At 33.3% G+C, this 72089-nt stretch overlaps 4 protein-coding genes, 1 long non-coding RNA gene and 2 pseudogenes across 10 annotated transcripts; 1 reads left to right on the forward strand and 6 right to left on the reverse strand.

Annotated features, from left to right (window-relative positions):
• Positions 1–1470: 1470 nt before the first annotated feature.
• LOC114721145 (myb family transcription factor PHL7-like) lies at positions 1471–4686 on the reverse strand (annotated as a pseudogene).
• Positions 4687–16306: 11620 nt separating this feature from the next.
• LOC114721146 (protein PHR1-LIKE 2-like) lies at positions 16307–20949 on the reverse strand. Of its 2 annotated transcripts, none has more exons than XM_028906966.1 (6): positions 20498–20949; positions 17960–18036; positions 17799–17853; positions 17434–17503; positions 17264–17333; positions 16307–17051 (listed from the first exon to the last, which is right to left on the reverse strand). In XM_028906966.1, the coding sequence occupies exons 1-6, from the start codon at positions 20682–20684 to the stop codon at positions 16584–16586; spliced, it is 927 nt and encodes a 308-aa protein (XP_028762799.1). In that variant the 5' UTR covers positions 20685–20949; the 3' UTR covers positions 16307–16583. The 2 variants fall into 2 exon arrangements, with proteins under 2 accessions (XP_028762799.1, XP_028762798.1); XM_028906965.1 differs by having other exon boundaries at positions 17434–17512.
• A 1108-nt stretch (positions 20950–22057) lies between these two features.
• On the reverse strand, positions 22058–26991 carry LOC114721144 (serine/threonine-protein kinase Aurora-3-like; annotated as a pseudogene).
• Positions 26714–31783, reverse strand: LOC114721143 (probable E3 ubiquitin-protein ligase EDA40). The gene is made up of 3 exons (XM_028906964.1): positions 31536–31783; positions 30429–30545; positions 26714–28694 (listed from the first exon to the last, which is right to left on the reverse strand). Exons 1-3 carry the CDS (start codon positions 31662–31664, stop codon positions 27306–27308), a joined length of 1635 nt encoding a protein of 544 aa, XP_028762797.1. The 5' UTR covers positions 31665–31783; the 3' UTR covers positions 26714–27305.
• Positions 31784–37160: 5377 nt separating this feature from the next.
• LOC114721147 (pentatricopeptide repeat-containing protein At4g02750-like) lies at positions 37161–39418 on the reverse strand. The gene has a single exon (XM_028906967.1). The coding sequence runs from the start codon at positions 39416–39418 to the stop codon at positions 37418–37420; it is 2001 nt and encodes a 666-aa protein (XP_028762800.1). The 3' UTR covers positions 37161–37417.
• Positions 39419–41962: 2544 nt separating this feature from the next.
• LOC114721152 (glutathione S-transferase zeta class) lies at positions 41963–54392 on the forward strand. 5 transcript variants are annotated; one of them, XM_028906973.1, is made up of 11 exons: positions 41963–42101; positions 42203–42293; positions 50552–50608; positions 50794–50879; positions 50985–51056; positions 51822–51875; positions 51988–52063; positions 52289–52350; positions 52828–52884; positions 53859–54016; positions 54165–54392. In XM_028906973.1, the coding sequence occupies exons 1-10, from the start codon at positions 42099–42101 to the stop codon at positions 53964–53966; spliced, it is 666 nt and encodes a 221-aa protein (XP_028762806.1). In that variant the 5' UTR covers positions 41963–42098; the 3' UTR covers positions 53967–54016; positions 54165–54392. The 5 variants fall into 5 exon arrangements, with proteins under 5 accessions (XP_028762806.1, XP_028762807.1, XP_028762805.1 ...); XM_028906974.1 differs by lacking the exon at positions 42203–42293 and adding an exon at positions 50326–50416; XM_028906972.1 differs by lacking the exons at positions 50552–50608; positions 50794–50879; positions 50985–51056; ... (1 more) ...; positions 51988–52063; positions 52289–52350 and adding exons at positions 42423–42479; positions 42674–42759; positions 42871–42942; ... (1 more) ...; positions 43870–43945; positions 44184–44245 and having other exon boundaries at positions 41969–42101; positions 54165–54370.
• Positions 54393–57284: 2892 nt separating this feature from the next.
• On the reverse strand, positions 57285–58251 carry LOC114721153 (uncharacterized). Its single transcript, XR_003738032.1, has 4 exons — positions 58042–58251; positions 57817–57917; positions 57577–57716; positions 57285–57360 (listed from the first exon to the last, which is right to left on the reverse strand). It is a non-coding gene; the product is annotated as an uncharacterized LOC114721153 (long non-coding RNA).
• Between the last annotated feature and the right edge of the window lie 13838 nt (positions 58252–72089).

Genomic DNA, 72089 nt, shown 5'->3' on the forward strand with positions numbered 1-72089 from the left:
ATAGATACTCCTAGCGCCTTAACCAGAGGTTTCGGTTTCGAGTCCTAAGAATGGAGCAACCCCACCGGGAGACCTTTAGCCCCTTACTAGGATCTCGTGGAGTCAACAACGGATTATTCAGTTATCAAAAGCGCTGGATACAAGTGGGAAACCAAAAAAAAAAAAAAATAGTATTCAAACTTCAAGCAAGGAAAGTGTGTTAACACTTATTGTGTTGTTCTTTTTTATAAAATTATTGAGGAATTATGTTGATAGTAAGCTAATATTTCTTCTTCTTTTCAATATTCCAAATTATGAAATTATAAAATATGTTTGATGATCAAAATACTGTTTATCAAATATTAGTGTTTCTTAAAAGTATTTTTCTGCAAAACGAAGCAAACTCTTCTACATATTTACTTCGTACACTTTAAAAATACTTTTAAAATATGGTTTTGATTCCATTCAAACACCCCCTTAGACTTTCTTTTATATATGATTTAGGAAGAATTATAGTCAGGTCCTAAGAAAGGAGTTTAATTACCTCAAAATCCATTGATAAGTAGAGAGTAAGTAATAAAAAGTTTCAGAACAAGAAATAATAACAGAATCAAACTGGTAACTTATTATTAAAATTTTTTAGTAATTAAATTTTTTTTCTTGAAACTTCTTAATAATTCTCCCTATGATTTATGGACATGACCCTGGGAAAAAAATCCCCACCCAACCCAGTCCAAATGTTTTGAGCTTTTCACGGGCAAGGTCCAAAGTGACAAGTCAGAGTGACAATCGATATGTTAATGCAAGCCGGTTAGTCAATTCACGAGGGTAACATCTTACCCACTGGCCCCTTGAAATTAATTTAAACACTTTATAAAACCTTGCAGTAACAAAATACTACTCTTCCGGTCAAGACTCAATTATTGAGTTGGTTTTAATTCTAAATATAAGACTCATTTCTTATATTTATCAATTTTCTCTAATTATTCCTATGGATACTACCACCTCAACCATAATCAAGTAGAAAGGAAGAGAGTATTAAGAAAGATAATTATGGTGTTTTGGAAAACATGTCACATTTCTTATAATTAAGTAACTTACCTAACTCCCCTTAATTTAATCAAATTAGTTAAATAATCTTATATTAAAGACCGAAAAGTACCTCCCATCCTAATTATAAAATCTCATTTATAGTTCTAATTATAAAACCTCGTTTATAGACTACAAATAAAGTCTTATAATTATAGCCAAAGGTAGCATCTAATTTGAAACCCAAGTGTACTTTCTCGAAATCCATAGTTCTATACTTCTATTTAAGATTTTACCATACCAATTTTAGTTAAACATATTATGCAATTATTTTCCGAAATCAACCCTTCAAATTTGATCAATCTCTTAAGCAAAACTTGCACAGTTCATATTTTCCGAAATCAACGACTAAGATGGATTTGATTCAAATTCAGCTCTCTAAGTGTAAATAAAAGCCGGGGATTTAGTTAAGCTTGGACTTGAACCTAATAAAAAAGAGCATCTACAGTACACGGTCTCCTTGATCCATCAAGAAGTACATCAACCCAAGAAACTAAACTAAGCGAGGACAATAAAATCAGTTCTAGTTTACTGCATATTACACTGAATCACAGATTGCTGCTACCAACCTTTTGTAATGCCTCCTCACTCCTAGAAGACATACCCAATGAAGGATCAAACTGCTCTCCGGTAAGGAAAACATTGTTTGGCTGCTGGTATGATGGCATGCTTGATTCTAGTATCTGATGTGGAAGCATTATTTCTGATTTAGAATATGCTCCCTCCATGCTCACCAGGTGCTTTTTCATTGGTCTCTCCCCTCCAGGGCTGTCAATAGGTGAGCCGGCATTGCAACCAGAATCCGGAGTCAATGGTTCGTGGTGAGATGAGAACGATTCATCGATAGACAAACTCTTTGCTGGGGCACGTTCTTTTGTGGCTTTGTCTTGGAGGGGGCACTCAGAGGTCGGAGCTGGGGTGGCTGGATCGGTTTTATTCTCAGGTTCTTGACATCCATCAGCTGATGCCGGAGCATCTACACCTGAGCAAGGTGAGTCTGACAGAACCCCGCCGAGCCGCTGCTGCTCTTCAATTATCTTCTTCAGGTATTTACCCTGGGCTTCTATCCGTAGTTGAAGTTGTCTCTGGACCTGTTCCACAGATATAAATCACGTCACAACTTCATATGTTCCAAAGTACTATCTTGATTTAAATTAAAATGTGGGTCATGTGCTTCACAGAGAGTCTGAAATAATAAGTCATACTATTCATCACATTCTATAGCTTTTATACTATACATGTAAAAGAGTAACGAGAGCATAATTTTCAGAATATGGCAGGTGATCGTTCCTGTTAATTCTTATGACGAAGGCAAAGCATATGCTATTTTATTCCCTTTTAGTTTTTACGATCGTAAATGTGATAGATGTATGTACTTTTAAAGTGAATTTCTCCTTCAATGTGTTTAATATACAAGATAGCAAAATTTTCAGAATGAGGCTAGTGAATGCATTGATCATAAAGGTCAAAATGTTCCCATAAGTTCACATGCAAATGACAAAGCATAAACTGCTTTGTTCCCTTTTAATCTTTATATTCAAAAATACGATGCACATATGAACATTTACTGTGCATTTCTTCTTCAGGGTGTTTAACATCCCTTTCTGCAACATAAATTGCCTTTACAGCTGACTTCTTAAAACAAAGACAAAATGTGACCTTTGGGGATGCTTGACAGACAATCTTACTCTTCCAGTAAACATCTTATTGTGGCATCGTACATAATGCTTCGCAAATGCTCTCAGCTGAGTTTACTCTCCTAATGGATTAAAAGCTCCCAGGTGACAGATATAATTGATATAATGGAGCCAATTGAGTTCAAGGACAGAAATTCACATAACTACTTCATGTAATTAAATTCAATAGGAATGTCAAAATCACGACATAAAATCTGTCGACACAAGATCATAATAAGGTCAGAACAAGGAAAACATGCCTCTAATTGCTCATGCAGTCGCTTCTGCACCTCCATCTGTAGCTTCAGTGCTTCAGTAATTTGCATCCCCCCACTGCAGACAGACAGGCCCACTAGTATCTCTTTGCACCAGACCAAATGAAACAAAAGAGAACCTTTTTTTTTTTGGGGGGGGGGGGGTGGTTAACATCAAAAGAGATCTTTTGTTGCAAAGAAACTTGCCTTCCACTGAGACAATTTTGAGTATTGAATATGTAAAAATGAGTTTAACTCTCCATGTTTCCATCTTTTCTTTTCCACTTGTTTTAAATTTTTTGTTTAAATTGCCATTTTTTATCCTTTTTTCTTTATTTGCCAACTTTGGTTTCAACTGTCTGCATATTGTTAAAATTTGCTTAAGCCCAGCTAAATGAGAATGAGTGACAAGAATTATAAACTTTAAAACACATGCAGAAGCCATTGTGTCTCTTATCCAGCAACCAATGAAATTATAAGCATCAAAAAGCAATAGAGGCAGATATACTCACGAAGAGCCATCAATATTGGAGAGCATGTCCCCTGTTTCTTTCTTTTCGGCTTTTTTCCCTTGCGTCAAGAATTAAAAAAGGTATCATGAAATAGACCTTAAAAGCTTTATCTCAAAAAATTTAGACTATAAAGATCAAATCTTAGAAGCAATTGAATGTATCAGTTGGAATGGGAAACTAGAAATGAATAAATTGGCGAAATGAGACTGAGGACTTACCATCAGACGAGGAATCAGGGAGGTACTTTGCAAGTCTATATTTCTGGATCATATTAGATAAGAAGAGTGAACAAAGATGAACAGTCGAGAACAACAAAGTTCAAGAGACTCTAAATCACACATTACCTGTAAATGGCTTTTGACGTGATATATTGTTAAGCCTTGTACACCCATAACTCTGAGGACACCTTTAGGTGTGGCACCTATGAAAAAGTTGCTAGAAACTTTTAACATTTTCATTATAAGGCATGAAATGGAAAACTTAAATTCCTCAACCATAATTTTAGACCCGACCAGCAGAAGTAGCAGACATCTGACCCCAGACGCAGGCAGTCCTTTACATTATACCTTTTACTCAACAGGCAGGGACAATGACATGTGTATCATCAAAATCTAAAAAATCCAAATACTTATTCTCAAACCTAACATAAATTATACACTTGTTTGAACCCTTAACAAGTTATTGGGTGGTCATGCCTACCATAAACAAATTTAATAAAAAACAGGGATAATATGTACCCAAACACTAATGGAATCCATTAACATTCATAGGTGATGTAAAGTTGCCAAAGCTAGCAAATCCAAAGTAATGAAAACAATTGACACAGCCAGGCAAATCGGTATTGATAGTGGCTGAACAAATGTTCACATTTTACCAAATAAAACAATACCACATATTTGGTTTAGAGAACAAGAAGGAACCCGTTCATGTTAAGCAGACATGGGAAAAGAAGACTCACGATCTGGCCCCAAGTTGTGCCACAGCATCAACAAAACGTTCATGCAGCTCATGCGTCCAGCGTAAACGTTGCTTTGAGCTGAGATTAGAGTTGTTGGTAGGATTATTACCTCCATTGAGAGGATCCATTGGACTACCACCACAATCTAAATGCTGACCATGAACTAATAAATTGCTGCCAACTAGACTTGAATTAGGAACAGTCTTTGGTTGATACATCTGTCATTTATCTAGCAGCAGTTGGATCACAGTCAGCGGAATGGACCACGGGGAATGAATAAAAATTTTGCATAACCACAAACATAAACTTACAAGTGCAGCACAAAGAAGGAAAATATCGAAGGACTATCTAAACTTTCCTAGGTTGAGAAATGCATACTCCTTGGAATGTCAGCAGATACGTCATTTAGTTATTTATTACACAAGGAATACAGAGCATCAGTATAACCCAAAGAACAGCACAAATGGCTGATGCACCAACTTAAACTGATTCATTAAAAAAAATGTCAGAAAAAGTAAGAGTTCCCTTCAATTAAAAATCAGGCTATCAGCAAAGAGAAAAGAGAGTAGAGGTTATTTTTATATCCAACTGTAACAGACTTACTCAAGCAATTAGCATTCCTAACAATGCAATTATGAAATATATATATATATATATATATATATATATAAGCAACCAGAGAAATGTTTGGCATGCCTTAACCAGCTGATCTCTACATCATATCAAGAGATAATTGGAGGACCACGAAGCGAATAAATAGCTAGAAGTGCACCCCATAAGATGAGTGAGAGATTTTTGGTGGCAAAGGCATTTTTGAAGGTCAAAAGAGTGGTAGGACTTAAAAAATTACCGGAGAATGGGCATCTCATATACTAACAAAAAAAGGTGAGCCATTTAGTCTCTCTTTAGTATCCTAATTTCCAGAAACTTAAAAACCAATTTATAAAAACTTCGTTGGCCAAAAAAAGTTTAAAAAAAAAAAAAAAAAACGATCATCACATATATGAAAAAAGTCAGTAATCTGTATCAGTAACTTTATAATATGTAGAACAAGTACCATATATGGACTGCAAAGTTTTCATATTTCTTAAATCCAAGCATATTATAAATCGGTTTTCATGTCCTTGGAAATTAAAATTCGTACCAAACAGCACGCAGGGCATCAACCTTATTCGTGAAGAAATATTGACGAAAACATAGATTGACATTTTTTGTAAGGAAAATAGCTAATCCACGCCAGTAATAACAGCAACGATGGACAGAGTGTAAAGTTGATTATTCATCACATCGGTACCACAGAATCAGGACACAATTCAATTTTAACGGTCAATACATGGAGAAGAAGATTCATCAAACTCGTATCAAAAATTAACGAAACCCATGATTCAGGCAACGATAGCTATGAAAGGAGCAGGAGAAATTAGGGTTTTGGTTACACAACGAATAATAAATAACCCAGCGCTTTGATGACCATGAGAGTCGAGTCTCAACCATTTTTCAGACAAATAGAGTCAAATGTCCAATTTTCTCAGCTCCGAGCATACAAATTAAGAAATATATGAAGAAGAGGAAGCTGAAATTCAAGCAAGGAAGAAAAAAACCAGAAAAGATTGAAGACAGAGAGAAATATGGTTGAAGGGGATTGTTTTTAAAACGGGAAAACCCCAGGAAATTAAGAGAGAAAATGCACAAGAGGAATACTACTCAGAGAGATTGAAACAGAAAAGGAAAGCAGGAAAATTGGACATACCCAGATCTACGAAACCCAACACATACAAAAACTTCGCCCCCTTCAATATCGGAGCTATGCTGTGCTCTCCTGCTACGCGTTCTTCTCTCTCTTCCTCTCTGCCCGAGTCCAACACAGTAATGCTTTGGAATAAAACGTTTACTTTTTTATAATATTTTGAGATAAAAATAAATGCAAGTTCCACCACTTTCTAACACATAGCCTCCCTGTCCCTTTCAAAGAGTTCGATACATACATATAGATTCATAGGAGTACTTCATTGTTCTGTATTTTTCTTCAAAGATTGTTTCTTTTTCTCTTTCCATGGATAGAACAGAAGAGAATGAATTATAAATAATCGTTCTTAAGAGCATCATCCATATAGCAGCTAAACTTGTCTATCAAAATTATAGGGTGTGACATAAAAACTCTATCAACTTTCATTAAATGTAAAAGTGGAAAAGTATACGTAAATGCAGATATGCCAAAGTACACAGAATATTTGTCAGTTCGCATTTTCAGAAGATGTAGGGGTCACAGGACTCACAACACAGGTGAAGAATGTTATATTTACTGTTTTCTATTGAAGCCGAATTACACACTGTGGACAAAAAAAAAAAGATTGTGAATAATTCAAATTATGTGAACATTTATATTTTCTCCATAGAAAAGATGTCTCCCAAAAAAAAGTGTAAGTGAGGCCAGGCCATCTGGACTTAAACTATGAAAATTTTTCACAAAGAATCATGAGATGGAACAGAGAAAGTATCAGTTTTCATATACTCCTTCCACACCAGTTTCAATTTTTTGAATGAGTCTATCTCTTTTTATAATATTTTTTTTGAGTTTGTCTGAGTATTTAATGTATTATTACTTGCTTTATCCCTACTTTAATGCATTTAATATATTCTCTTTCTTTATCTATCTCATTATTACTCTCTCATATTTACCCATTTATATATAGGGGTGTATTTGAACAGAAAATTGTATTTGCTACATAGTAATTACTTTTAACTGGTTTGTTAAATACGTAATTTAGTTAAAAAGATCTTATAATAAGGGGCAGAGGGAACAATACGTAGTTAATCATTTATCTGATTTTATAGTCAATTTTAAAAAAAAAAAATTCAAAAAGATCCTTTGATGCGTCAGATTGTTAGAAATTCACTAAGAAAATAATGTAAGCTCTAAACCTTGAAGAATGCTGAAAATTTTACAAACTACTTATTTATGATGTTTCTAATCAAAGCAAGACTTGAATTTATATCCCACACTACAAAATAATATTAACTCTCACTAATCAAACTACCCTTTTTTTTTCAAACTAACACTCTGTCATTATCATTTATCAATATAAAATCGTATTATAAGTCATAATCAGTACATTTTACTCCCAAACTCTGTATATTACAGATAGAAGCTGGTTCAAATTCATCAAAAGTGGTATAGTGAAGAAGGACATAATCAAGTTGCTAATAACGGCTTTATAGTCTCATGGCATGAAAGTTCATCTATGAATAATCATATCATGTCATTAACGTCTATTCTTCTAAATTTAAAAAGTCAAAAAGCACAAGTTGGATGAGAAGAGAGAAGACGCACACACGTGTATATATATATATATATATATATATGCATTGTAGTTAACTACTGAGTTTGTTAAGTTGTGATTTGAGGGTGATATTTTCTTTGGTTGAGGGTGTGGCTTTGTTTGTTTTGAAGGGAATTTGATAATATATAGAGCATGTTGGCGAGGTGACATCCTTAACATAGTAATCAGCTAAGAAGGAATCAATCTCAGCATCTTCCCTGTGCAATATTCCGATGCCCTCTCCTCCAATCCTCTTCCTTCCTCTCTCCGGCACTCTCGTCTCTTTCTTCTTCTCTTCTTTTATATCTCTTGTATCAAATTGTATTGTTTGTCAAACTTAATTAGATATATAGAAATCTCTCGACATATTTTTTTTCACCCACAAGATTCCTAACATGACCCTTCATTAAAAAAAGTGTAATAAAATTTATATCATTAAATTTTTAACATAAATATATTATTTTACCTTTTATTTATTATTATATACGAGTAGATTATTATTTTCTTGAAAAGCAACTATATATGTGTTAAATAAGGATAAAGTTAAAATGTTATTAAATTTAAAGTGAAATTAATAAGGTTTAATGTTTTTCTTAATCCAGATAAAACATGTTGAAAATAACTTGTAAATAGAATTTAAGTTAATTTATTGATAGCCATTCTTTCTTACATCTTCTTATGCCAATTTCTTTATACATAAATACACAAATGACAACAATACATCTTAATTCTATTATATCATCGTCCTTTGCATACATACATAAATTTCTTACATAAGTTGTTTAATGTGTTTTTGCTAATGAGGATTTTACGTATTATTATAAGCAGCTTTGTAAGAATTTGTAAAGCATTGCTTGTTTTATTCCACATATGCCCTTTTCAATTTCTAATGAGGGAGTAAGAAGAATAGATGTTTTTTTTTTTAATGGATGATAATTATAGTGGTAATTAGAAAAGACTGATATTGAGAACTAGTTGGAGAGAGTGCTACTTGTGATGTTTTAATTTCATTGATAATTGTATATTAATTAATAATGCTATACTTTTCCTAATTAGCTGGGTAGTCCATTTAAGAAAGTCGTTAACTAAACAAGGACAACATTTAGCGTTTAATTAATTGGCTTTGAGTCCACACCTAACTTTGTGAGGCTCTTTCAAAAAATGCTGCAAACCTTTTTTTTTTTTTTTACCAGAGCTGCAAACCTGAAAGTAACTGCTCCTGACTTGAATTAGGGGGAAAAAAAGTTTAAAGAAATAATATGTAACGGCTCAAAACTTTTACGTAACATCTAGAGTTCAGGACCCTATAATTTTTAATTAACATTTTTTTTTCCTGAACCCGATGTCATGACAAGTCAAAACTTGAACTTGATTGCTCAAAAAAGGATTATAAATTATATTTTCCCAGTAAAATTTCATTTGTTATATATAAGTTTTACAATACATACTACTAATTAGCTATTAGCTAATTAAATATAATGTGTAATGGAATGTAATTTGAAATTTATGACTTCTTTATTTGTTTGTTAAGATATTAGGAAGGTTTAATTTCCAAACTTCTAATTCCATTTCTCTTTTCATTCTACTATATCTACTCTTTGATATAAAAGCTAGTAAGGGATATGATTTAGTCCTAAATATAAGAGTTTAATTCACTTTATCTTTCAAATTTACAATTCATTCTAAAATAGTATCTCAATTACTTACACATATTAAGAAGGTTTTCATCTAGAAATAGTCATGATTCAAATAATACTTTCAAGAAATCAATCCATATTTGTTATAAATAACTAATTTAACTAATTTTTTTAATTTATTCAAATTAATTAAGTGATTTAATATTACGGATCAGAAGCAGTAGGGGTCAAACTTCTGAAAAAATCTTATATTTATATTTAAAACTAAAAAAAGCTACACAATAAAAAAAAATACATTTCTAAAAAAATTTATGAGAAATTAATATTAGAATATTCTATTAGAACAGATTATATTTAGTTATTATTGTTTGATAGATGAAGAAAAATAGAAACATGGGATCGCCTTGGAAAAAAATCACACATTCATAGGCGGTTTTTTTTTTTTTTTGACCAGGGGTTGTGTTATTTTTTAATATATATATTTTGCAAACAATATATATAACATATAATAATAATGTAGATGGCAAAAAAAATAATAATGTAATGAAATAAAAGACGCATTGAAGGTGGCAGGCCACCAGGGAAAAATGAACAGTAGCCCCCAAGTGGCTCTCATTTAAATATTTGTTCCTTAAAAAATAAAGATTAAATAGGGTCACTTTCATTTTTCAATGGTCCCCCATCTATAATGGCCGTACCAAATCCGCTTTTCCTATGATGCTATGATATGTCCCTTTTGCCATAAAGCTAAGGAATTTATCGTTGGTGTGTGGGAAGGAATTTAATGCTGGTCAAAGAACTATCTATTGCTCTTTCCTCATATTTAAATTATAGTAATAATTACCCTTTCCTTATGTTCAAAATACAGTTAAAAAAAAAAGTAATAGTTACATGATTAACATTTTCCATTAATCATCTAATTATATATGGTATGTGTGTTATGAAACTTATAGTTATCAGCAAAAATAAAAAAAATATTTAGATCAAATTTCTTATATTTATAATTAAAAAAACCTTTTATATTCATTATATCAAGTTCTTCAACAATTTAGTCATTTTGTTTAAAACATTGTTAGTAACTAAATATGAGTAAATCTCCTAATAGAAATTTGAATCCTGATACAAGATTAACTCCTTCTAGTAAATTCAACCCCGTAAGTAAAAAATATTTTCCTCCATATATGCACGTGCGCGCCCACACACATAATATATATATATAGATATATATATATATATATTATAGGGCCAATAATTGTGCTTTTAGGCTACGTGACATGCATTTGCTCCGACAGACTCCCTCATTAAGTATATATAATATTTATATTTGAACTACACCACATATATAATACCATTGTTATTATTTTGTCAAATATAATTATTTTACATTATTTAATAATTCTGTGTGGAATAATAGTGCAGGACTTTTTTTTCCATTTATTTGCAACATTTCTTTTTTTGCCCTTTTTAAAACACGACAGAACTACAGCAATGCTGGCTGTCACCGCCATACCTTAGTTTGTATCTTCCCCTTCAGTTTTCACAACTTCAAACTCGTATAATTCCCTGAAATAATTTATAATGAAAAAAATTAAATTAATAAGAAAATGGTTCAGATAATGTTCTCTTTCAACATGCTGGTAAAAAAAAAAAGTTCTCTTTCAACATAAACGTGAAAGAATATAGCAATACACGACTATTTTATTGAAAAGCGTACTAAAATTGGAGGAATAACGAAAAAAAACAGAAAAAGGGCACGGAGCTCCAAAAACAGCTTTATGAGGCAAATTGCACCATTCACAATTTGCAAACAGTTTACTTTTATATTTATATTGATAATTAATCTGATCTACTTATTTTCCCAAAATCCAAAAAACCTCTTTTCAAATTGCTACTTTGTAAGATCATTGTCCTTTTTTTCTTTTTTGCGGACTTCGTAAGATCATTGTTTGAGCTGGTCCAATTAACATAAATTGACTTTCGATCTTTCGATCTTATGATACAAAAATTATTATCATTTTTTGGAGATATTTCCCAGAATTTTATAAAATTGAAGTTTTTTATAACTAGGCCAGTGTCATAAAATTTTGGGAAAATGGCAAATAAAGACCCTTGAAAATATAAAATGGCAATTTGGGTACTTCAATTCATAAAATTGCCATCAGAGACCGGGTCCTAGATTGCAATTATGAAATGAAGCCCAAATGACTAAAATGCCCTTCCTTTTCTCTTTCTTCCAGCACCTCATTTCTTTCTCTTTCCTTCTTCTCTTCCTCTCTCTCTTTGTCCTACTCTCCCTCTCTGGAAACATAAATTTCTGACTTCCTTTCTCTCTCTCTCTCTCCCCTCTTTCTTCTCTTTCCTTCTTCTACTCTCCTTCGATTTCATTCTTCTTCTCTAGAACCGTGACGTTCTTCTATGTTTTTCCCAACCCATTAATTTGCAATGGGAAAAATGAAACATGTTAACCGTGTAGCTTCCATATTTAATTTTCTGCAAAACATGTAATGCTAATAGCCTAATATAGTACTCTTCATATAAAAGCTCTCATTCTCCATAATCTCTCTTTATTCTACAACCTCATCTCCTACTGATATACTCGAATTAACAACTGTTACCTCCTTTCATTGTAAAAAACTGGTTGTTGTCAAAGAATTCTGGAAATTATCATTTACGAAGAGAAATGTAAACTTGTATAAAAACCTTATCAGAAGTGATAAGTTCACTATGACAAATGATAAGCTGAATATGATAAATAACAAGTTCTCATAAGGTTTTCATACAATTTCAAATTTCTATGTTAAAATGACTAAATTTTCATATTGATTTATGAAATGACAAGTTTACTATGGTAGATGACAAGTTGAGTTTGACAAATGACAAGTTCCCATAAGGTTTTCATACAATTTCAAATTTCTCTGTTAAAATGACTAAATTTTCATATTGATTTATGAAATGACAAGTTTACTATGGCAGATGACAAGTTGAGTTTGACAAATGACAAGTTCACATAAGGTTTTCATACAATTTCAAATTTCTCTGTTAAAATGACTGAATTTTCATATTGATTTACGAAGTGAAAAGTTTACTATGACAAATAACAAGTTGAATATGACAAATGATAAGTTCCCATAAGAATTTCATACAATTTTAAATTTCTCTATTGAAATGACTGAATTTCCACATTGATTTATAAAGTGACAAGTTAATTATGACAAATGACAAGTTGAATTTGGCAAATGACAAGTTTCCATAAGGTTTTTATGCAATTTCAAATTTCTCTATCAAAATGACAGAATTTTCACGTTGATTTACGAAGTGACAAATTTACTATGGCAAATAACAAATTGAGTTTGGCAAATGACAAGTTCCCATAAGGTTTTCATACAATTTCAAATTTCTCCATTAAAATGATTGAATTTCTACATTGATTTACGAAGTGACAAGTTTACTATGGCAAATAACAAGTTGAGTTTGGCAAATGACAAGTCCCCAGAAGGTTTTCATATAATTTCAAAAAAATGAATGAATTTTCACATTGATTTATGAAGTGACAAGTTGAGTATAGCAAATGACAAGTTCCTATGAGATTTTCATACAATTTCAAATTTCTTCGTTAAAATGACTGAATTTTCATATTGACTTATGAAGTGACAAGGTTACTATGGCAAATGATAAGTTGAGTTTGGCAAATGACAAGTTCCATCAGGTTTTCACACAATTTCAAATTTCTCTGTCAAAATGACTGAATTTTCACATTGATTTACGAAGTAACGAGTTTACTATGACAAATGACAAATTGAGTATAGCAAATAACAAGTTCCCATAAGGTTTCATACAATTTCAAATTTATCTGTTGAAATTAAAATTTGCAGATTTCTGACAGCAACTACTTCTGATAAGCAGTAAATGACAAGTTTAGTAAGATTAATGACAAGTTCAGTGAGTTGAACCCCTTGTACAAGGAAACTAATTACGAGCTACACCTCATGCAATCTTGAGTCTTACATTCCATCATAAAGTTGACTTCCCTTCCTCATTCACATGCAATGAATCATCCAAGCTTTCATTCTTTAAGGAGGAGTAGATTATGAACTTGTCACCATCAAATTGAAATGTATTTCCTAATCTAACCATAGTTCTCAAAGAATTTCTTGACACCTTGTTCCATTTGGAAGAATTGTCCTGTATGCAAGACAAAATCCAATATGATCTTGGTATGTTTTCTGGGTATGTAAACACATAAAAGTTCAAACTATATATAAAAAGACACATACACATTAAAATAGCCTTTGACTTTCTCCATGAAATTGATAAATTGACTAATGAAAGTTAATCATGAATTTTCATTTCTTGATTTCCTCCATAACTGTTCTGATATATCCAAGGTGATAAAAGATGAATCAAATAATGTTGCAGATTTGGTACTTAGTTCAAGCAGGGGCAGAATATCACACTCTGTAAACATTACACATAATCTTAAACAAGCATAAAACAATGCTCCAACATGCTTTGCTACACTGTTCCTTCTCTCTCCGAGACAAGGAATAATAATTTCAAAGTAGATTTTCTATTCAAAATCCAACAAACCATCGCAATATTATTTTGTTACAAGAGATAATAGTACAAGCTGAAACTTTACCAAATATTCTAAGGTACAGATCCTTCTTCGCTGCACCAGGTTTGTGGCTATGGAAGGTAGAAATGGAGATAGGGTTTTGAGCTATGGTGGAAGAATCAGAACATAGCATCGCCTTTCTCTCCCTCTAAATTCTGAAGTGAGAGACGTGGCTGAGGTGAGGACTAGAGTGCTATGCTTTGAGCTTGATTCAGTAGCAGTAAAGAGAAGGACGAAGAGAGAGAGAGAGAGAAAGAGAAGAAAGAAAAAGAGGGAGGGGATGAGACGGAAGGAAGAGAAAGGGAATGACATTTTTGACTTTTCTCCTGCATTTCATAATTGCAATTTAGGACCCGGTCTCTTATAGCTATTTTGTGAATTGAGGTACCCAAATTGCCATTTTATATTTTCAAAGGTCTTTATTTGCCATTTCCCCTAAAATTTTTCGTGTTCGTACCGTGTTACTCGCATGAACATAGAATGAGGCTACCTAAACTTGGGTTACACTTGCCTATCAAAACCTGGTACTAAAACCTCGTTAGAAGAGAAAAAGTCAATGAAAATCTTTCAGGTACAGTACAACAAAACATAAGAACACTATTAAGAACAAAAATATGTGATTTGGTGATAAAACTTCCCAGCTTAAATTTGTTGCATCCATTAGCACTCTTATTTCTGGAAACAGTCCATTAAAGACCTAGTAATCAATGACTTTGCAATGATTATGAATAACAATATCAAATATAAAAAAAACAGGGAACCACACTATGGTTTAATATAATGGGAAAATTACGTACAGGTCTCACAGAAGACAATTTATTCATCTAAGGTCTCACGAAATGTCAAAATCACTGACAGGTCCCAAGGGATCTCAGAGTAATATATTCTACTTGTAAAATGACATTACTGTCCTTCACATTCCAAATTCACATTTGCTCTGTCATTGCGATTTACAATCTCAGCAACGACTATTAACAACCCAATGAGAGGGCGTTAATAACCTAAGTAGTATCCGTTAACAACTTACTTTATAGAATCATATAACCTTCACATAAGAGTAAATTATAACCAATTAGTATAATACAATAACTTTAACATTAAAATGGGAAGCTTTTTGATATCATTAAGAATTTTAACTAAATCCAATAGGATTATAGCAACATTTAAATGCGAAGATCCATTTACGACCTCAACGATGAGTATTAATAACTTAAGGAGAACTGTTAACAACCTTAGCAGTGTCTGTTAACAACTCACTTTATCGGATAATATAACTTCTAATTATAACTAACTAAATTATAACTAAATAATGTTAAAGTTAATCTTATATAGTTGTTAGAGGTTATATTATCCTATAAAGTCAGTTGTTAACAGATACTGCCTAAATTGTCAACAGCTCTTTTTGGATTATTAATATTCACCGTTGAGGTTGTAAATGGATTTTCGCATTAAAATCTTGCTATAATTCTATTGGGTTTAATTAAAATTCTTAATGATATCAAAAAGTTTCCCATTTTAGTATTAAAATTGTTATATTATACTATTTGGTTATAATTTACACTTATGTGGAGGTTATATGATTCTATAAAGTAAGTTGTTAACGGATACTGCTTAGGTTGTTAACGCTCTCTCATTAGATTGTTAATAGTCACTGCTGAGGTTGTAAATCGCAATAACAGAGTAAATGTGAATTTGGAATCTGAGGGGCAGTAATGTCATTTTACAAATAAAATATATTACTCTGAGATCCTTTGGGACATGTCAGTGATTTTTACATTTCGTGGGACCTTAAATAAATAAAATCTCTTCTGTAAGACCTGTACGTAATTTTTCCTAATATAATTTACTTTAGATTGCATGGACCCACGTTAATTCTTTGGGGGGGGGGGGTAAGCCCCTATCATATAGGTACAAGCACCACACCAGATACGGATGTTCTCCAGCGATGGAGATATGAGATGTAGGACCTATTCCATTATCTATTTCTCTCTCATCAGAGTACCTTTCTATCACTAGAGTAGAGGGAATCCCAGCTGCTTAAAGTTGCCATTTTTATGCTTGTGGTCAGACGAGATTCTTAGACAAGTTTTCATCTGAAAAGGAAAAAAGAGGGGGAGAGGGGGAGCAGGAAAAAAAAAAAAACTAAGTTGATCATGGAAAAAAAAAAAAAATTAAATAAGCACGTCCAAAAGTTTGCCTCCCCTATTTACAACTTTATTCATAATTGTCTTCTGTAGTTCTTTTGCTAGATTGATGTTCTGACAGGTTGAAAGCTACTTTAAACAATATATATCAGAGAAAGTGGCTCTTTATCCAACATGATGCAATAAGCGACAAAGGAATCCATTAGCAAGAAAGCAATAGAGCAAGATTTGAGCAATTTGAATTTACAAATTGGGCTAATTTGATTCCACTTCTGTCCCCACCAGCACACCAGACAAGAACAGATCAGAATTAAACTACTTATCACATAAAAAGGAATGAACACCGCAAAGGTCTGTTTTTATCATCACAGGATGAACCATGAAACAGACCTTCCATCCCTACATGCCATACCTGGTTATTCCATGAAGATTACCTTGGGCTACATTGATGTCTTGAACTCTAATTTTGGCTTCATTCCAGATAAATGGTGGGGCCACAGGGTCCACGCTCAGCATCCTCTTTTTAAGTCCATCTGGAGATCCTTCTGAAGCCAGCCCATTAGAACTCTCATGTGATGTTAGGCAACTTTCCGTGGAACAGCCAGTCCTAGGACGCTCGAAATTAGGCATGATTTTTCCCTCCGGAACATGCACTCCAGCCACCTCGGCAGATGGTAAGGAGTAGAATCCTAGAGAATCAAGCAGGGAACCTCTTGGTGCTTTACTTCCAAGATCTTGAACTTTTTGGCTGTCTGGCTCTATAATTGTCGCACTGATAAATTGATCAGCCAGCATCTTGCAAGCTCTTTCAAGCATGGCCATGTACCGCCGCTCTGCATCCTGGCGAATCTGCAAGTGCTTCTCTGCCTGCAGTGAAAAAAGAATTCCAAACATTAGTATGCATCAGAGTAGATCATCTAATCATGTTTAAGACCAGTTCTTGATAGTGACACAATCTAAGAAAGAGTAATAAGCACTATTACAAAACTGAGATTATAACACAAACCAGCCAACGTGGTCTAAGATATTCATTAAGCCAAATTGGAAATAAAGCTTGTACAGCGTGAGAAGGAATTTACCTCTACTTGCAAATGAAGTTTACTCTGCACTTCCATCTGAATTCTTAACGCCTCTTTGATCTCATGACCCCTGGACATGACATATCATTAATCACTCCCTCAATCAGCCAATTCAGAACCGTTAAGATACCCAACAAGAAGCAAATATTTTTAAAGGATAAAATTCTCACTCATTTGCATCAGAAGTTGGCAACTTTGGAGAGTTGTTATCAGTGCTCGGGCTTTCTAGAAGATAAGAGCCTGACATCCCTTATATATGTTTTCAATAAGAAGTCAGTTTATGTTAAGATATGAACAAAAAGTTTCCCTTAGGAAAAGTTCCTCAGCAATGTCCATCAGTATAAATTACGTCACTAATGGATAAATATGGTTTTAGATTTACACATATGCTAAACATTTCTGATGAATCCTTTCACTAAGCAAAGAGAAAGGAGACAGAAAGACACCTCTGATCATATTGGAAAGGTCAGAGAGAGACACTATTGGAACTATTCAGGTGACATGAGCATAATAGGAAAAAGTACAACAGTCATACCATCTTTGCATCCTTCACCCATATCTTTCCCTGATTGTTTACCAAGTCTGTATTTCTGAAACGCAACAAGGAACAGTTTGAAACAATAAAATATTGTAAACTTCCATGTTCACCACCAAACCCAAATTTAAGCTGAGCACCACAATAATGTGAAAAGAGACCTGAAGATGGCTCTTTAAATGAAAGAGAGTCAAACCCTTGACATTCATGGTCCGCATGATTGCTTTTGGTGTAGCTTCTGCAGATAGTATAAAACACTAGTCAGAAAAGCGCAAAGGTAATAATTGACACATCAAAGTTGCACACAGAGCAAGTCAGGAAATAGAAAGCAGGTGCTAATCGTTGTTAGCTAATAGGTACTTCACAACCACATCAAGCTTCATTCATTTATAAGACTCAACATACATGCAAGGTTTTTAGATATCCAGCCAAGCCTACTTTCCACTCTTGAGATTTTGAATTTATGCAAAAGTTGCTGGCAGCATTATACTTATAATTCCTAACAATAATTGCGCGCACACTACCTGGTATGAGCAAATGTTGACCTTTAAAACATAAATCACATGCCATCCTTCCCCAAAAATGAAAGTGGTACAATATTTGTCTATTTGATCAAAAGAGATTACATCTGGGTTAACAAATTTGATAGAATACACATAAATAATATGCAAATATTTTTTACTTACGTTATTTATCTATGGTGGTTTACAAAGTAATGCAACGTGAGGCTTTAAACTCAAGTTCAACTCACCTTCCCTATATTAAACTCTTAGACCAAAATAAATAGACTCCTACAAGACAGAGCTTGGATAGAGGGGGAAAAAAGACCCAACATTACAAACTAACCCTAGGACACCTCTTAAAATGCCTTTAGAAGCCACTCATTTTGCCACCAGATTATCCTTGTATATTATTGGAAGTGACTATTTAATGATGCTTTGGCCAAAAAAGGAAGACAATTTCATGATGCCATGCAGTGGAAGACGACACAGAGTTCTCTGGGCAAACCTCTCCTTCCACTCTTTCCCTCATTCTTTTCTTTCACCAACAACAAATGTCAAACTTTAAAAATTAGGAGCAAATCATTTGATAATAAATAATTTGTTATTGGGGTCAAAAACTGACAGTGAGCCTAAGCATGCAAAACTCAGATAGATCCATGTACATACCTGTGAGGTGGGCTCCAAGCCCTGAACCCCTACTTCGGCTACATGCACATAGCACATGAGGATGGCAGTTTTGGACACAATATGGATCTCTTTAAGATATTTTATTTCGGGGGAAAAAACTGAAATCAACAAGTTCCAAACTCACTGAATGAAAATATGACACCACTGATCCGCTTCTGAACAAGCAAGCAATATTGACACAAACGTGACATGAAACCATATACGAACAGATGAACCTGATTCACCACTCCTAGAACAGCACACCTATCCTTGCTTCTTAGTTACCAACTTGGTCAAACAATTAAGTAAAATTTGCAAATAGAATTAGAAATTCGTCAGAATTGTAAAACAAAAAATTTGGACTGAAGAGTAAATAATCAAGCATTTTAAAATCTCAAGGGATCTTATCTGTTGTATCTTGTTCAGCTCAAGATGTTCTTTACTTAAACATTATATGTTTGCTTCTCTGTCAAGTAATATCCATAATATAATCCCAACACAAAGCAAGAAATTGTTATGTCTTCAACATATTTTTCAGTTTTTTGGTTTTTCCACCATTGCTAAGGGAAAAAAATGCCTTCTCTCACTCACCTATGAATCATGCCAAACTCATGACAATTCAACTTCCTTTCAACCATTTGCTAAGTAGCTTTCTTTCCAATAGAAAATTTATCTTACATAAAGGCGCCCTAGTGCAAGTTCAAGGGAACAGGGAAGCAATAATAAGGACATCCTGTCAAAGCAAAGGATAATAAATACCAAATCTCACAATCTAAGTGCTGGTAAGCTTCACAGCCAGGTATACTGTCCTGAGATTCCACATTTATCAATATAACAAATTGAGCGAACTAATTGAGATGTTTAAGCTCTTTGTTAGCCAGTATATGTTTTGAGATGTTTCTTTGCCGCCAATAAATGCATTAATCTTGACATTTCATGCGCGGTATGGAGTTGGGATGGATAAACTCTCTGTCTTAAGTGTATTAGAATTTATTGTTATCAAATCTAGAACTCACCATCCATTAACTCGCTTAAACCAAAAAGGATCTCTACAAGTTAAAAAAGAGATAAATAGTCTTCTTGTTAAAGGTTATTTACTTGCTGTATGCTGTAACTAGCTTCCATTCATTCATTGCAGCCATAACAGTTCTTACCCCCTAAATAAGATATACCATTTCAAGTCTAAGCGAGAGATTCTTTTTTTTAAATAAAAAAGTGCTAGGCGAAAAGAAAAGGCAAATGGTCTTGACTAGGACGAAAAATAGTAGACAAGAAAGGAAATTCAATATATTATAAAAATCGAGAAACAAACCAATTCCACATACACTTTGACATTTCCTAGTCTAATTCCCGGCAAATACAGAACACATTATAGCATCCCAGGTGCTCCTACTCCTTGGTAAGCAAATTGGAAAAGCTCAGTTTCTTTGAAAAAAACGAGTGAAGTAGCCAAGAAGAAGCTAGAGAGAGAAAGGAAAAGCCAAATTTCAAAACTACACAAGATGAAGAAAGAGATAGCATTGTACTCACTACTGGCACCCCCGAGCTGGGTGACAGCATCGACGAATCGTTCGTGGAGGTCCTGGGTCCACCGGAGGCGAGGCTTGGGATCGGCGGTCAAAACCAGACACGGGTCGCCCTTGTGATTGTTGTGGTTCGAAGCACCCTCCAAATCTTCGATTATGCTTTCATGAGGGTGTATTAGTCTCGGAAACATCCTCTTCCTCCAGCCTCTCTTCAGCTTCAATAGTAAACTGAACTCAACTTCTCACGAGTTTACGAAATAGGAGAGTGAGGAAGAAAGGAAAAAGAAGAGGTGTGAGTCAGAAGAAAAGGAAAGCGAAGGAAAGGGGAGGAAAAGGATGGACGATGAAAGAGCCGTACGACAGGAACTGGCGTAGGCACGCTTTTCTGGGATCTTGTCTCTTTCTTCTTCCTTTTTCAAACAAATTTCAACATTTGTCCAATCTCTTCTTCCTTGCCTCGCTCAATCATTTTCCAAGGCCCTTCCTCGCACAATCGTTCTGGATTAATAGACTTTTTTTTTTTAAAAAAAAAGGAAGTGTGGTTGGACCGTTGGTAGACCCCATAAAATGTAAAAATAATACTCTTCCTTTCATCCTGCAACACTCATTTACTTTCATCATATTTCATCAAAATAAAAAAAAATTAATTTTATTAATTTTTTTAACATTTAACAAGTTTTTATATTATCTCTGCTTAACATAAGTAATTTTTTAAAAAATAACAATCTACACAACAATAAAGTTAAAAATTAAATAAGGTGATTTATAAATAAAAAACAAATTATTCTCTGTACCTTATTAATAGAACCGTTAAAAACTTCTAACATAAAAAAAAAAAATTGAATCGTTTTCATTTCATTAGACCCAATCACTACTAATGTAGAATATTTTTAACATGCTAGATATTACTTAACTCTAACATTTGTGCCACCTTATACGGTTATAATGATTTCATTAGGATACCAAAGTGTTTGTCTTTCTTTAATATTTGGATACCTCAAAGATTTGCAAGAGCAGACAGGACAGAGAAACATTTTCTGTGCCTATGAAACATCCCTCCAAACCTACATTTGTAGGTGGGTGCCGTGTGAGCATGTAGTTTTAGACTGGGACAGTTACCTGTATTTGCACGTTGCGGAGCCCACGGCTGCGAGGTGTACTGTGCAAAATGGGAAGAAGCTTGTGAAGACACAGTGTGTCTTCATTCTACATGATTCCTCTTCTCCTCCGCCGCAGATAATGTTTTAGTCCTAAATTATACTTATAATTAAATTAATCTTTCGGTCCCAAAATCTCGTTCCCCAGTAAATTTTTCTTATTTACTCATGAAAAAGATTATCGTCATTTTAAATTACAGTTTCAATAAGATTTCATTTTTAAACAAAAGTTCATTTTTAGATTTATTTCATCTATTCCACGACCAGAAGAGAATATACATCTTACACCACAATTTTGAGTCAGAAGAGAGATTTTAAGGAATGATATGTTTATTCACTTTATCAATAATCAAGCCGAGCTATGCAAAAGTAGTTTTGACACTTGCCTAATACTGCATGAACTTGCAATGAGCAAACAAGACGCAACCGTTAGGAAGAAAAATAGAAAGAAAAGAATTTCACCCAGAAAAAGAAGAAAGGAAGGAATACAGTCAATTTGCCTGCATTTTACATTAAACATGGACTTCTACCTAGGACAATCCCTCAAAGCCATAGTGATTAGAAGTGTATGTCTATTTATTGCAGATACCCATAGGATCAGCATTCTTGAGCATCCGAGGAAGGTCCATAATCTCCTGCAGTGATAGCCTTCTTGTGGAATCTTTCACCAAGAGCTGCATCATTTTCCAAATTGCATCCAGAAAATGACAATTAAATTTATTCACTGAAAAAACTTGATTTTGCTTGGATAAGAGTATGAATCAGAATCTGAAAATACCCGGCTAATTAGATTTTTGGCTTCTGAAGAAATAGCAGGAGTAGAAGGGAAATTTAGGTCAATCTTCATTATCCTGCGCAATGTTAAATGCATACTCATTATAATAGTTTATGAGGCATGGACACTAATATGGTCACATCTAACTTCAAATAATATATATTACTAGCATATGCGGTGCCCACACCGCCATTTTCTTGTATTGGGGCACACAACCTGTACATGTGTCCAAAATCGGCCATAACAATAATGGTGTCCAACGTTGTTTCTTCCTTTTGTTTTTTGGACAAACGCACTTTACTAAAAATGAGTGTACATGTCATTTATAGGTGACAATAACATCTATTACCACACAAAATGCGACACATGCTTTTCTCTACCTCTTGAGAGTGTCAACTTGACTCTCAGCCTCAAATGGGGGAGAACCATAGAGGAATTCATAACAAAGTATGCCCAAAGTCCAGTTATCAACAGAAAAATCATGTTCTTTGTTTTCTACCATTTCTGGTGCTAGATAATCCAATGTTCCACACATGGTATGTCTCTTACTTCTTGACCGTACAGACCAACCAAAGTCTGCAATTTTAAGGCGACCCTGCAATTAAACCATGGTCATTCAAGGGTACACCAAAAACGTCACTATTATAAACAGGAACCAACTAATTCCTGAAAGGTTTCATCTTATCTCTGCAGAAGAAATCAATATTTAGAGGATCAAATGCTCATTGATTTTCTTTTCACTGGATATAATCTTTGTCTGGTTGAAGAGAATAAAAGGAAAGGGCTTGGGCAAGAAAAAGCAATAGGCAGAAGATAACTGTAGATATACTTTCATGCCCATGTCAAATCAGGAAAAGCAAAATAAATTTTCAACGAAACCCTAATGAGGCCAGAGATGCAAACGTCATTTTGGAAGAAACTGCAAACTTTACATGTTTGGGATTCTATTGAAAAATCCAATGCTGGCTGAGTTGCTGTGAGTTGAAAATAATTAAGAAAAAACCCCATTGCTAGCAGAGAAAATGCCAAAGAGGAAAAAGAAGAAGAACAACAAACAAGAAAGAGGTAAAAATATACAGGTCCAGTCTATCGTACCTCATGGTCAAGTAACAAATTCGCGAGCTTTATATCCCTATGAATGACATGCTTCTCATGACAATATGCCAACACCTTTGTGAGGATCAAAATATACTAAAATTATCGCCAAAATGTTAAAGTCAATTTAACAATATAGGGAGTACAAAACAATATCTTCTTATATGAAGTTAAATAATAAGTGAAGTTCACTCAAAAAAAAGTTAATAATAATAAGTGAAGTTTTTTTGTGAATTTCTAATTCATTTTTGCCAAATCCTTCTCTTTTTCGAAAATTTTCCAGAGCAGCCTTATTCATTTGATAGCTACCATCAGCATAAACATCACAGCTTGAAACTTGTAAGCATTTCAGAAAATGCATGGTCCATTCACTGTCTCAGTTACTTCTTCGATAAACTCACAAAACAAACTATAGCTTCCCATGCTCTAATTCAGCTTTCTCAACGCTAAATAAAGTAATGCCTTGAACGATAAACGTACATTCTCCAAATACAGGACATATCAAGGCTAAGGCTCCATAGTGAATCATTTCATCAGAATAATAGAAGTAGGCAGAGGGATGTGCAGCAAGTAAAAGCTGACAAAAAATAATTACCGTGGCTGCTTGCTTCTCATTGAGATGACCTCCTTTTTCTGAGCTCCTTATAAAGCTCACCATTATGAGCATACTCAAGTATCAAGAAAACCCGTTCAGCATCATGGAACCAACCATAGAGACGCAGAATGTTGGGGTGCTGAAGACTGGTCTCAATCTCCCTCTCTCTCCTCAGTTGATGCTGAATTATGTACTTTTCTATTTTCTCCTTAAAGATAACCTTAAGTGCCACGATATATTTGCTCTAAAAGGAATAACATAAAAAAAATCCATAAACAGCCATCTATTCGAGTTGCTACTTCCAAAACAATATTGAATGTCAAATGTAGTTCGGCACCAGCAAAGTAGAGAAATATACACATCAAGGAATTCATGGTAAGAAATCACCACACCATCAGACAGAAAAAGAAGTAAAAAGGCTATTTCCTTTACTCCACTATAAAAATGAACATTCAACGTTAAGTGAAACAATGAAAAAGAATACCAGATATTTATAAAATTGAGCAAGAGGTATCAATTGAACCAGTATAAAACAATGTGGACTCAGATACACACACACATATTGATTTCAGGAAAGTAAAATTTGACAGCATAAGTTCTGAACGAGCCGTGCAGAAGTCTGAGTTTGGTAAATTGGGTACCTTGACTTCTCGAGGAACGTAGACTCTACCGAATTTCCCCTTTCCAAGGGGTTTTCCGATCTCGAGGTCTCTCAAAGACCATTGCTTTTGGGAAACCATTTCGGTGTTCGGTGATTCTGCAACTGAAGTGCTAAAAAATAAATGAGCAGGATACAGCAAGTGGCAACGATAACGGCGACTATGGAAATCAGAACAACTAATCGAAGATGGAACTCGTGAAGCAGAACAACTAATCAAGTAAAGAGAAAGAAGAGCGAAGCACAAAGGAAGCAAATATAAAAGGAAGAGCGGGAAGACGAGAAACTCCTCATATTTGCTTCGACAAACACTTCAATCAAATAAAACGAAAAATTAGTTGTTCTGCCCATATTTCAAGAGAGAGAGCTTGTTTGGCATTATATATAAAGCACTTTTTTTTTTGGGTTCAAAATATATAAGCACTTTTGATCACATAATACGTTCGGATGAAAACAAAACTATCATTTTAAAAATATTTTTACAATATATAAAGTAAATATGTAAAGAAACTTGTCTCGATTTGTAGAAAAGTATTTTTTCAAAACACTTCTTACGTTGAAACAAATTTTTTTTTCATATTTAACTTATATTTTGTAAATTTGTCCAAACCATAACTGATGTGAAAATGTACATTTTTAATATTAATATTGAGTTAGAAAAAAAAATTGACCAACAAAATTTTAAAATATTTTAATATTTAATACATTTTTTCTAGTTGAAGTTAAGATATTTTTCTTATGTTTTATATGGAATTTGAGATAAATTATTAATGATATTGTTTATAATTTTTTTTGACCTTCGGTTTTATTGTTTATGATGAGTAAAGAGTTTATCTTTTTTCCCCTGCTGGGAGAAGCATATGCTTATTAAAGTAGATATCTAATCAATTTATTGATGACTTATGAATAGGATATTTTTAATAAAATTTACATATATTATATATAAATATAGATAAATAGAAATAGAGATGTACTAGTATGCATCTAAATTAATTTATACACAAATTAATCAATCTCTCCATAATATGTCTGTGAGATTTGCAGAATGGGAAGAAGCTTATGAGGGCACAGTTTCTTCTTCAGCTCGCCCACCCCCCCCCCCCCAAAAAAAGAAACAATGTTTTAGCCCTAAATTATAATTATAATTAATCTTTTGGTCCCAAAATCTCGTCCCCTGTAAATTTTCTTATTTACCGATAAAAAGGCTCATCATCATTTTAAATCATGGAACGAGCTAAGCAGAAGTACTTTTGATACCTACCCGATACTGCATAAAATTGCTACGTACACATTTCCAAAAATGTCCTCCACATTCATAATAAAGGGAAATTATTTCATTTTTCAATGTGAATTTGATATAATTGGAGTAGACTACTAAATGACCTATCCATTTGCTTATTGTTGATGTTGTTGTTGTTATTTCCTAAAGATAATCAAAATTCATGAGTCTAGTACTCTTCTAGTGTTAAATATAAGACCCTTATACACATTTGTATAAGGGTCTTATATTTAAGATCGAAGGAGTAATTTTTTTTTTTTTTCAATTTCAGAATAGAAATAGAAACGAGATCTCCCTCAGAGCCCTTTCGTATGTATGGTCCTGTTCATCCTGGTATTTTAAATGTCAAAAAATTCATCTAAAACACCTAATATCCATGAAGGATTAATGTTGCACAAACAAGAATCACGAGTTACCAGCTTCTAGTTAGTCATGTATAGTGTGCAAATGAATCCTCTACCCTGATTATTATTTTCGTTGTTATATATATATGTATGTATAATATAATGAAAACCTCTTCTCCTCGTCCATCCTCTAGCGCCAACTTTAGAGGCATTTCAGCATTTTCCAACTTCAAAGGATCCAGTTCTGTGTAATTTCCACAACTGCCCTTGTTGTTGTGAAAAACTAAAATAGGAATAACGCGAAAAAAACTTGGTCAAGAAGCTGTCAACAGAAATTGGTTCAAGAACAAGTCAAACAAAATTTAACCATCATCAGTAACAAATCAATTTTCAAGGTAAACTACAAATTATAGTGTGTATTGTGTATCTTTTCCGGCTCTATATGATTACAATCTACCTAAATCTAAGACTTAGAAAAAAACAGGAAGGGGAGGGGGATGACTGAAGACGGATGGCAAGGAGTCGATTGGTCTCCATGAACTTGCATTTTCAAAGTCTATAAACAAGCACATCAGTACCTGGCGTATCTAGCCATACACCGCTAGTTCTTAGCTGATGTTCAACAATGGATATTGATCCAACAAGTAAAGACGCAACTACTTGATCGGCTATGTCAGCTCAACGTGTCCATATAAATTAGCGTGCCCGGTTACAGTTTAGATCCCTTTCACCAATGGATGATGGATCCAAGAAGACAGAAGAGGTAGAATCCTTTCGTTGGAGCCAAACTAGCACGGACGACTCATGTACAGTGAGCCATAAATTTGTATCGTCTGACTCATTCAAAAGTCTCTATTCAGGGACCAAAGCATTGATTTGTATACTTTTCAGGGACTGATTCGTGCATTTTCAAAGTCTATAACCATGCAAATGCTTGGCCCACCTTCTAGCCATATAAGGGTCATGAAAATCCCAACTTTCAACACAGCTAGTCCTCCCAATTGAGCTCATATTCATCCCTGACTCCACCGTATCAGCATCTAGAACACCTGCACCTTTATCATGGTCTCCGATGCCCACAACAATTTCCCCTGTTCTTCTAACACACTCATCGATCTCACCTTCAATGTAGCTATATTCCACATACACATGTGAACACTCACCCAAGTCTAGCAAAACTCTCCTTTCTTCCCCACCTCTTAGCTCACCAATTCGTATGACCCTCCCACTGCCAAGTTCCTCCCCAGCCCCACATATTCTCAACTGTATTTCCCTCACAATCCCTCCCAGCACCTTTGCCAAGAACTCCTCAAACTCATTTATCACAAATCCATTTGAAGCACCATATCCAAATCCAACATGAAAGCGATGAATGGGGGTTGATGGCAGCTCCATACTAACAGCATGGTATGGCCTTGTAGGGTTATCTGATAAATGCAAGATACAAGATTCTGGGTTCTTGTGGACACGATCTTCAAGTATTTTGATTCCTTTCTTCAAACCCTCAGAAGGATCAGCTTGCCCCATGTAGAAGAGACGGTCAATAACTTGAAGGGCAGTACGTTTGCCATAGGATGTCATTCGCTTTAAGGGGAAGACACGAGCTGCAGCTGAAGAGTATGTGACTATGGCCAAGCGATCTATTTGTCTGAGGGAGAAAACCACCAGAGCCATAGATTGTTTGAGAAGCCTTAGGTGTGGTCCATTAGGGCTAGCCACTAAGACTAAGTCAATTGCTCGTTCATGAGCCAGTTCTACCGAGAGATAAGCTCTATTTAAGGAGGGATACGTTACATAAGGTGGTGAATGAGAGAGTGAAGAGGAGCTGCAGGTTAAAGGATGATGAGATGGATGGCATGGGCTTGAGGCATTCTTAGGCAATAGCAAAGCTGGATGGAAGCTTGGCGGTGGTGCACTAGAAGGTGGAATAGGTGCTAAAGAGAAACACAACTTGGGACTCTCAGCCATGGTATCAGGCTCAACAGGGTCATCATCATCATAGCGGACAGCACGAAGAAGTGAGTGGCGATGAACACGAAAGTTGGCAATGGAATCATCAAGGATTCGCAGGATGGGATCACTTTGGTTACAAGAAGTGTAGCGGGTGTTGTTCAGATTGCGAGGAAGCTGGGTCCAGTAGGCACGGCAGATTGGACAAGTGACACTACCATGGCGGACATTGGAAGAGATGCAGGCAAAGTGGAAAGCATGCGAACACTGAGCAGTGAATATGGCTTGGCCTGGACTGCATCCCTTGCTGGTGTAACTCAAGGGATCTAAACATATTGCACACAGACTCTGCAATGTGTAAACAAAGAAAGCAAGCGGAGTCAACATAACAGGCTATGTGGGAAAACACACTTAACCACAACCAAGTAAATGTTGTGTTACAACCTAGAGCACAGAATGAGATTTGAATCTGAAATGTTATTTGTGCTCTGAAATAACTGAAGATTCTGTTTGGGAACATGTAGGCTTATCTGGGATATAATCATTTGTAGCTTGGTTCCCCCAGCTTGGTTTATTAAATATTGTAAAATTTATTATATACTCCACTAGGTTCACCAAAGGATGATATACTCCACTTTTTCAAGTCAAAAATCAGTGATACCTAGAACAAATAGCCGAAACCATTGAGCATTGGCTTTTTATATGAGAAACTTTTCAGTGAGAAAAAATGTGAATCAATTTCTAGTTATAGTGGCTTGAGATCCACATGGAGATGAGAACACATGCATTGAATTTCAGCTATTTATGGAAACATATACTCCCTCTGGTCCTAAATATAAGATCTCTTTACTTAATTCACAGAGATCCCAAAAAAAAAAAAAAGCTCATCTTTTTGTAATTAATGGATCAACAATTTGTGATAGTTTTCCTGAAATATGCCTCTCCTTTATTGGATTATTGGCTTTCAATCATTTAGATTTGAAAAAAATAAATAGGAATACTTTGAGAAAAAAATAATTAATATGACAGACAAAAGCGGATAAAATTTCATATCATGGACTAAATCAAAGTGCTCAACAAGAAGGAGTACGAATGCATAATTTCGAAGAACCTGCCAGACTGCTTGTTACTTGATGTTAGGGTTAGACATAGTCTTTTTTCTCCCCCTTTCTTTGTTTTTTTTTTTTTCCACGAAGGAATTTCTGAGATTTGACGCTCTAGATGCTATAGATTGTGTCTACCGAAGAAGTCTACTTCCTCAAATATGTTTAATTGAATAATTAATAATTAAATTTACTGAAAACAAGTCGAATAAATTAACCTAAGAGAAACATATAAAAATGCTATTAAAAAAAAACATATAAAATAACAAATATATTTCTTTAAGAATGATAATAGTTCAAGACATTTATATATATACTCATTGTTTAGTATTGATAATGTTTATAAATAGTCCCTTTATATAATTTTTATTATAAAGAGAATTATTGACTGAAATTTCTCTTAAAAAATTATGATTTGTAATGTAGATAAAGCGAAACTTCCCAAGTGGGGTCAAGGTTTATAAGGAACTAATTCTTGGCTTCACTAATGCGCAAGGTGCACGGGCTTTCACATGCTAAAATTCTTGATTTAATCCGGTTGGTGGTCCAAATAAAATTTTTGAAACATAAATAAATCTTTAGCTCCTGTGTTGCCAAATCTAATAGTGAGAAAAAGAGAGGAATAAAAAGAAGCGGATGATGATGATGATGATGATGATGAAGGGGGCAATCAATGGCAAAATTTAGCGCTAGATCTTTTTCTATTTATTGCATTCACGGATTGTGATTTTTAAAGTAGTTCTAGAATCCAACACACCAAAAAGGATGAAGCAGAAAAATGTGAAAACGGCAGAATCTTTTAACATAAACGCAGTGGATTTTCGATCGAAGACTGTCTTTAATCCGACATTTCAGGGGAGAAAGGATTTTTCTTTTTTCTTTTTATAATAACATCACCAGTTTACCCCCGCAGAGTGTTAATTTATTTAACAAAGGAAAAAATGGTTCGGTTGATTGAAGGAATTGCAAAACAAATTACCTTATTATGAATCTCCTTGTTGGTGTTCTTAGGGGTGATTCTACAATCTGTTTCTTCAACTATCTCCCCTGAGTTATTCTGCGTTGTTGATGGAGATACCGAAGAAGCGTGAGAGATCTGTGACCAAGCACGAAAGCAATAGCCGTCAAATTCTACTCTTAAATCCTAATAATGTTATTTCCCAGGTGAAGAATACCGAAATCAACAAGTAACTTCAGAAATATTGGAAAATCACATTGAAAACGACTAATTACAATAAATTCCTCGGGTAAACCATTATTAGAAAAGTTGAAATTGAGTTTGGAGAAAGCAATTCAAAATGAGCAATAAAAAGAACACACAGCATAGCAAAACCTACGAAAGAATTTCGCGCCAACATTCTTAATTTCGTTGAAATTTTCAACAGAGGAAAAGAAGAAAGAATAAATATCGGTGTCAATTATCTACGCAGAAATTATGAAAATGGAAGACCAATTTGCAGCCCTCAAACTGCAGAACTTCTTCAATTGAAACCACCGGCAAATTCTCGAAACAAACGGATAAATTCACAGATGGTCCAATCAGGAAAGACGAAACCAAGAGAGAGGAATTAGAAGAGCATTTTAACCTACAAGCATTTGTAGGAACTACGAACGAACAACTGCAGTTCCTACATCGACATTCTTAATTCCACTGAATATTAGAATGTGAGAGATTTACTACATAAAAAGGGTCAGTTATCAACCACCAATTCGAGAAAAATAGAAGGGCAGTTCACAATTCTTTTCTGAGAACTAAGTCCAGCTTTCCGGTTTCGGCTAGTTCAAAATGTGAAGCATCTTCAACAGTAAAAACTACAGAGAAAACCCACTATTCGAAGGAAAAAAAGGACTGAATGAGTCAATGCTGATCCAACCAACCTGAGATCAGGAAAATTAGAAAATCAATTTGAAGAAAGAAGAAATGGGGGGACAGATGAAGGCAACAAGCATTTCCGAAAAGAAAACGAAGCTTCGAGGTCTGAGCAATTTCAAAATGAAAAACAGCGTCAACGAAGAGAAGAAGTGGCGGAGAAAGAAAGCAATTGTGGCGATACAAGAAAGAAAGAAAGGGGGGAGGTATGATTACAGAGTGTGGATCGACGAGAGCTTTTCTTCTGGAGAAAGAGCCACAAGCGGAGGTCGCAGCTAGAACCACCTTCATTGCCGCTTGTCTGAGCGTGGATGTCCCCCTTCTTCTTCGTTCTCCTTCTCCCATTGTGTTATCGAAGCTTGAAGGAGGTAGTGGTTGGTCCGACTCGGAGGATTGTGACGCAGAGAGCAACCAGAGCAGAAGAAGCTGAGAGGTAGACAAAGCGCTCTGCCAGATTCACCAGTTGTCTGCCCTCTCCACGCCCGTCTTACGCTTCCTTTCCAATATAAACTCACCATTAATATTTCAGTCCACCAAAAAAAAAAAAAAAAACTCTCCATTAATATTAATTAATATATAACAACGGAATTGGTTAAGGTTTAAGGAAAGAAGCATACTAAATTAAGATTTGAATCTCATTTGCAAATACTTATTTAGTCGTATTTACAAATCACTCCTAACATGTTTTACATAAACTAATAGAAATTTTAAACTCCATTAACTCTTATTTAAAATTTAACAACTTTTAAACTTTATTCTTATTTAATATATATTATATTTTATATAAACTAAATTAATACAATAATAAGTGAAAGATAAAATTATATATCTATATAAAAAATTTCTTTTAATACTCTATAAATAGGATCAAAAAATATTTTCTCTTTCTCTCCCCTATAAATAGAATCAGAGGAGTATATCTATATTTGATGCTTGATAGTTTTAGCTCTTATATTAAAAACTTAAACTAGTATTAATTAATATACATTAGCTGGGGTCTGTAGTATTAATTAATACTCCTCCGATTCTTAATATAGAACCTAATTGTTGAGTTGTATTTGGTTCTAAATATAAGACTCATTTATCATATTTATCAATTTTCTTTAAATTCTCCCTATGGATACTTCCTCAACCATAATCAAGTAGAAAAGGAAGACGGGGTATTAAAAAAGATGATTATGGTATTTTAAGAAAAATGTGTCACAATTCTTACAATTAACTAACTTACCTAACTTCCTTAATCTAATCAAATTCGTTAAATATAAGGACCGGAAGAGTATATATTAGCTCTTGTCCGTGATATTTTTTTGCCAAAATATTTGCACACATTGGTGATTTATTTATTTATTTTTACATATATGGATAAACTCATAATTTAAAAGTAAGAGGTGTTTGTTGTGGTTTGAGTTATAAATTCCTAACTTATATAATTTAGGTTTATAATAATATAAACACTAATGAGTACAATTATTCATGTCTCATGAATGGAATTAACTCTTACCTTATGTGCCAAACACGGTATAAGATTTTCTGTTTATAATATTTTTAATGCTAATATTGATAATTTGATACACCTACTTACTCTCGCCATAAATTTCTTTTTTTTTTTTTAATAGTTTACACCAACTTTTGCTGTGCATAAAAAAAGAAATTATATATTTATTTCTGTCCGTATTTGATGTTCACACTTTTGAACATCCAATTTTTATTAAAAGTAAGAAATAATTAAATTTACTTTAATCATAGTAATTTCTGTGTGTTATATGAAAATTTTGGTGATTATTGTGTGGTATCTCAAGCAAGGACTACTAATAATTATCTAATTCAGAAATAATAGCAAGGGCTGGTGCCATCAAGCTTACTGAAACTTTCTTAAGTTTTTTTTTTTCCCAAAAATGGTGTAATGTTATATGGAAATACATAAAATATTTTATAATATATATATATATATATATATATGTAGAGAAAGAGAGAGTGAGAGAAATGATGGTTGAAATGGATGGATGAGAGAGAGCATGGGAGAAAAAAGAAGAGGGTCCTTTTCAAAGACAATGAAATTATTTGTGGGGCCAACCCACTTTACCTGATTGACCACATTTTTTTCTTTTCAATAATCAACAACAATAATAATAATGCTTGGACCACTCTAATTTCCTTCTTTCTTTTTTCATATTTTTCTTCCTAACATAATCCTTTCTCTTCACTTTGATTTCTTCCATATTTGAAAAAATCCACAATATACACAAATAAATTAGTTAGGCTAAATCTGGACATCTTTATTTTATTTTATTTAAATATTTCTAATTATAAATTTAGACTATTCAAATTTGACTTGCATAATTTAAATTTAATGTCTACTCATTATTGGAAGTGTACTCAAAATTTTACAACATTGAGATATTGGTTGTACTTGTATCTCATCTTTAGTTTAAGTTTAGTTTATTCAAATTTTGTTAATTTCTCTTTCATTTTAGTACCTTTAATTTTAAAAAATTAATTTCCACAATTCAAATCAAATTGTGAACCTTTTCAAATGTGTACTTACTAATGAACTAAGACCTTTTGTTTTTGCCAACTAATGAACTAAGAACTTTTTGTTTTTCCAACTAATTAACTAAGAACTTGCACCTATTAATGATAATAATGGATCAGTTTCAATACCTTAATTACTTTTCATTATATTTTTTTGGCCAACAATTACTTTTCATTATGTTGGTCACTTAATTTTCAACATTTTTATTATTAAATTCACATTATAATATAGTACAATTTATAATTATAATATTCTGTGGCTCCAAAATCTAGACCGTAAGCTATAGTGCTTGTGAAACATGATGACCATTCAAAGATGAAATTAATGATGATCGCATTGTAACACTGATCAGCTTCATTGTTCATTGTTATACCTTTTATATTAAAAATAATAATCTTTCGATTTTAAATATAAGATTCATTTTGTAGTATAAATTACATTACAAAATAGTCTTATATTTAGGATTGAAAGAGTATTATAATTTCACGTTTCACATATAAATAATATCATTGGTACAAAAAATAAATTGTAAATCTTTAAAGGAGCATTTGCTTTTGGATTTTTCACAAAAATATCAATGCTTACGCGGAGGCAACAATTTTTTTCAAAAATATCAAAACCTAATTTATCGATTAATGAATGAAACATAAATATTGAAATTTCAAAAGGGGGAGGAGGAAAAAGGGTTTAAAGATTTCCTTTGGTACGGGAAAATGACCGTTATGTTTAAATTTGAAAGGTCTAGTAATAATTCTATTGCGTGCCTTGAAAATTGAAGAGAAGTTTCACTTCATTTGCAATGACTAAAGCTAACACAAAGGAATCATTAGATGATAATTTTTATGTAAATTTATTTTTAAAAAAATTTATAATCAAAGACTATATAACTACAGAAAAAAAGAGCTTTATAACCAAATATAGGCACGTTTAATATGTTTATTTAAAGTAAATTATTCTATTAACGTTACATATATCAAATTTGCTTTAAAGTTTTTCAAGTGAATTGGCGCCCAAATGTTTCTCTTCATTTAGTTGCATTTCATCATTGGACTCAAGGCCTATGTGGGCTACTCTACAACCGCGTTGCCTTTATTCTTTTTAATTGCAATTTCATATTAAATGAGGTTGTTGTTGGTGGGGGGAAGATTGGATTTAATTATTTAACCAATTCCTAATAAAACCATGGGAATTATTTTTTTAATTTCATTTTTTATCTTATGTTATTATATGCATCAAACAAGTCTAAAAAGAAGAAATTGACACATGTATTTAATATAGGCTTCGCCTTGATTGAATTTGAATTTGAATTTGAACTTGTATTTATTTTTTTGAATTTTTTTTTGGATGACAATGAGCACAACAAAATGTATTAATGTATCATACCTTATAAAGCAAACTGGGGACCAAAAAAGGAAAAGAAATTGAAAGAAAAGAAAAAGATTATTCAGCAATAACACAACTAGCTTCAGAGGCACTTTTATAGGCATGCTTGTTTATTTCTTTTCTCCTCCAGCGCTCTTTGATCTGAAAAAGGGCACATTGTTCCATTGATGATTGAACCACAATGTGGAAGATGGTAAATGAGGCCATAAAATGGCCTCCCTCTTTTTCATGCTTTATTCTTTTTCCTTCTTATTCTTCTCTTTCTTTTGTGCTTTGTCCCATACAGTCTCCGACCTAAAAAGCAGAGGGCCCCAAATTACCTTGCCTTCTTTTTTGAAGTTGGATCACAATTCGCTTCACAAGTAAGATAAATGGATATTACTGTCTAAATTCATATGAAACAATCAATAACATTAGAATTCCACACACCAACTTCATGGTTAATGATAAGCATGAATAGAGAGGGACACACAAGATTGATAAGTTCTTTAAAATATTACGTCCAAGATCTAATCCTTAAAAAAATAAAAAGATTCAAAGAAATTTTAGTTGTTATCAAGGACCAAATTCATTATTGATTATTTTTCTTCCAAAAAATCTACTTTAATTTTTTAAGAAAATTATGATTTTAATAATCCTGTATTAGCATTGCTGAAGTTTAGAATTTATTTTCTTATAACATCCGGTAGAACTTGACTTTACTCATTAGAAATAAACATGATTTTAAAGATGTTTTAATTCCTTCCGTTGTTACCAACAGGGGAAAAAAGAAAGATCTTTCGAACTAAGTTTTCTTTTCCTAAGATTTGGGTCCTCAGACATGATTTTCCCTAATCACGCTCCTTCTTCCAAGTGTTTGGCTTCATTAATTTCACAAGTCATAACAACTTAGGTGGGTTTGGGTCAGCATAGATTAAACTAGTACAAATGATTTGTCATGAACATCAACACATACCATGAATTCAGCTGCTTTTTGTCCATTTGCTAACAATGATCAGTTTCTTCCGTATCCATAATTTAATGGGTTGTTAAGCAAGCATAAGCTCCAGTCATACGTTCCAACTTCCAAGCAAGACAAAAGGAAGAGAACAAACAACAAGACTTCAAAAATCTCTATTTCATTATCTATAACATTATTTTTCTTGGTAATAAAAAGCAAAACATAACCATCCTACTTTCCATGAAGATTCTGGTTTATCCACTAGAAGTTGTTCAAGAGGGGTTAACAAAATTAGATAATAGATAGTTTTCTTCAAAGCAAACGACACCAGGAGGGCCTGAAAACGACAATAGAACTAAAGGAAGCTGTTGACAGTATTGAAAGCTTCAGAGTCTCCTTTTTGGTGACTGAGATATGGGAAAGCGATCATCAATGAACCTCTCTTGTTCATGAAAAGAAGGTAAAGGGGAAAGCCTGTTGCTTGCTAGCCTACAAAGTAAGACTGTGACTAATTGCTTCCTCATGTTGAAATTTGACTAAGTCAGATCTAGTCCCAAAAGGGGATTAGCGCAGATTATGTACTAGGATCTTATCTGTCTAATCTATTCCTAATTTCCGGTCTCTATCTGTATAATTTTTCCCAATCATGAACAATGTTTTCTTGATGTCTGTACGGTGCTCCCCTGTTTCCGGTGCTTGTTATTAATACAGTTTTGTCATTTTCTAATAATTCTGGCACCTTCGTTTCTTTTTTTCTTTTTTTTTAAGTCTTAATCACGCGGTGCTTAGATTCCAAAGTCAGTCATGAAAGCTTCAAACATGGACCACAAAATAAAGATAAAGAATGAAAGAGTGATACCCGCACCTTCCAAAAGTCATATGATCATAACAGGAAAGAAGAGGAAATCTTTGGCTAATTTGAATTTGATATGGCCTTTGAAGCTGAACAGTATGCAACAATTTTATGATTTTTTAACTCCTTCACTTCACTTTTCCAAGTTCAACATCCCCTCAACGATTAACTGTTGTAATCTTTACATCCTTTGAGTTTACTCAATAGTGTTTTTAACGTTGAGCATCAGCCTCAATCAGCTGCGATCAATGCATGAACAGGGCACTTAGATTTACAGTAACCAATAAAGTAATTCTTCAACTTATATTTTATCAGGATTCCAGCTGCCAAGGACCCGATTTTGTGTTAAGAAATGTGTAAGCTACAGTTAGTCTTTCAATACTTGGAAACTATTCCAGTAGCAATGGATTCTCTTGTGTATAAACCATCTCCCTCATCAAAGGCTGAAGATTCTGCAGCAACAATCCGTAAATTTCCTCAATCTGAGGATGGGATCTATCCCCAACAACAAACACGTGATTCTTGCCTCTTACTTCTATTAGACTGTATCCAGGCCTTCTTTTCACACTTCTCTCCCTCATTTTTTTCTTCACTTGAGCAAACTCATCCCATTTACCTTCTGCAGCATATGCGTTAGCCAACAGTGCATAGCCCCCTGAACTAGATGGGTCTAGCTCCAGTAGCTTCTCACCGATAGAATTTGCCGTTTTAGCATCCCCACGAAGCTTGCAAGCTCCAAGCAATGCCCCAAGTACAACTCCATCCCTCTCAGAAGGAGGCATTTTAACTACTATATCTATTGCCTCATTTAATAGTCCTGCTCTACCTACAATATCCACAAGACATGCATAGTGCTCTGCCTTTGCTTTTAAGTTATAAGCGTCCCGCATTGAATCAAACAATCTTCTGCCTTTGTTCACTAGGCCAGTATGACTGCAGGCAGATAAGAGACCCAGAAAGGTTATTGCATCTGGGGTTGCTCCTGATCTTAGCATGCAAGCGAAAGCCTGTAACGCATGGTAACCATGTCCGTGATTTGAGTAGGCAACTATCATTGATGTCCATGAAACTGCATCTTTCAACTTTAATTGCTCAAAAGCAAGCCAAGCAGCACGAAGATCTCCACTTTTGGAATACATATTAATAAGAGCATTAGTGAGCGAGGTGTCTTGTTCAAAACCAAGATGTATGACTTGTGCATGAGCTTGCATCAGTTCCAGCATGCCATTAGAGGAGATGACTACACTTGTCATAGTGGCTTTATCGGGTCTAAAACCAGATCTTAGCATCAAAACAAAGTACTTTAAGGCACTTCCTTCGTCGCAAGTTCTTGTATAACCGTCAATCAAGGTGTTCCAAGTCACAATATTCTTCTCAGGCATCAAAATGAAAAGCTCATGAGCTTCATCCATGAGCCCTTTCATAAGATACGCTGCAATCATAGCATTCCATGCAGCGATATCTTTATTAGGCATCTGATCAAAATACTTCCTCGCACTGTCAATCATCTTATTTCGTGCCAAACCTGAAACCATAATTGTCCACGAAATAGAACTCCTTTGAGGCATAGAATCAAACAATTGAATAGCTTCATTGACTCTATTAGAACTTAGACAACCTGAAATCATGATGTTCCAAGAATACATGTTTCTCTGGGGCATTTCGTGAAAGAGCTTAGCCGCTTCAAAGAAATGATCATGTTCAAGATATGACTTGATCATAACCGTCCAAGCTATAATATTCTTTTCAGGCATGAGGTCAAAGAACTTCCGAGCTTCGTTCAAAAATCCATTTCGAGCATAACCCAAAACAGTTGTGGTCCATGAGACCACATTTTTCACCGGAATTTGATCAAAAATACGCCGGCCCTCCTCAACTTTTCCACTTTTAAAATATCCAGAAATCAAACTAGTCCAAGAAAACTCATTTTTCTCAGTCATGCTATCAAACACGTCACGAGCATCATCTAAACGACCAGCTTTAACGTATCCATCAATCATTGCGGATTCAGCAACAGTGTTTCTTTCTGGCATTGCCTTAAATAACAATTCAGCGCTAGATAGATCATTGTTCTTCAAGTAAACCGTGATCATGGAGTTATAAGAAACATCGTCCCGGTGAGCCATTTCGTCAAACAGCTTCCTCGCTTCATTAACTCTGCCCAGCCGACCCAGGCTTATAATTTCCACATTACACTTACGCACTACTTCCGAACCCCTCGGTCTCAATTTTCGGAGACTCAAACTCCCATTGTCTGAAATGAGAGACCAATTCGGTTTTCTGGCCAAATCTTTTCTTGGGTGATTGGAAGTTGAAGCTCTGAAACACCCGCGAAGACGAGAAGTTACGCAAAACTTGGAAATTGTGCGGCTGTGGCATGAAAGTAACATGGTGACAAAAGATCCAAAACAAAGGATTGCATCGGAATGGTATGTCCAGAAGCATCGCACCGTAAAGAAGCTCAGTATTTCAGCAAGAGTGCTACTCCATAGCTTTCTTCACTTGTAGCTCCCTGGAGGTAATCAATGCGCACTTGTACGTTAGTTGACACTCAAGTGTCAACCATTTTAATTTAACGTAGATAGTAGAAATTTAATACTCCTCCGGTCTTATTATAAGATCCCATTTGACTTTTTATTTGATCCTAATTATAAGACCCCAATCCATTTTGTTACTTATATTTATGCATTTTTTTCCAAGATAATCCTTCTAATAATGATAGTTTTAACCAATATACTTAATTAGCAAGGATATTTTAGGAATGACAACACTTATTTATTATAAATAACCAACTTAACTTACTTCCTTAATCTCCTCAAATAAGTCAATTGGGTCTTATAATTAGGACCGGAGGAGTATCTAATATTTTTATTTAAAAAATATTTCTAATATATATATAATCCAAAATAAATATAATCTCTTAATGATAAATTTTTTTTAAAAAAATTTTTATTTAAAAATTATTAGTTGAAAAATTTAAATCCATAACATTAAAATTGATTTTAAATAATTTAAATTTCATTGTAATGATGATCATTACTCATTATTATAATGAATACTAAAACTGGTTCTCTTCGGCACATATTTTTTTGAAAAAGTTCACAAGTAGCCCTTGTATTTCAACTCATATTTAAACATTTACCATGTAATATTAAAATCCAAATGATAGCTTCCTTTATACTATAGCGAAAGTGGGAGCATACTCCTCCATTTGCCTTTTTTCACCCCCTGCTTTCAAAGATCATCTAATGGAAATTTTTCATTAAAGGGTGTTTGGCTTTGAGATTCCAAACAAAATATTCAAGGCTGAACTGTGAAATTTTGAGCGAAATTGTGACCAGACGGTTAGGAGGGAATGCATCTAGGTTCCAAATGACAAATGCAATTATTAGGGTTTGAAAACAAACCATGGCTTATTTGTTGAAAAAGTAATTATATATTTGTGAATTGGTATCTTATTTAGGATCAAGTTAAAATTTCTAACTAACTAAATAAATTTATTTTGGTAAATGAGTGGGAAAAATTAAAAAAAAGAAATAAAAGACATGTAATTAATCAGTGGTAAAAATAGAAAAATGCATTAAACTTTTTTATATGCACATATTACCTCCAATCCTAAATATAATAACTAGTTGACTAATTTGTATAGATCAAGAAAATAAGATAAGTCAGTTATTTATAATGAATAGGTATTGTCTTTTTTAAAAAATCTCACTAACCAAGTATATTGGTTAGAATTATTACTATTAGAAGAACTATCTTAAAAAAATACGCAAATATGAGAAAGAAAGTAGATTGAGATCTTATATTTAAGACCAAAATAAAATTAAATGAGATCTTATATTAAGGATTAGAGGTAGTATATCTTTTTATTAGAGACAAACACAAAATGTTACTTATATACGCTCCTTAATATAATAGCTAGTTGACTAATTTGAGTAGATTAAGAAAATTGGTTACCTTAGTTATATGTAATAAATATGTGTTATCTTCTCTAAAATATCCTTACTAATCAATTGTATTGGCTAAGATTATCATTATTATAAGAACCATTTTAGGAAAAAATGGATAAATATGAGAGACAAAGTGGATTGAGGTATTATATGTAGAACCAAAATAAAATTCAAACAAATTCTTATATTAAAGATGGGTATAAAATAAAGACCAAAGAGTTAATGTCCAATTTTATCCTGAAAATTTTTATTAAAAAACTGTGAGCATCGGGACTTTTTTTTTTTGGTTGGTAATATCACCCGAGAAACGTAGTAATGTTACCATGATTTTTTTTTTGCTATAATATGTATAGGCATCCTCCTATTGGAGACAATCCTATTCAAGATACTGTTAGGTACTAAATGTGGACACTTCTTCTAACATAGATTTGAATCTTAGTTCACCAGCTCTTTCTGTTAAACCTAATCCTGCTGGTAATGTTACTATGAGTTGTGTTGACTGATGACAAGGAACCTGTTCTAATGAAACTCAATTTTTTTGGTTAAAACATAGGTATCCTTCTATTGGAGACAATCTTATTTGAGGCATTGTCGGGCACTAAATGTGGATACCTCTCCCAGCAGGGATTCAAACCTTAGTTCGTCACATTATGAGGGACTAACTCCTTCTGCTAGACTTAACCCAGTTAGTGATGAAACTCAATTTAAGGAAACAAAAGGTCAATAAAGTCTCACATGGGCCCCCATGAACGAACTAGGCCGGCACGGCTGCGACATCTCTGGGCTCGAATTCGTTGGTCCAATAAAAGCAGGCAGAATTTGGAGCCCACAATCGCCTCCCGGGTTATGTCAGCCTCCCGTCGTGACTCACTTCTCTTCGTTTCTTATGCTTTGTTTAGTCACAAAGAAGAATGCATCCATAATTGGGGGATTTAATTCGTTCAGTCTATTTTTTTTAATTATCATTACAGAGAAGAAAATGACTCGCACGCTGGACCTCACCGCAAATATATAGGTGGGGATTGATTTCTTCCCATTGCAGTTGGCAAACTGTAGATTCGGCCTAATCGGATAATCACATATCCTCCTGTCTTGGCTTTTCACTTCACTGATCCCTATGGTATCCTCTGTTAACCCATACTAACAATCCCTCACTGTCAAATCCTGCTTGAGAAAAATATGGAGAGTGCTGATTTTCTTTGATTTCTGTTGTGTCATTAGGCAACTGAAAGTGGTGACAATAAGCTAAAGCTGTATTCGTACTGGAGGAGCTCATGCGCCTTTCGAGTCCGAATTGCTCTCAACCTGAAAGGTGCTCAGTACAGACAAGCACAAGACTGTTCCTGTCCCTACTTTAGTTGAATTCATCAAGTAAATGTCTTGTGTGGATAAAATCCCACTTGCTCGGATCCTTTATCAGTTTAGTGTGTTTTGATTTCAGGGATAAAATATGAGTACAAAGCAGTCGATTTGCTGAAGGGAGAACACTCTCACCCTGGTTTTTTTCTCCTTCTGTTTCATTGCTCCAATTTGGTCCTTGATAATGATAAAAATTGCAACAAACCCAAAAAAGGGTGATATTAGTATAACCATTTGTGAGTTCAGGGAGTTGACAGATTAGTGGGTAGGTGGGTCTAGTGTAGTTTAATTTAATTTGCTTTGTTGTCTTACTGTTTTGCTTTGGCATTTCAGATTTCCTGAAGCTCAATCCTGTCGGTTTTGTTCCCGTCCTCGTGGATGGGGACTTTGTAATTTCTGACTCTTTAGCCATCATTATGGTGATTATCTGCTTTTCCTTTGGAGCTCGGAAGTGCAAATTCTTTCTATAACCTCTTCCATTCCTCCTAAATCGTTTTTTTTTTTTTTTAATGGATTTGATACACATGCAGTATCTGGACGATAAGTTTACTCAGTGTCCATTGCTTCCTCCTGATTTACATAAAAGAACGATCAATTTTCAGGTATAAATTCCATTATTTTGGGAAAAGTTCACAAGTACCCCCGTACTTCAACTCATCTTTAAAAATCTACCATGTAATATGAAATCCAGATGATAGATTCCTGTATACTATAGCGAAATTGGGAGCATAATCTTCCATTTGCCTCCCCCCCCCCCCCCCAAAAAAAAAAAAAAAAAAAACACACACACACACACACACAAAGATCATCTGACGGAAATTTGAGATTCCAAACAAAATATTCAGGGCTCAACTGTGAAATTTTGAACGAAATTGTGACCACACAGTTAGGGGAAGAAGGCATCTACGTCCCCAATGACAAATGCAATTATTTGGATTTGAAAACAAAATAAACCATGGCTTATTTGTTGAAATTGTGGATTTGGATTAGAAAATTCGTCAATGGGAGTTTGCAGAAGAATAAGGAGGGGTCAGCTCTCAAGCTAGCTATAATACAGGGGTCTATTATCCAGGTTTCCAAGCACATGGTGGTTGTTTGCAAACGGATTAAAGCCTAGCGTGTGTTTGCAAATTGATCTGTAAATTACATCTTCACCGGATGATTGTGTTTTTCTCCGATATTTAAGTTGTATCACTTTCTCCTTTTCTGTAATTCTGTTGTTTCAGTCTTTTGATTCCCCTCTCCATCAAAAAGAATACAGACGGTTTTTTTTTTTTTTTGGGGGGGGGGGTTGTGGAGTTGAGTCTAAAGCTACGATATAGGCCCTGATACATGTTCTCTTCTAATGCTGTGATCCATAGGTTACGCATATTGTTTCCTCCAGTATACAGCCCTTGCAAAACATGAGTGTATTGGTATGATTAAGCGATTTTCTTTTCTTGTGAGTTTGTAATTCAATTGGCAACCTTTCCTGGATGCTATAATCCATTTTATATGCATACAATTATCCTGTCTTTTCTTATTAACAGAACTATATCGGGGAAAAGGTTAGCCCTGATGAAAAGCTTCCTTGGGCCCAACGTGTTATACGAACAGGCTTCACTGGTGAGTTTTTACTTAGTTAAGAAAAGAATTTTTGTTATATTAAGCATTTAGGTCTTATCTGCCTACTAATAGTCGTGTTAATTGCTGAAAATGTCATGGTTCAAGGAAATTTATCGTAACATTGGGCATTTGTATTTTCCCCTTGTAACGGCAATATAGGTATTTGGCTTGTCCAGGAACGTAATTCCTGGCTTAAGATGGTTTGAGGCTTAATTAGTTTCATTTAAATGTGTCTCAGCTATAGAAAAACTATTGAAAGGCCACACAGGAAGATATGCTACTGGAGATGAAATTTTCCTGGTGTGCATCTCTGCTCTATTTATTTTCATGTCTTGATATTAATATGTTAATCTATGCAATTTGCATAGATTTGATTGGTGATAAAGCATAACGGCATCGTATAATCGATGTAGTTTATCTCAACTGGTGGAATAAGACTTTGTTATTATTGCTATATGCAATTTGCGCTTACTCTAAACTAGAGTTCTTTTCCCATTTAATTGAGAATAAATAAAGTTAAGTTGATTGTCATTGTTTCTTCAGCAAAATCATTAACACGGACGGCCTAAATTAAATCCTTCATATAGTTCCAAAGTCCAAACAGAGGCCTTTTTTCTGGAAGCTCCTGTCCATAATATAGTAAGAAAGTCATAACTCCCTTGCCTAGTTCCAGTAGGTGCAGAACTTAGGTAAAGATAGCACTTGTCATCCTTTTCGCAACATGGTATAACATGTTCTGTGTAATTCTGTCTTCTGGTCTGGTATATTTTATTCCCAAATCACTGATTGCAAATGATAACAGGATTAGCTAGAGCCATGTGGGGTAGCTTTAGATCTGTTGAGTTTAATTTTTGACTTTTTTGTTGCATGACTATCTACAAACTGACTATCATTTGCAGGCTGATTTGTTTTTAGCACCTCAATTATATAATGCGACGAGGTACAATGTTGACATGGTAATGTTCTGTACACTGTTGCATTTATTCCCTCTTTTTGGCCAAGATTGGTATGGTGGTATTGAAGTATCTGAGTTGTATTACTCTGTAATAATTCTGCCTCTTTGATTTAGTGGTCCAGGGTGCGATCTTCCTCATCACCATTCTTAAAATTTAACCTAGAGGATGTTTTATTCCATAGCTTTAGATTCTGGTGGAGTGGTTTTTGGATGAGTGAGATAAGTCCTTATCTAGTGTCACCTCATATCTCATTGTTAGGTTCTCGCTTAATTCTGGTGACTTACAAGCCTTTTGCCACTTGCTGATCATTTATAAGTTTGTAATATAGCCAATGTTCTAAATGTTGAATTTGTCATAGGCCATTCAATCAAGAATAAAAGGGGGAGAAGAAGGGTTATGAGTACGGTCCGGATTAAAGCCTTTTCTATGTTATCAGCTCGCAATTTGTGATAACCTATTCATTTTTCCCACGTTTTCTTTTTCATCTGTTTATTTGATCTTTTTATAGTAACTAACCTTTACATACTTTAGTTTTCCTTTCCGAGTAGCCCTGGAACCAAAGAACAAAAAACGTGACTTGGTCTCCTCTGTTCTTTCCATAAATTTCGATCATATAATCAGCTAAGACATCATCATGCATGCAGACAGAGTTCCCTCTTCTAGCAAGATTGAGGGAATCTTATGATGAGGTCCCGGCAATCCGAGAGGCTTCACCGGAGAACCAGCCGGATGCTCCCTCCCGAGGAACCTAGTTCAACCTATAATGTGGAAGCATTGAGTGGTGATCCCTGAATTAGTTGAGGTACAATTGAATGACCCATGCATATTATACTTCCTATTTCTGTGAGTTTCTTGAAGCCAAGAGTCTATTTACATTGACTTGAAAAAAAGAAAGAAAGAAAAGAAATTTCAACGTTTATCCTTAATTGATCACAGATATGGAGTTCTTGGAATTGCTGGAGGATCGTACGGTTTAACTTCTGCTTAAATCTTCTACAACCACGTAGTATACCCTTGTGGCAATAAGGTTGTAACGTGATTACGTACAATTTTGTTTTGTTTGTTTTGAGCAAGTTCTTTTACATTTACTCCTTGACCCTTGTATGAAAACACCTTGTTAGTAGATAGTGGGTGTGATTAGATTTGTAGTGACAAAACTGATTTTCATTCTATTAGTGTGATATGATTTATGTTTGGAGTGACATTTATAAAAGTCAGTTGAAAAAGTTAAAACTTGTTTGGATAATTGATAAAAAAATATTTTTAGATGTAAAATGACTGGAAAAAAGTATAAATTTTGTTAAATAATGTATATAATGTGATAATTTTAAGATAAATATCAAAATTAAGATTATAAAAATAGTTAATATATTACTGAGAAAATTGAAGATATTAAATATAAAACGTTAATTTATTTTGCTTTTAATATTTATCTATTTTATCTTCAAATAAATATTATGGTGATTACATATACTACGTGATTAATAAAAATATTTTAGATAAAAATTATTAATTTATTATGAATAACTAATTTAGTTAATTATAAATAATTAATTTAACTGATTAACAAAGTTATCTTCTCTTCTAAATAATGTGAGTAGGCTTATTTTTCTCTGGCCACGGCATGAATAGGCTTTCATTCCTAAAGTACCAAAATTCAACTTCTCATGTAACGTGCTGCTCAAAAAGTCACGTTTTAAGATTTCCCAAGCAAATTTGGAGTCTTTGTTGGGGATCTAAACACACGCATGTATTTTGCATGGATTTTACTTACGCCCGCCATGTGTGGAGGCGTTAAAAATATTAGTAATTGAGTAGTATAAACAAAAGATTTTGCAAAAATTGGTTCAATATTGATAACAATCACACATATACTATTATTGTCAAACTCACGAGTTGATTCTCCAAATATAACGTTTTTATGTTTTCAAATAACAAAATCATGTCGATTTATTCTTAAACTCGTGATAATTATAAACTCGGTTAAACTTACGAGTTTATTTACCGAGTTTACTGTTTTTACGTTTTTAACTTACAAAATCATATTAACTTATTCTTAAACTAATGTAAAATTTTTTGATTTGATTATATTTGGTGACTTTATATATGAATTTTATAAAAAAAATTTTGTTGGATGTGATAAATTATGAACATTAATGAATATAATTTTAATAATTTAAATTTAAAATATATTTAAACAAAATTGTTCTCATTTTTTTATATATATTAATTATTTGATTATATACTTTTAATACCAGTTAAACTCTTATGAGTTTATAATCCAAGTTTATATCATTACCACGAGTTTGTTTAAAATCGTGAGTTTGACAACTTTGCACACACACTATTCAGTATATATATGTATATGAATAGAAATAAAATAGTTAAAAAGAGCTTTTTTCTATAAATAAAATGATCAATTCTCATTAATAATCAAGTCGAAAGTCACAAAGCAGAGAGAAGAAAAGGACAAGAAAAAAGAAAATTAGAAATTAAAATAGCATATTCCTAAACCTATTGAGAAAGTGTTTGGATGAAAATATAATTTTACGATATATGAAATAAATATACTTTAATTTGTGAAAAAAATGCTTAAAATCATTTTTGGGGTATTCCAAACACTCACTAAAAAAATATTATATTCATTTTGGAAAAACAAATGCTCGCTTATGTTGCTTAAATAAATTATGAAAATACTTATGTATCATTTAAAAGTAATTAAATATTGAGTAAGAGTTCATTTAGTAAATTATAATAATAGATAAATAGAACTCACTTATCTAAGTCCTACAAATAAAATACCTTTTGGACGATGATTCAATATCAACCGGGATAATAATTGATCGAAATGATTTTAGTTGTTTTGCATTGATGTGCGGATACACTTTCAATGTTCATCACTTTAATAAGCATTCTAAACTCATCAAATATGAACTGTCCATATCTTATTTGGATGGTTTGTATTTGATTTTTAAATCTTTTTTAAAATAATTATTTTAATATATATAGAATCTAAAACAAACATAATCTTCTAACTATCTTTTTTTAAAAATAAATTCTTTATTTAAAAATTATTAATTAAAGACTTTAAATTTGAACCATTCAAATCAGATATAAATAGTCTAAATCTGATGAGTTTTGGAATGTGATGAGCACTGAAATTGGGTCATTGATGTGTTCGCATGAGGGATTGTACATGAAATTGATTTTTTAAAAAAATGTAACATTTATGAAGTTGAATAAATGTGAGTTGACCGTTGCCCTCCCCCCCCCCCCAAACAAAAAAAAAAGAGTTAACTTGCTTCACACAACGTTTAAAAAAAATCTTGGCTTTACTAAAACTATTTTATTCGGCCAAACATAGCTTTCTTTGACACTACTTAAGAATTAGACACCAGATTAAGCTATTTTTAAGTGTACCTAAAATATTTTTTCAGATATATTTAGTACTTTAAAATATTTTGTGATATATTTAAATTTCTAAAATATTTTACAGTTGCATTTAGCATTCTAAATTCTTTTTTTTTGTCTTGGTATTGGATACACACACAAAATTTTAGGCTGCTAGATGTATAAAAAAATAATTTAAAGTGACAGATGCAGAAAAAATGCTTCATAGTTATGGACGCACTTAAAAAAATACTTCAAAATACTTGATACACTATAATATATTTTAAAAGATTAAATATATTAAAAAAAATACTCTAAAATACTGGATGTATCTTCGCTCTCCCATTAATTTTGGAGAATAGATGTTGAGAAAATTAATCACTTTGGAAAAGCTGCATCGGTGAGTTTCAGTCCAAATCAAGATTTTGGGCTTAAAATCTAGTTAGGGTTTGGGCCAAAGCGCTGTTGGGGGCTCTACTGGCCACCGCCGGTCAAATCGAAGCAGACTTTGAGATTGTCCACCTCTGACAATGCGCGCGAAAGAATCATCAACATGAAATTGTGAGCATATGCACAGGGATATCAGACGAACAGGATTTATCAATGGGGAGAACTTAAAAGGCACAAAGGCTAAAGGAAGAAGGATTCACCAGGCTTGTGATTGAAGTACAAGAAACCAAGGTTAATTCCCAAATACTAACATCAAGGAGCAACCTTTAGATCATGGCATAGAGCTGCTTATAGGGTTTTTATTTACAGGTTGTTTAGATTAATGCTCACAAAAGTGACTTTTATTTTATATGATTTTTGCAAATTGAAGTTAAGGTAGAAATCAATTGGTGTAGTATGATTTATATTTAAATAAGTTTTTACAGCAAAAATCAGTTTAACAAAAACTTGTTTGGATGATATATTGATAAGTCAGTTTCATTATATTCAAATATGATAAAAATTTAAAAGCCAAAAGGCAAAAGCTAGAAGTAAAAGAAAAACTGGGATTAGCGGTGGTAGGGGTGATTTTTTTTTCTAATCTAACTTCTACAAACTTAAGTTCAAACAGAAGTCAGATAGTGTAATATGATGTATATTTGGGTTAAATTTTATTAAAAAGTCAGTTCGACAAACCTTATTTGATGATTTGCTGAAAAGCAACTTTATATGTAAAATAATTGAAAAGGACTTACATTTTATTAAGTAATACATATTTAATATTATATGTGTATAATGTGACAATTGTAAAAGAAATATTAAAAATAAAACCATTAAAAATAAAAAAATTAATTTATTATTAGGAAGAAATTGAAAAATAATTAATGCTTTGTTCTTGTTATTATTAAAAATAATTTATTATAAAAATAAAATTACTAAAAATAAAAACTAATATGATAATTTCTTACCATTTGAAGATGCATAATCAGCTGGATTGATTTATCAGAAGCAGAGTTTTGAGAGCCTTCTTCTTCTCTAAAACTCTATTTGATTTGATCGATTGAGCATCATCATCATCATCATAGGAATCACAACTAAAATTGACAACTCATGACAGTCAATACAGGCGGCTTTCCAATTGTTTTCTTCACCTGCTCACTTTGGTTTATGTTTGTCTTTTATCATAAAATTGATTGATGTTCAGTGTAATTTCCCAAGAAAAAGAGAGCTTAGTTTGCGTGTCTTAGCTGGGATTGTTTTTTGGACTGTATGATGACTATTTACTTCATATTAAATGGGAAAAATTCTTTTACTTCATTTTAAAACTAAATCTGAGACTAATATGAATTGGCTTATTTTAAATAGTCAGTAAAAGTATAATATGACTTATTTTACTTCGTATATAGGTGGTGATTGATTTCTTCCCAGTGAAGTTAGCAAACTATAGCTTCGGCCTAATCGGATTTCCTCTTTTCTTGGCTCTTCACTTACACTGATCAACTATGGTATCCTCTGCTTCGCCATACTAACAATCCCTCATTGTCAAATCCTGCCTGAGACAAATGCAGGAATGCTGATTTTCTTTGATTTCTGTTGTGTCATTAGGCAACTCAAAGTGGTGATAATAAGCTAAAGTTGTATTCGTTTTGGAGAAGCTCATGCGCCTTTCGAGTCCGAATAGCTCTCAACCTGAAAGGTACTTTGTACAGACAAACATACAAGACTGTACTGTTCCTATCTCTGCTTTGGTTTAATTCGTCAAATAAGTGTCTTCTGTGGATGAATCACACTGGCTCGAATCCTTTATTAGTTTAGTGTGTTTTGATTTCAGGGATAAAATATGAGTACAAAGCAGTCAATTTGCTGAAGGGAGAACAGTCTGACCCTGGTTTGTTTCCTCCTTCTGTTTCATCGCTCCAATTTGTCACTTGATAATCATAAAAATTGCAACAAAAAAAGGGGTGATATTAGTGTATAATCATTTGAGTTGAGGGAGCTGACAGATTAATGGGTGTGTGGGTTTATTGTAGTTTAGTTTGCTTATTGTCTTCCTGTTTTGCTCTGGCATTTCAGATTTCCTGAAGCTCAATCCTGTTGGTTTTGTTCCCGTCCTCGTGGATGGGGACTTTGTGATTTCTGACTCTTTAGCCATCATTATGGTGATTATCTGCTTTTCCTTTGGAGCTCGGAACTGCAAATTCTTTCTATAACCTCTTCCAGCTCTTAAATCATGTGTTTTTTTTATGGATTTAATACACATGCAGTATCTGGAGGATAAGTTTACTCAGCGTCCATTGCTTCCTCCTGATTTACAGAAAAGAACGATCAATTTTCAGGTATAAATTCCATTATTTTGGAAAAAGTTCACAAGTACCCCCGTACTTCAACTCATCGTTAAAAATTTACCATGTAATATGAAATCCAGATGATAGATTACTGTATACTATAGCGAAATTGGGAGCATACTCTTCCATTCCCCCCCCCCCCCGGGGGGCAAAAAAAAAAAAAAAAACCACAGATCATCTAATGGAAATTCGAGATTAAAGGGCGTTTAGCTTTGAGATTCCAAACAAAATATTCAGGGCTCAACTGTGAAATTTTGAACGAAATTATGACCACACAGTTAGGGGAAGAAGGCATCTACGTCCCCAATGGCAAATGCAATTATTTGGATTTAAAAACAAAATAAACCATGGCTTATTTGTTGAAATTGTGGATTTGGATTAGAAAATTCGTCAATGGGAGTTTGCAGAAGAATAAGGAGGGGTCAGCTCTCAAGCTAGCTATAATACAGGGGTCTATTATCCAGGTTTCCAAGCACATGGTGGTTGTTTGCAAATGGATTAAAGCCTAGTTTGTGTTTGCAAATGGATCTGTAAATTACATCTTCACTGGATGATTGTGTTTTTCTCCAATGTTTAAGTTGTATCACTTTCTCCTTTTCTGTAATTCTGTTGTTTCAGTCTTTTGATTCTCCTCTCCATCAAAAAGAATAAAGAGGAGTTCGCCCCCACCCCCCCCCCCGGGGGTGGTGTGGAGTTGAGTCCAAAGCTACGATATAGGCCCTGATACATGTTCTCTTCTAATGCTGTGATCCATAGGTTACGCATATTGTTTCCTCCAGTATACAGCCCTTGCAAAACATGACTGTATTGGTATGGTTAAGCGATATTCTTTTCTTATGAGTTCATGATTCAATTTGCAACCTTTTCCGGATGCTAGAATCATGTTGCATGTTTACAATTATCCTGCTTTTCTTATTACCAGAGCTATATTGGCGAAAAAGTTAGCCCTGATGAAAAGCTTCCTTGGGTCCAAAGCGCTATACGAAAAGGTTTAACTGGTAAGTTTCAGAATGGAATTTCTGTTATATTAAGCATTTAACTCTTTCCTGCCTGCTAATAGGTCATGCTAATTGTTGAGAATGTCGGTTCAAGGAATTTATTTTAACGTTGGATTTGCATTTTACCCCTTTTAACAGAAATATAGTTATTTGGTTTGTCCAGGAACATAATTCCTGGCTTAACATGGTTTTAGGCTTACTTAATTTCATTTAAATGCGTTTCAGCTATTGAAAAACTATTGACAGGCCAGACAGGAAGATATGCTACTGGAGATGAAATTTTCCTGGTATGCATCTCTGCCCTATTTATTTTCACATCTTGACATTAATATGATAATCTATGCAATTTGGACTTACTCTAAAAATATAATTTAATTGAGCATGGTTAAAGTTAAGTTGATTGTCATTATTTCTTCAGCACAGTGAATCACCATGGACAGCCTAAATTAAACCCTTGATATAGTTCCAAACGGAATTTTTTCTTCTCTGGAAATTTGTCCATAATATAATAAGAACCTCATAACTCCCTTGCCTAGTTCCAATATGCAAAAATTGGGTAAAGATAGCACCTTTCATCCTTCTCGCAACAAAATATAATATGCTGTGTAATTCTGTCTTCTGGTCTGGTCTATTTCATTCCCAAATCAGTGATTGCAAATGATAACAAGATTAGCTAGAGCCATGTGGAGTAGGTTTATATCTGTTGAGTTTGACTTTTGACTTTATGTTGCTTGACTAATCTACAAATTGACTCTCATTTACAGGCAGATTTGTTTTTAGCACCTCAATTAGTTGCTGCGAGAAGGTTCAATGTTGATATGGTAATGTTCTGTATCTTTATACCCTCGTTTTGGCCAAGACTAGTATGGTGGTATCGAAGTATCTGAATCGTATTACTCTGCAATAATTCTGCCTCTTTGATTTAGTGGTCGAGGGTGTGATCTTCCTTGTCACCATTCTTAAAATTTAACGTAAAGGGTGTTTTAATCCATAGCTTTAGATTCTGGTGGAGTGGTTTTTGGATGAGTGAGACCAGTCCTTATCTAGTGTCCCCTCAGATCTCATTGTTAGTTTCTCGCTTAACTCTGGTGACTTACAAGCCTTTTGCCACTTGCTGATCATTCATAAGTGTTTAATGTAACCAATGTTCTAAATATTTAAGGGATAAGGTACTAAAATACTCCGAAAGTATCCACAAAGGAGCATCCAGCATCTAGAATTTTGTTTTTTTGCTCTTATATGCCCTGAAAGTTTGTTTTGTAGTATTTTTGCTCTCAACCATTATCCATAATTAAGTTTGACCATTAAAGTCACAGGTCAAACCATATAATTTAATAGTCAAACTTAACAGTAGATAGCGGCCTGAGTATTTTTGCTACGAAAATAAATTTTCAGGACATATAAGAGTAAAAAAAACTTTCAGGTGTTGGATGCTCCTTCATGTATGCTTTTGGAATATTTAAGCACCTTATCCCTATATTTAATTAGTCATAGGCCATTTGATCAAGAATACAAGGAGGTGATGAAGGGTTATGAGTACGGTCCAGATTAAAGCCTTTTCTTTGTTATTAGCTTGCGATTTGTAATAGCCAATTCATTTTTTCCCACATTTTCTTTTTCACCTGTTTAATTGATCTTTTTATAGTAGTTAACCCTTATAAGCTTTAGTTTTCCTTTATGAGTAACCCTATGGAAAAACGGTGAACTGTTACTCTTCTGTTGTTTCCATAATCTTCAATTATACATTGAACCGCAAGGATTAAATTCATCAGCTAAGACATTATCATGCATGCAGACAGAGTTTCCCCTTCTAGCAAGATTGAGGGAATCTTACGATGAGGTCCCGGCAATCCAAGATGCTTCACCGGAGAACCAGCCGGATTCTCCCTCCCGAGGAACCTAGTTGAACCTATAATGTGAAAGCATTAAGTGGTGATCCCTGAATCACTTGAGGTAATAATGAATGACCCATGCATATTATACGTCCTATTATTGTGCGTTTCTTGAAGCCAAGTGTCTATTTACATTGACTATGCTTGCATTCATTATGTTGTGCATATTATAACATTTTTTTCAATGTTTATCGTTTTATTGATCACAGAAATAGAGTTCTTGGAATTGCTGGAGGATCGTTGGGTTTAGCTTCTGGTTAAATCTTCTACAACCACGTAATATACCCTTGTGGCAATAAGGTTGTAATTTGATTATGTACAATTTTGTTTTGTTTGTTTTCAATAAGCTCTTTTACGCGTACTCCTTGTACGTAACATCTTGTTAGCAGATATTTTAAAATTAGATTTATGCTTCTCATGTGATGCGTGAGGATGTTAAAAATTAATAGCAAGTAAATATTGAGGAGTATAAATATGTGATTTTGCATAAATTGGTTCATCATTGATAACTCAAAGCAGTCAAAACAGGTGCCTTTCGAATTGTTTTCTTCACCTAGCCACTTTGGCTTGTGTTTTTCTTTTTATTTTAAAAAAGGAGCTGGGTTTGATTTTTGGGAGTTTATAATGACTATTTTGAAACGAAAGTTGAAACCAACATGAATTTAAACTTAATACTCTTTTCGAGAATTGAAAATGTCCCTTGCGTAATATTTTAAAGTTGGATGGGTTACTAAGAGTTCATTTGGATCAGCGATTGAAAAAGTAGCTTATTAAAAAAGTAACTTTTAGAAAAGTGAAGTTGGGTAAAAGCTAAATTGGATAAGTTGAATTGTATTTGGATTGGAGTTCAGAAAAACTAGTTTGCACAAGTGAGATTGATAAAAAGTTATTTAGATTATAGTTGATAAAAAATAAGTTTGATTATAAAATGACCAAAATAGATATGAGTTTTGATAAATAATGAAACATGATTAAAAAAATAATTTCACATAATACAATGAAATTAAAATAATTTAATATGAAAAAGTCAAATTTAATGAGTGAATTAGATTTTAAAACTTTAGAGAAATCATAAAAAATATTTTAAATATAAAGTGAAACATGAAAAAAAATAAAAGTATAGTTCTAGGAGCATATTTAAAAAATAAAAGTATGTTTCTAATTTATTTATTACTTTTAACTAATTTTAACTGATTTTTTGTTATCTACAAATTAGTTATTTGAAACTTATAATAAGAACCAAATGAGGTAATAAATTTTTTAACTTTTTCTCTTTCTATGTTTCAAAAGCTATAAGTCATAAGCTATTAATTTTAGCTTGTAGCTTATTGTAGCTTTTCATACAAAAATCAGATTGCCCAATCGCTTAACCAAACAACATCAAAATTTACAATCAGGCTTATAAGCTGCTTATTGGCCCTGAAACGCTGAGCCAAACAAGCTCTAAATCGTTTAAGTTATTGGTTTAATGCTATCCAATTCAATCACAATTAAACAAAGAGAAGCACATGCCCAATATAGATTAATAAGGTTGTTAGAACCAGACTAGATTGGCCAGTTGGACTGGAAAGATCAACAAATCAGTGCTAGGTTCAGTTTAGACATAAACTGGGGAAAAGAAAATAAACCAGTTTCAATGGTTTTGACTGCGTTGGATTTTTCTTTTCCCCAAACGAAAACTGAATGGGGCAAAAGGACACAAATACCGGAGGAAGAAGAAAATGTACGAGATCTGAAACAGTGTGGTAGAAGAAATCGCTTTGAAACAAGAAATACAAATACCAAATGAAATTAGAGGTCTCCTCTTGCATAGATAAGATGGATCAGAGAATTTGAAGATAAAGAAACTGCATGAACCGCTTCACTGAACCCTTTTTGTATTTTGTGATAAGCTTCACTGAACTTTGAGAAGATACAATAATGGCGACCACCGTCAAACCTCTCCTTTTATTGAAACACAGCAACTCCTTGCCCCCTCCAGCTTCACTCACAAATATAAAGAACAGGAAATAGAGGAAACCTGGGTTGTTTAAGGTTTCTGAGCAGAAAACATAATAAAAGACTGCTGAATTTTTCACGAATAATTGGTAAGGCCGCAGGATGTGCAAAGGTCTTCTATCTCTTCCCCTGTCAAATAGTTATAACGCTGCATAACTAATATCTGCATCCCACAACAACTTCATGTTAACTTCCATGGAATTTTTTTGCATCATAAACACAAATCACTCATCAATAGTTATAGAACCTCCCAAGTATGACAGGACCTAAACATGGGAGAAATGAAGACTTCCTAGTTAACTGTCAACTTCCATGTTTCTAGGTTGCTTCAATTTGGAAGGAGACGACACATTAAAGATAATTTACATTGTTTCCCATATTTCTGCCTCCTTGCTTCTAAACATTCTAACGATCAAATACCCATTCATAAACTCATTCACTGACTAAAATGGTAAAATTGTGCACTAGTACAACAAAGCCTTCTAAGATTAAAGATAACTATGATCGGAGTTTACCTCTAGGAGAGGCTGTACAGTTGAAGGAATCGATGGAGTATAGCGCTGAAAAGTGGTTCCAACTAAGACACCACCACTTCTTAGTATGCGGGTGATTTCAGCAATCTTTAAAAAGTTCAAATTTGCAGTGTCATGGTACGCGAATGGTAAGACACAGTGCATAGAAAACGATTCAAATCACATCTATAAGGTGAAAGTAACCACAATTCACATTGGAAAAGGCAAAACTCAAAGCGACGATTTCTGTTTGAGACTTCAACCAGAAAGAAAACAGAGTGCGGATTTGAGGTTATGAGCAGCGGACAAGATATTAATTCCAATATCATATGGAATAGGATATAGCATGATATTAAAACTCAAATTAGGTGGACTGGTTAGCCTAGTAAACTGGTCCCAAGTTAGTCCCGTTAAGAGTTTTGAATGGGTCGATTAGATTGAATTTTATATTTTTTTCTCCTATTGCTGGGCCTAAAACAATGTTGTTTTGAGTTAGGAAAAAAATAGTAGTCTGTTATATTTGTGCTTCATTAACTCTGTTCTGTCAGATTATGTGTGGTTTATACATGAATATTCCATTTACTTGTGAATTAATGCCTTTTTATTTAAATATTACTCTTTTTAAGGTTATACTACCTCTGGTTTTTAATACTAAAAAAGTTAGCTAAGTTAGTTATTTGTAATAAATAGATGTTGTCTTCTAAAATACTCTTGCTAATCATATGTATTAGCCAGAACTACTATTTGATAGAACATTTAACATGTGCAATTATCACACGTTACAACCACAGCAAAGGGGCATTGATAGCATACCTCCTCATGAGGACCAGGAAAACCAGTTTGATTGAAAATCTGACGCCAGCCTCTTTCATAAAAGAATGAAACAAGTGGATTCCTAATGGATTATTAAAACAGAAGGAGAACATAAGAACTTTCCCATATGATTAGCCATGTCAAAACTCTTATAGTCTTATTAGGTGACAGCTTTTCATTATATATGCTAAAACAAGAATTCATCTGGAAACAGAAATACAGATGGGGGTCAGAAAAATGGATCTGCAATGATACCCTTAAGCTGTGAAATTGAATTAGATCACTAATCTATTTATACCTGAAAATTTCAATATTTCTTGGTTGAACTTCAGTGTAACCGTCAACCCAGAAGTGACAGTCAAATCCAGATACATGGCTTTGCTAGAGTATGATTTAGTGCACATTTTACACTTAAAACCAGACCTGGAGATTGCTGATCTGAAGTTCCGCGGCCATCAAGTGAATAACTATCAGATTGGATTTTCAGATACGTTCAGAATGACTACACACGTGTACATTAATTTCTTCCTGAACTTACACGTTAAGACATGAAGGACCATTTCTTATCAGAGGCTCCTAACATACTGGGCATGCAAAGAAGTCAGCTTCGTTAGCTTGATCCTGCCGCCTACTTATATCCTGAAGGCAACAAATTAAAGCTAAAACCTTGACATGAATTGAAGTAAGAAGAACATATATTCGACGAGCATGTATATATAGTTCTGACAAATAAACAACCATGTTGAAAACTAAAAAAATATACCGACTCCACACATGCATGGATAGATGAGGAGGAAGGGAAGCGAGGAGGGAGAAAATGAAGCCGAGGAGGAAACGGGGAATTCAAAGGAAGGGAGCGGCATCTTGGGAAATGGAGATTGCAGAGAGGATGAAGAAAAGGAGAGGTAGTAGCCATGGCCATGAAAACTCTTCCTGCTCTGCTTCGGGCTTCAACTGCTAGTGTCAGTCTCCTTCACTCATAGCAGTACAAAGAGTTATGTCTTCTTTAATCGCAGGGGATTAGAGCGACAGTCTATCAGTCCCCACCAACCTTTCCATAAAAGGGTTCTTCTGAATCCTGCAGTAAAGGAGCTGTCTTGGATAGCCCCATGGCTATTAAATTCGGCCCCAAACTGCTCAAAATATCCAAGTTCCTCCACTGAACACGTTCCTCTAGCATATTTTCAAATCTAAGTTCATGCAAGTATCTTCAACCTGGTTCCCTTACTCAACAGAGCTTTCTGTGGCCAAAACCTTTCGAAAAATGTACTTTTGCCTAAATATATGAATAATTTAGCTCTCCTAAATCGTAATGCTTGTAATTTAGCAATGCAAGACTTGTTTATGTTGAAGAAAACAGGTATATATACTCATTTCATAAACAATAATCACCCACGTGTAATCCATTAAGCATTTAAGCTAAAAGAAGATGCAGTATTAACACATGTGAAGACATTTCGTGACATTTTGTAATTGTATCTTCTTTGTTCTCTATTGATATTTGAGAGAAGATGCTTAAATGCTCTAAAAGCATTCATAAAGAAGCATCTAACATCTAGAATTTTTTTATTATTTTTATATATCTTAAAAATTTATTTTCATAACAAAAATATCTTGACGTTGTTAAGTTTAACTAGTAAATTATATGGTTTGATTAATATTTTTAAAAGTTAAACTTAAAAGCGGATAATAGTTCAGAATAAAAGTGCTATGAAATAAAAATTTCAGAGCAAATAAGAGCTAAAAAATTCCAAGTGCTAAGTGCTTATTCATAAATACTTTAGAAATATTTAAGTATTTTATCCACATACTCTTTTTCTCCTAAAAAATTTACTATTTAGTATTTACATAATTCATTAGTGAGCACATTATGTGTGTACTCATTCTTTCATTGACCAGGCATAGCATATGGAAAGCAAAAAATTAACGGAATAAATCCACGGAGCGTTTAGTTAGTTTTTCTTTTTATCTTAGTGTTTAATTAGCTTTCAAATCGCCAATTTTGAGAGAGGCCCTCTCTGATTCATAAATTTTTTTTTTAAAATTTTACTTTTAGAGACATTCTCTTTCAATATTAATGCTGAAGTTCAATTAATTAGGTCTCACTATTTGATTTAGCGCGCGTTTGAGTTTAAATGAGTGATTATGAAATCTATTTATTTTGTTTGGCTATTTTCTTTAAAATCCCAATAAGTCATAATTTTAGATTCTAGTTACCCTTGTTAACTAGCACATGGTTCCCCGCGCATCGCTTGTAATTCTGGAATAGTTTCATCTTAATTGTAATTAAAAAAACTCTTACTTTTCATGCTAAGCAAATAGATTTCATGAAACAATTTCATCAACCAACTTCATTATGATTAATTGATTATGACAGCATTAAAACTTCATATTTTGATATTGTTTGCAAATTTCTAACTTTCTCATGGTACACAATGTTAGAAGTTATTTTTTAGAACAGTTTCCACCATCATGCAGAAGTTTTTTTTTTTTATACTATTTACATGTGTCTTAATGCTTTCACAATACATGTTTTTTTGTAATTTTTATTTATTAGCCATCATCAGCTTCATAGCGCCTTAATGCTTTCACAAATTAAATTTTTTTGGGTACAAAAATTAAAATTTTTTGACATTGCTATTGGAATGAATCATCATTAATTTTTGTACCAAAAAAATCATTATTAATTTGACAAAAAGCCCATTCTCTATCAGGCCTATAATCCAGGACAATAAAATGAAAATATCTGAATCTAATGAAAGCCTGATTTAAGATCCATTTGGTACGAGAAAAATAAAAAAAAAGGAATAAAACAAAATTTTAATAAACTCGATTTAAAAAAATTAAAAAATTAGAGTTAAAAACTTTTAACTAATTGTTACTCTTTTTATCTTACATTTTTTCTTTGTTAAAATTTTATAATCATATTTCTCCGATTTTTCAAATCAAACTTATTAAGATTTTTTTCTGCCTTTCCCTTCTCACCAATTCTCTCACACCAAACACAGTGACTTTTCATAATATATATTTTTATTATTAACTGTTTATTACTATTTACAACTAAATAATAATTACTAATGCGCTCCAACAAAGTGCTCAATGATGCCACTGGAGACAAATTCCTTCTGGCTAATGAAGAAACTACTCGAGTCTTCCTTCCCATTCATTCCCAGGCGCTGCAATAATGTGCTACCCCGTGAAAGGGGAACTTGTAAATCCAGAGTTGTTACGTTTTCATTGCCCAAACTCTTTATTCTCCAGCTTTATAATGTCAAAGTGTTTTGAGTAGATTTGGTATTATAGGAAGACACCAATTTGAGCTTTTTGCTATCTTTTTTTTCATGGACGATAAAGATGACAGGGCTATAACAAACCACTGGCACAAGATTACATTAGAAGTCTTATTTTATTATTCTCCATGGTGGTGGCCACGAGGCTCCATTTTTTACATGTAGCTAAGAAGATGACAATAAAGGCTTTGTTGCCTCATTTTCAATTAGGACAGGTTAGCCTTGCTCGTGTTTGAGTTAATTAATTGAATGCTTTTCATTTTTTTCCTGATATTCCATTATCATTGTGATTGAATGAGTTAGTCACTAGATAGGGTGGATAGGCCTATTTAGAAGAAGCATGGGATGTTATGCATGTTATAGAGTTAGTTTCCATTAGTTGTTTTACCTCGTTGGCTCATCATCATCATCATCTCTATCTTGAATATTTATAGATCCACATCCTGACTTTCAATGCCTTAATGAAGAGGATAGGAGGGAGCTACGAATCTAGATATAGAACACTGTCTTCGAATCTATGGATGGTGAAAAGGAGATGGCACGTTCATCTAGCCTATAGGTTTCTGATTTTTGTTCCATATTTTGTTTTGTTTCGACTCCTTCTCTCTCCCCTTTTTTCATTGTTGTAGTTCTTTTTGTCTCAAGTGTTTTTTCATATTTCCTCTCCATTGTAATAATCAATTCATGAATTGAGAATATAGTATCCATTTCTCAGAAGTTGCATTTTACTCATTTTGAGGTGATGACCATGATAGTGGAGGAGAAGTTGCTGGGATTTGATAGAAGGAGAGAGGCAAGGGTACTATTAAGTTTTTAACAAATAAGAATACTAGGAAGGTTATGCTTGTGATGAGATAGTCGAAAACATTCAAGCATCCACCTGTATTGTGGAGTAACCTTGGTTCTTACTCTATTTTCATCATACTTTAGCCTTTTTTTTAAAATGAAATTTGAGTATCATTCTATGTCATCCAATTGCTTGGATGTTTTAACATTTTAATATGTAGGTACCATATCATTGATTAGCTTGAGATATTGATTTTTTGTATTTATATTATGATTTTGTATTATAATATTCCTTTTAAGAGATTGTATGATTTTTGAAGTTTTGTCTTATAATGATTCAGAGAGGACGCAGAATTCAGGTGGGAGAAATTCAAACATTTTGCAAGTTGGCTTCATTTCAAAATACATTGGCTTACTCGAAACCCCAGGCTTCATTAATGTGGAATTTGGCTTGAACAAAGCCCAATGCAAATTTTTTGTTTGATCATCAAGCCATATCTTTCTTATTAACAGTGATTTGTGTGTAGAGCCGGTATGAAGCCATTGTTTGGAACTGGCTTGAGTGGAAGAGATTTATAAGTTTTATTGATAAGGATGATTGAATAAAAATTTATTTAATATGATAATTATTGTTAATAATTATTATTAAATGAAAAATTATATTTACATAATAACAGTTATTATTATTTTCAATAATAATTATTAAATGAAGCTTCCATTAAAAATATATTTAAAGGTATACTTTAGCCTTATTATTAAATGAAAAATATATTTAAATAAAAATTACAATCACGAAAGTGTAAATAACTTTATAGGCTAAAGTGTATATTTAGTCCTTTAACTTTGTGCAATGTTTCAATTTAGTCACTTAACTTTAAAAAATATACTTTTAGTCCTTTAACCCTAAATTTTTTTTTAAAAATGATGACATTAAGATCTTAAATGTTGATAAAATATTCTCAAATGCTAACATGTTAAATTTAATTTTCAAAACATTTATGATTGTTATAAAAATCCATCATTAAAACCTAATGATTTTAGAGTTAAAGGACCAAATGTATGCTTTTTAAAGATAAGGAATCAAATTGAAACTTTGTACAAGGTTAGATGACCAAATGTATACTTTAGTCTAAATTTATAAAATTCATAGCCTTTTGATAATTATACTTCCATAAATTATTTTAATAAATAAAATCCAGATATAAACCAAGCTCTTCAAGTCATTTGTATAAAAAAAAATATAATTAACCAATATCACGATTAATCAGAGCCCGATAACTTAAAACAGATGGCAATCAATAGATATTTCTAAGCTGAAAATGAATAGAAAATGAAGTCCTTTGATAAATATCAAAACAACAAATTAAATAGTAAACTTTTCATTCTCCCTATCCATCTAACCAGCATATATATATATATATATATATATATATATATATTAATAGGAATTAGCGTCTTCCTTTTTTTCTAGTAATTAAATATAAGCTCCCCGTATGGTAACCAAAGAAAACGCTATTTTTCATAGCTCCCAAAAGAACATTGGTTGAAGTTACTGGATTGTACCTACAAACTTGCCACTATTCATCACTTGTAGTAATGATGTGTTCAAGATCTATATCTTCTACAGGCATTGAGAAGATTTTTAATTTTTTATTCATGACTCATCGTTCCGTATTGTTTCATAATCCACGTAGAAAAAATGTTAGCTCCTATTTAATAATCTTCAACAATGTACTCCTTTAACTGAACCATAGCAAGTGACTCTCTTGTTGTCATAATGTAAACAAGGACATATGCCGAAAGCCCCTTTAAAGGATACCCGTCCACAAAAATATGTGCCAAGAATTTCTGGAAGTGATATCTGTCGAAACACTTCATGTTTCAGATCAAATGCAAGTATAAATTCATATTCTTGCTTGAACTTGCCAATTCAATGAAGCACGCCATTGAAGCATATGGATCGGACTTGTTATGAACCTCACATGAAGGAGGATACTATGATTCGAGATGTTTTCATGGCCATGTAACATAGGAAAAAATCCAGACCGAGTCAATCTGATCACCAAGAGTACAATAAACAAAGTTTGCAATCTTAAAATCATTGTTACTATGATCAAAACCAATCCTTCACAACAAAATTTTTCATGCCAAGTCATCGTAAGGGGAAGACATACATATTTTTGAATAATTGGGTTCCAAATTTTTCATGAATTTGAAAGGTCGCTTTTTGACAAAACATACCAATCCATTCCTTGCACCTATAATTTGTTTGCCTTTAAAATCATGGATGGTAGGGCTCTTCATGGTGCAAAGCAGATCATATTAATTGTTATCACTATGCAGTGAATATGTTACATAATTTCCTCTGCTATTTTTTCAGTTACAAACTTTAACAAGAAAGACTTGGTTTGTGAATCAAAAGTTTGGTTTGAGTTTCTAGATATAAAATTAGTACTAGCAATAAGCTCGTTCCAATCTTTGCTAACAAAAGTGCATCTAGTTTGCGCAAAATTTCTTCAACCACATCACGAGGAATAAAAGGAATGTTGCTATTTGAGGCTGGGAATAGCTTTAGTTTCTTGGAAGGCTTCATGAGCTCGTTGACATTAAGAGGTAGAAAAGGTTTGAGATTGAGGGGCATGAGGTGTCTAGGGTCAGGGTTGGGCTATATATTTACTATTAATGCACATATATTAATTAATGATTAATCAGAAAATTAGAGGGATTCACCTAGAGATAATAATATCCGTTAGAGAATCTTGAAAATTTTAAGGAGAAATCGCAAAAAAAGACTTTGGAATTTGAAAATTACAGATAAGGACTCGTGACAACTTTACTATGAGTTTTGACAACTTCATGATATATTATTATTGTCAAAACCCATAGTGAAATTGTTACAGGTTCCTATCTATGTTTTTTAAATTCTAGGATCTTTAATTGCGATTTTTCTGAATTTTAATTATTTACAAAGATCAAATATTAAAAATATAAATTAAAAAAAATATTAACTTACGACCTCACTAAATCCCTATATTTCGTCTAATCACATATCATGCACGCCATCACATTTCATATCTTAATGGTATTGGTCTATTGGATTAAAAGTAAAAATTTATAAAAAAAAGGTATATAATATATTTTGGATTAACAATAAAAGATTTTCGTTTGATTTTACTAAAATTTGTTGCAAATATTGATTAAAAAAAGATTATAAAGAATTTTAGTATAAATTAGGAAGACTATAAAAGAAATTCTATTCAATAAATATGTGGTTAGGAAAAATTGTAAGGATTCAATTATGCGTAATTTAGTACTTTAAATTTATATTTTGGCATTTAGTCTTTTAAAATTTCAATTAAAAGTCAAACTATTTTACAGATGAAGGAATGTAGAGGGAAAAAAATTTCAAAATCTTTCTTCTAAATCTCAAGAAACAAAAAACCAGATCGAAGATTAAACTGGTTGAGGTAGTAGGTCAAGGGTCATTGGTCGAATCGGAGGTCGGACTAGCCATATTAAAGTAATATAATTTAATTCATAACATTAAAATAGAACAAAATTCATAAATGATAATCAGTCAAAAAAAGATAAGAAGTTACAAAAGTAGTTTAAATGTTTCATTGTACCAAGCGAACATTAATAAATTACATATTTGCATCACTATGAAAAATCAAAATTATCATTAAGATTATTGGCAATGGCATGGACTCAGACATCAATAGTTGAACAAAAAAAAGTAGGAGTAATAATATCATCATGCAAAGATGGAGGATTAGCAATATCCATATCTTCATCACCAATGTAAGACAATAAGTAATATTAATGATTATGCAAATAATTATATATTCATCTAAGAATAAAGTCTTAATTATATACACAAACCTTCATTATCGCTCTTAAGAATTGTTGAATTTGCAATGTCTTCATTGTTAAGGATGCTTTCAAGTGTAGCCACATCTTTATCACCAAACTCTAGAGTGGGTTCTTCTTTAGCCACCCAAAAGTCCACTATGTCAATGTTTTTATAATCAATTGGATCATAACTTTTCTTCTTCTTCAACGTATTCCTTTAATGACAAATAAAACTTCAATTAAATATAAATCAATTAAAATAAAAGACTAACATTATTCATTATTTTCAAGATTACTAATGCTTCAATCGTAGATTATAGTTTGTGAAAACCAAATTATTCAACCTTTTATGTTCCAATCTGTTTCTTCTCTTTGTATGTATTCTTTCAAACAAGCTCTAATTCTTCTCACAACCAGAAGAAGCAGAAGTTTGACTAAGAATATGCATTGTAACGCGTTGCAATTTTGGAACTGAAAAGCTATTCATCTACATAATAAAAGACATTTAGCATACAAGATTATATAGAATTAGTAAATAACCATGAATATACTATAAAGTGTTAACAGATATTAGGGTCTAATTTTTGTGTAGCTTGTTGACATGATGGTCTACTAAAAGACTCCTTACCTTCACGATAAGTAGTTACTTGTTTCATTATCAGAAAGCCATCAACATCTTCATCTGAGTAAGACTCCACCGCATCAATCAATGCCATCATTAACTTTGACTTGCTATGACAGTCTGGATCATATGAGATTGCAGGATTCAACAAATATGATGCTGCATGGGTCTTCAAATGCCTATCCTATCGAGCTTGAATGATGCTTGTGTAGGGCTTAAACAACTCTTTATTCTTCTTAAACATCTCTTTAATTGCCACTTTTGCCCTTCGTATACCTTCATAAACATAAGACAATGAAGGCCTCTCATCTGAATCCACAATTCTCAACAATTTTATGAGAGGTGACATAATCTTCACAACTTGATAACGGTCATTCCAAAACTGATTATCTAATATTAGGGTGGTAACATTTTTTCCTGCTTCAGTCCTTAATAATTTGTAATCCACAAAATGCTTATCAACAACTAGAGCTTGCATGTCATTTTTGTGTATGTATATGCTATGCAATGTAATAAATACAGTAGCAAATCTTGTGACACTAGGATGCACATTTTCTTTCCAACTCGGTCTTCTTCTCAGCCATGATAAGGAAACCATATGGTTGTAAGAAAAAAATTGTTATCTTTGATGTCTTTAATGCAAGGTCTAACACATGAGGCATGCTAGAAAAGTCATTTAATACAATATTGAAACAATGAGTAGCACAAGGCTACCAATAAATATTTTTATACTTTTTCTTGATCAGCTTGCCACATGCTACATAATTGGCTACATTGTTAGTCACTACATGGACAATGTTCTTAGGACCAACCCACTTAATGATTTTACAGAATAGAGTAAATAGAGTTTTAGCATCTTTCACTAAATCTAATGCATCAACAGTCTTCACAAACACCATACCAAATGTAGGATAGACTAAGAAATTTATCAAAGTTCATTGTCTAACATCATTCCATCCATCAACCATGAGTGTGCAGCCATTGTTCTTCCATTTAGCTCGATGACTATCAATGAGTAATTGACATTCTTTTTTCAAATCACTCAATAAATTAGTTTTGAAATCATAAGCACTAGGAGCTTTAAACTCATGCCCAATTGAAGCAATACCATCCATAACTTTTTAAAATAAAGGGCAATCAAATGCCTTGAATGAAATAAAGTTCACAATGGCCTATTCAGCAATCAACATTTTCACATTGTGTTTTGCTTCTTTAGTTGCTAATGCACTTTTAATGCCTGGTTGGGAATCAGGAGCTGTTTCATGAGCAAAATAATTGTCTATACTCCCAGGAGTTCACCTCTTCTTTGCACTACTCATGGTAATTGGAGAATCAACATGGGTTTCTTCAAGTTCCTCTTCTATGTTTTCAATAGCTTTTTTTTTTGAACATTCTTTCAAAGACTCGGTCATTCTATGATGTACATCATGTGAAACTTTTTTACATGAAGCTATTTGACCAGTGACATTAGCAAGGTGTTGCTTCATCCTAGTTATCCTACCTCTATAATTATTACCACAAAAAAGGTACGTACATACAGTTTGTGTCCCGTCTTATTTTGTAGGCAACATGTGCCCATGCAGGATCATTTTTAGTAGCAATGGAGAAGTCGGTGTGGGAGTAGAAGTTTTGACATTAGGAGTGGAAGATTGAGTGACGTTTTCATTTCTAGAACTTTGATTGTTTGGAATATCCATCACTGCTACTAAATAACAAATCAAAAATCATTTCTCTTGGATATTAGATAAACACAAATAGTAGAACTACAAGTTTCAAGAACCAATTCAAGACACAAATTTATGCTGGAATTTGATGGTGTGCCATTCTCAGAAATCAATCAACCATCATTTCAATTTCTAACACTTCTACTTATTACATAAATAGTAATAGAGTAGAAATCAATCAATCATCATTTTAATTTCTAACACTTCTAACTATTAGCTACACAGTAATAGAGCTTTAGTGGAGAAAACAAAAAACAATCAATTATATTTATCATTCTAATACTTCTAACATTGTTTATTTGTTATAGTTTTAAAGAAGAAATCCAATGAAAGGCAAAACCAAACCTCTCGGCTAGTGGAGAAACTCAAAAAGGCAGAGGCAATCCAGTGAAAGGCAGAAAGTAAAGCAGAAAGGTAGAACTCTCAAGAAGTTGAACTTCAGCTAGAGAGTTTCATCTCCCCTTACTTCCCATTTCCCAAAGCTCTTAGCCAGTGGAGAAAGGCAAAAATCAAAGCAGATATATTTATCAATTTATTCCTAAAATCACAACCTAGTTGAAAGGGGAGGGAATGTTTTTTGAGCTTACCCATTGCACCAAAGCCGATATGATTGATTGAACTAGGGATTGAAGGATGCCTTTTAGTTTTAGGCAAGGTGAGCAGTGACTAGGATCTGGAGAAGCGACCACTGTGCCTCCTTTGTCTCCATTCTCCCCGATGCACGACAAGTCAACCACCGTACCTCCGTCTCCACTATGTGACAACTGCTCTTTTAAAACCCATTTAGATCAAAATTTTCAATTGATTCGAATGATTAACCATGATAGAAAAGAAGAAACCTTAAAATTTTAAAATCGCTATCATAGTTAAAAGAAATAAACTTATAATAAGAGTAACATCGATCGTTACCTTGGGCCTTGGACTTCCAAAGTCTAGGAATATCATTCAATCGTTAGCCCAAACCAAACTTATACTTTCAAACACACGAACTAATAAAACATTTTAATATAAGTCATGGAACCCATTAGTCAAAAGTCAATACTATCAAATAAGCATAATACGCAAAGTCTTAAATATCTCTGGCCTTCAAATGACCTCCCATATCGGATAATAGTAATTAAAAGTATTAGTTTACAGCATTAGAGTATATGGGCCCTATGTGGCAATATATAACAAGTCAACACATAAAACAAAAGTAGGGAGGCTATATAAGCTATAACAACACACTATGCCTCCGGAGCCTTCCCTGATGAGCCACCACCTGAACTATCACCTGAAGATAGTAAAAACCATGGGGTGAGACAAACGTCTCAGTAACCAACTTTCCAACTCATCATACATACTAACATGTGCTCGTAAGGTGTCAAGTGGGATAATTATTAAATCTTAATATCTATATATCAATGAAAACACAAATATGTATATTCAAATAATCTCAATCATTCAAACCCTCATTACAACGGCTAACACACAAGCCACATAAGTCTATCCCTCACTATAGGGGATCAAACCGACCTATAGGCCTATCCCACACTTTGGGGGATGAATAAGTAGTCACAAAGGTCCATCCCTTATTATAGGCCTATCTCACACTTTGGGAGACGAATAAAAAGCCACAAGAGTCTATCCCTTACTCTAGGGATGAACGAAGAAGCCAACCAATGTGCACCAATAGCGGCCTTACCACGTGGTAGGATAGAGCTCAATCCAAAATCCAAACAACAACCAACCATTCACAATATAACAAAAATGTCTCAATCTTTTCCCAGTATAATCCATAAGATATAAATCATATATCTTTTCCAAATTTCTCAATCACAATTCTAAAATATCCCACAAGACAATTTTCATAGCTTAAAATATATATACTCAAATTCCAAATAACAAATATTATTCAAAAATAGGAAAATACTCACAAATAACATATTAGCACATATAACAAGTGGAAAGTGGTTACCTCTCGTCAAAGTAATACTAAGGATTACCACAAGGTCAATCCTTTGCTCAACCAATAATTAATCTATACAATTAATATAACCACATATTAATATAAACTAATTAATTAATTAATTAAACTTCTCTATATTATTTAAATTTCTAATTTAATTAAATTTTTACTCTAAATTCCTGCAACTCTCATAACCCAAAAATTATTAAGTATTTTAGAAATAACTTAAAATTTCTAACAACCCAAATTATTTATTTACAACCTCCGAATTATTTACTTTACTAAAAAGAATTTTTCACAATTTCTAAATATAAAATTATTATGGCCTAAATTCTAAAATCTCATTTAAGCACTAAAAACCAATAAATGGACAGATCCAAACCGATTAAAATCTCAATAATATGCCAAACAACCCAAATAAATTACTTAACTTGAATTTAATCGGTAAAAATATAATATAAATAATATATAACAGATTTTTCAACTAGAAAAACTAATTTAAATACTAAAAACCAACAAATAGAGAAATCTAAACCGATTAAAATTAACAACTCATTTGCTTCTAAATTTCTATAGTCATCTTTTATCAAAACTCAATACTTATATCATATATAAGTCTCAAAATTTTTTCTAATCACTATAGTAATAATGTAAATAGGAAGCTTAAAATATATAGGAAATATTCATAAAGAAAGATTGATAAAAAGAAATAATTTTATGTATCTAAAATATCTTCAAAACTCATTCTTTCCTTTACCGGTATGCTCCTTTCGCTCTTACACACACACTAAACTCTCTTTTCTTCTTTCTCTCTTGCGTAGTGCGCACTCACATTTTCAGCTTACCTCTCTTTCTTTTATTTTTCATTTCCCCAACGACCTTTCATTTTTTCTTCCCTCATTAAATTCCTCTCCCTTATTTTCTTCCTTCCCTTTTCAATGCTTCAGCTTTCCACCGAATTCGGTGGAAAACTGTGATCCCTTTTTTTTAATAATATATATTAAAATATTATTATTTTATTATAATAATTTTTTTTGAATTTTTTTATAAAATATTATTATATATATTTTCACATAAATCCTAAAAATTAATTTAGGATATTACACACTACAAGTTGATCACCACACCCACTCTACATGGCAACTCGACGGTGTTGCAAGGGATTTGGGGTAGGGAGAACGGTTGACTATAATGAACTCAATGAAAAGGGAATGGGAATCTTGGTCAACCACTATGCCTCCGTCTCCACCACAAGTCAACCATCGTGTTGTTGTGTCTACTCTCCCCAGCAACTCGACGGCGCTGCAAGGGATCTGAAGGGGAACGGTCAGCTACAATGAACTCAATGAAAAGGGAATGAATCTTGGTCAACCACCATGTCTCTGTCTCCACCATGAGTCGACCATCGCACTGCTGTCTCCAGTCTCCAGTCTCCACGGCAACTCAACAGCACTACAAGGGATCTGGGCCAAGGAGAATGGTCGAATACTTAAACTGAACAAAGTTGGGAATGGGGGAATCTGGCCAGGAGGAAGGGATCGAGGGAATTGAATGACAACGTTCAATTTTTTTCCTTTAAATATAGGACGACGTCGTTTTGGGTAGTGAGTAGGAAAAAATATTAAACCAGTCAACCCCCAAACCGGGAAGTTGACCAGTTTAATACTAGTTTGACCGGTTACTTACCGGTTCTATAGGTGACCAGTTTTCTTCTTAAACCAGATCGGATTGTGGACCGGTTCACTACTTTTCTGATTGAACTAGCCGGTCTGGTCCATTTTTTTCCCTTGCTAAATCTAAAATCTAAAATAAAAATAAATCTTTTTTTGTTAGAAAAAATAAAAATAAATCTAGATACATGTAAAGTGGTAAAGAAAGATAAAAATAAATCCAAATCATGCGCAGGGAGGTCGATGTCTTAAACGGGAAGAATTTTTAAATTTAGTTTATTCTCACACACAACTGTATACTAAAATTCAAGAGACTAATTAACTATAATTAAGAGGATAGGATTTCATTATATAAGATATGTGTAAACAGCTGGCAGTACAAGTTTCACTGTAATAAAGTTTACGGCGTGATTAGTTGTCTTATTAACGGAGTTTTTATCACTTCTTTCCATATGCCAATATGAAACATTTTAAACCTAATTCCATATTTGATTCAATAATTGAGACTTTGATGGTTTGTGTTGCATGGTTAATTTGTATTTTTGATTTAATTTGAATGGTTCTTTTTTTTTTACCTTTATTTGTTGAAGATATTATTTTAATATGCATAGAATATAAAATAAAAATAATATCTTAACCTTTAAAATAATTTTTTATTTAAAAATTATCAATTGAAACTTTTAAATCTGAATGATTTTTTTTTTGCCCTTGAATCTGAATGATTGAAACTATGTTTAGATAGTATAGATTTCAAGTCTTAACACATCCATGAGCACCGATTTAACTAATAATTTAAGAGTTATAAACAACATTGAACAATATATTAGTTCTAAATTATGCCCAAATATCCCCCCCCCCGGGGGGGTTAGGCTTAGGGGCAACAAGCAAATAAGCATGGAGGGTAGATTTGGATCGAAAG

This window comes from Neltuma alba, unplaced genomic scaffold (genome assembly GCF_004799145.2).
Source record: "Neltuma alba isolate B1F8T4 unplaced genomic scaffold, ASM479914v2 tig00012012_pilon, whole genome shotgun sequence".
Taxonomy (NCBI): domain Eukaryota; kingdom Viridiplantae; phylum Streptophyta; class Magnoliopsida; order Fabales; family Fabaceae; genus Neltuma; species Neltuma alba.

Coding starts and splice junctions, on each gene's coding strand:
- LOC114721146 (XM_028906965.1), bottom strand. CDS start 20,684: ATGTTTCCGAGACTAATACACCCTCATGAAAGCATAATCGAAGATTTG. Junction 18,037..20,497: donor CCAGCTCGGGGGTGCCAGTA/GTGAGTACAATG, acceptor TACTATCTGCAG/AAGCTACACCAAAAGCAATC. Junction 17,052..17,263: donor AACTTCATTTGCAAGTAGAG/GTAAATTCCTTC, acceptor TTTTCACTGCAG/GCAGAGAAGCACTTGCAGAT.
- LOC114721143 (XM_028906964.1), bottom strand. CDS start 31,664: ATGGGAGAAGGAGAACGAAGAAGAAGGGGGACATCCACGCTCAGACAA. Junction 30,546..31,535: donor CTCTCGTCGATCCACACTCT/GTAATCATACCT, acceptor GCTTGGTCACAG/ATCTCTCACGCTTCTTCGGT. Junction 28,695..30,428: donor ACAAGGAGATTCATAATAAG/GTAATTTGTTTT, acceptor TACACATTGCAG/AGTCTGTGTGCAATATGTTT.
- LOC114721147 (XM_028906967.1), bottom strand. CDS start 39,418: ATGTTACTTTCATGCCACAGCCGCACAATTTCCAAGTTTTGCGTAACT.
- LOC114721152 (XM_028906970.1), top strand. Junction 43,946..44,183: donor TATACGAACAGGCTTCACTG/GTGAGTTTTTAC, acceptor AATGTGTCTCAG/CTATAGAAAAACTATTGAAA. Junction 44,246..44,844: donor CTGGAGATGAAATTTTCCTG/GTGTGCATCTCT, acceptor TATCATTTGCAG/GCTGATTTGTTTTTAGCACC.